Source organism: Entelurus aequoreus, linkage group LG03 (assembly GCF_033978785.1).
Source record: "Entelurus aequoreus isolate RoL-2023_Sb linkage group LG03, RoL_Eaeq_v1.1, whole genome shotgun sequence".
Lineage (NCBI taxonomy): Eukaryota > Metazoa > Chordata > Actinopteri > Syngnathiformes > Syngnathidae > Entelurus > Entelurus aequoreus.
The window spans coordinates 20,966,600-21,038,688 of NC_084733.1; the positions used below are offsets into that span (position 1 = coordinate 20,966,600).

The following is a 72,089-nucleotide window of genomic DNA, read 5'->3' on the forward strand; positions in this document are numbered from 1 at the left end:
ATTGCGTTACCACAGCTGTTGTGCATTTATTTAATTTACATCATGGTTAGAAAGGATAAATACGACAGGTGAGACATTTGAGGGGATTGTTACATTGCACACACATGTATATATTTATATTCCAATGTAATATTTTTCTCATACAAACATGACACAGTTGTGATTTTATAGATTGCTATACAGGAAGAATGCATGACAACTATGACCAAAATACCTGCAACGAAAAAACAATGCATATATTTGCCATATATTTTGTAGTTAAAGTTAAATATCTACTCCAGTGGTATTCCACAACTATTTTCAACCCTCACAATGTGGTGGTTAAATTCTGGCCTCCTTTTTGGTTTGCCTTGCCTTTATTTTGGGAAGATCCAGGAGTGTTTGTGTATGCACCCTCAGCCCAACCTCTGAGTCAACATTGAGTGGGCTGTTTAATTGTTGTGTAGCGCAGGGAAGCCAAAAAAAAAGAGGCGTGATGGTGTGTCATGACTGGAAACTTTGTCAGTATATTGAGTCGGAAAGACCAAAAAATAGAGTTAGCTAGCAGTCTGTAATTCTCTGCTGCTCAACCTGAGATTTAAATGTGTTAAAAATGACTTAATGAGGCTCTAATCTCTCCACTCATGGCATTTGAAATGGTACAACATGTATTTTACAGCAAACAAGCAGATTTTACATCACCCTAACACGGGGGTCGGCAACCCGCGGCTCTAGAGCCGCATGCGGCTCTTTAGCGCCGCCCTAGTGGCTCTCTGGAGATTTTTCAAAAATGTATGAAGAATGGAAAAAGATGAGGGGGAAAAAAATCAATTTTTTTGTTTCAGAATGTTTTCTGTGGGAGGACAAACATGACATAAACCTCGCTAACTGTTATAAATCACACTGTTTATATTAAACATGCTTCACTGATTCGAGTATTTGGCGAGCGCCGTTTTGTCCTACTAATTTTGGTGGTCCTTGAACTCGCCGTATAGTTTGTTTCCATGTATAACTTTCTCCGACTTTCTAGGACGTGTTTTATGCCACTTTTTCTATCTCATTTTGTCCACCACACTTTTAATGTTGGGCATGAGTGCACAAAGGTGAGTTTTGTTGATGTTATTGACTTGTGTGGAGTGCTAATCAGACATATTTGGTCACTGCGTGACTGCAAGCTAATCGATGCTAACATGCTATTTAGGCTAGCTATATGTACATATTGCATATGCCTCATTTGTAGCTATATTTGAGGTCATTTAGTTTCCTTTAAGTCCTCTTAATTACATTTATATCTCATGACACATGTAATATGGCTTTTAATTTTTTGCGGCTCCAGACAGATTTGTTTTTGTATTTTTGGTCCAATATGGCTCTTTCAACATTTTGGGTTGCCGACCCCTGCCCTAACAACTTATAAATGTGCTAACTTGGGCAAAGCTGCATTTGTTTACATCACGGACACCATGAATTAAGTACAAAAATAAAGCCTGTAGGGGGAAAATTTAAAAAAATGTCCGATTTTTACGGTAAAATACATGGCAGCTCAGTCGGCAAAATTTTACTGTAAAAATAAGTTGTACCGTTTTTCCATTTGCAGATATACACTGTAAAATTACTGTAGATTTTACGGTAAAAAAACTGGCAGGTCAGTCGCCAAGATTTTACTGTAAAAATAACAGTATTTTGGTGTGAAAACTACTGTAAATTTTAGGGTAAAGTTCTGGCGCCTGAGATGCCAGTTCTTGTTTTTAACCACAAAATGTACAGATTTTTTTTTTTACAGTGTGCGGACATTTGATTATTAACAGTTTTGACAATTTCTCCAATCATGATCCATCCATCCATCCATCCATCCATTTTCTACCTCTTGTCCCTTTTGGGGTCGCAGGGGGTGCTGGAGCCTATCTCAGCTGCATTCGGGCGGAAGGCGGGGTACACCCTGGACAAATCGCCACCTCATCACAGGGCCAACACAGATAGACAGACAACATTCACACTCACATTCACACACTAGGGCCATCCATCCATCCATTTTCTACCGCTTATTCCCTTCGAGGTCGCGGGGGGTGCTGGAGCCTATTTCAGCTGCATTCGGGCGGACAAGTCGCCACCTCATCGCAGGGCCAACACAGATAGACAGAAAACATTCACACACTAGGGCCAATTTAGTGTTGCCAATCAACCTATCCCCAGGTGCATGTTTTTGGAGTTGGGAGGAAGCCGGAGTACCCAGAGGAAACCCATGCAGTCAAGGGGAGAACATGCAAACTCCACACAGAAAGATCCCGAGCCCGGGATTGAACTCATGACTACTCAGGACCTTTGTATTGTGAGGCACATGCACTAACCCCTGTCCCACCGTGCTGCCCACACTAGGGCCAATCAAGTGTTTTTTATTTGTGAGCTGTTTGAATTATCTTTTTAATTTCCCCCAAAACTGACTGGTCGTCAGCCAATCGCTGGGCACATTTAGCAAAACAACCTTTCACACTCAGGCACTGATCCATGCGGTAACGCTGTCATATTCCATGCGGGGTTCTGTCTTGTTCTTCTGGTGACGGGGCGGCGGCGACGTCGTCGTTCTTAAACAGTAGTGCTTTACTTGTCCATGACAACGGCAAGGCAGCGTTGTCAGTTTTTCCCACTCTGGAACAGTTCTCCAAAAGTCTTTGTTGCAGGGCACCCAGAATGTTCTTTCCGTGTGGATGGGGCCTCAGACTCACAGCAGTCATGCACAAGTTTGAGCAGGGTTGTCAAACATACGGCCCGTTGGGCCATTTGTGTCATATTATTTATCATTTATTCATAGTTTAGTGAATATAATTGCGGCCTGCGGTTTCTTGGTAAAAATATTATGGCAATCTTGAATCCCACCAGAAAAAATACTAAATACAATAACTGCAGACACAAATATGACAGCACAACAAACACATTGGGCAGCACAAAGAGAAACTTTCTTTAAAGGGGAACTGCACTTCTTGGAATTTTGTCAATCACTCGCAGTCCTTATGTAAGACAAATTTCGGTTTATGACCACATTCTTCTACTCGCCACGTGAGAGGCATGATTTATAATCGAGACAAAACTTTCACCAGCTCAGCAGGAAGAGAGCAGCTCACCAGCTCAATATGTAAATATAGCAGCATAAGCTAGTTACTGTGTTCAATGTGCTGCTAAAAGAAGGTCCATAACGTTAGCACTTATAATAACAATATCACTAATACTTTTTTAATCTAAGGTCATGACATGTAATGGAGTATTGTTGGCGCTTTCTTGCTGTTTTATAGTGGTTTTTATGGGCGCAATAGACACAATGACTTCATCACTCCCATTAGCTTCATTGTTGGCTGATTTTGTAAGAGTTTATCACGAGTAAAAATAAAAAAAAAAGTAAAACATGTGTCACATAAGGATTGTGAATGATAGGCAAAATTCCAAAAAAAAAAGCAGTTCCCCTTTAGGTAAGCGGAAGTGTCCGACCATCACGAGGGAACTCAAAAGCGTCAAAATGAAATATGTTTACATTACATTTATAATAACCTAAGGCCTGCCATAACTCAGGGTCACGATAGCTGCTAGTAGAAAAAAGTAACAAATTTAGTCACGTGGTTAAAATGTGATTGTGAAGTGAATACTTTGTGTGTTGCCCAGCCTCCCCCCGGACTCTACCTCCAGTGGCCCCCGGTTAAACTGAGTCGACCCCTGATTTATAGTCTCCAATGAACCTAAAATGCATGTTTTTGGGATGTGGGAAGAAACACAACCACCATGTGACCCATTGTTTTAACTGAATTACAAATGTATTTTGGCCAAATGAAAATAAATAAATAAATTCAGATTAAATAATAGAAACATGTAAAAAGAAAACATGCTAAAAGAGAAATATTTAAGTCACTAGTCATGACTGTATAATCTGATATGTGTTTAATGTAGATTTAAGATCACATGCAAAATGTGTCATGTTTATTTTGGTATTTTTTATATGTTGTCCTTTCTCTGCTGTCAAAGAAACATCACGGTGAGCTTTCTTTGCAATTCTTAAATAAACAAACAACAACAAAAATCAGACTCAAAAATTCTGCCTAGCAACAAGTGAATGTTGCTGTGCCTGTCAGCTTGCTAAAATGGGACATCTTTTAATAGATAATATTGTTTAGCACTTTGTACTAGATTGGTAAGATTGCGTTCCTCCTCTGTGGTTCTTTGAATGCCAAAATGCTTCATGACTGAGATGAGTATCTGTTTTGGAATGTCATTCTGGAATATCCCCCTGAGGGATTTAAGGAGACCTACATGTACCTGAAACCACCCTTATGTGAAAGTCTTCAGTGTTGCGGAAGTGTTCGAACGAGTAGACGCGGTCGTCACCGTGCTGACGGCACACTGTTTGCAGACTTCTTGAACCTTTTTCCGGAAATTTTTCCCAACAATGACATACAAGATAGGATTGACGACGCTGTTTAAAAAAGCCAGGTAGGCAAAGATCTGGTCGCAAATTGCTAAAACTCTTTCGAGGGCACATCCTACCAAAATTTTTGCTTTATGGAGCACATCTAGTGCGGTGAATAAGTGTAAAGGCACCCAGCAGATGAGGAAGGTTACGAGGACGACCAGCACCAGCGTGGTGGCCTTCTGCTCACTTTTCTGGGCATTGGACCTCGCAAATGACTGTTTCTTTAGCGCCCGGATGATTGTGATGGTGCAGAATGTGATGATGGAAATTGGGATGATGAAGCTAAAGGTGATCAGCATCCCGTCGCAGACCAGCTCTACCATTTGGCTCGGATAATCCGAGATGCAAGCTCGAACTTCAAACTCTGGAAAATACTTCACCGCCCTGAAAATCAGCGTTGAAGCGCTCAGTAACAAGCCCAAGCCCCACACCAGCAAACATCCCAGTTTGGCATACTTGGGACGGCGCATTCGTCCGTGGGACATGGGATGCACCAGCGCCACATAGCGATCCATGCTAACCAGGACAAGGAAGTAGATGCTGCAGTAAGCGTTCATCTTGATGCCTGCATTGACCACTTTGCAAAGGGCCTCTCCAAAAGGCCAGTTGAAACCTTGGCTGATGTTGACGGCCCAGAAGGGCAGACAAGACACCAGGACAAGGTCGGCGGCCGCCAGGTTGCTGAGGTAGATTTCGGCTACCGTGCACGCCTTCTTGTGGAGGCAGAAGACCAGCAGCACGAAGACGTTTAACACGATTCCCAGCGCCGTGATGATGAACAAGTAGACTGGCTGGTGGCGGGTGAGCCAATCCCATTCATTTAAATCGATGCACTGCGTTTCATTTGTGGAGTTTTGGTCACTGTAAGCATTTGTGATGTTCAGCTCCGGTAATCTGCAGAAAAACACTCCGATTAGCAAAAACTTTTCAGGATCCGTCAAGCACCCTCTAAGTATCATTGCTATAGCTGCCGCCCGGCCACTAAAACATGGCCACGATATGGAAATACCATGTCATATCCTGACTAATTCCTCTAAGTTAGAACTTGGTCAACTTGACAGTCACAGCTACAATCATGAGGTGTGATCTTAGCATTCCAGATGTTACATTGCGTATCCTACGTTGTCGCTCAAACCAACAAGTTGTTATTGATGTTGAAGATCAATTGAATCCAAATAATTCTTCTTCACTATGGCTGGACATGTAAAAAACAAGTCAAAAAATCAAATCCGCAATGCAGTGAAGCCGTGATATTTGAAACGCAATGTTGTGATTGTACCAACGTTTTTTTTTATAAGAGTATTCTACATATTTTTAGCCAGATTACTGCTTAAATGAATTATTATTTATGTTTTATATGTATTACAATGCAGTGTTTGTTTTATTTTCTTTTATTATGTGGTGGCGATATCAAAAATATCTATTTTATTCCGTTCAGGGACGACTATGGATCGGCTTTACTAACCCTCTTTGTATTATTTATCTATGCATGGTGAGAGAGAGATAATGGCCCACCAAAAAAGGGGTGTCAGCGGGGATTGTTCGGGGGATTGTTTTATGACCGGAAGTGAAGGGGAGGTGTTATGGCCCCCCCAGGAAGTGGGCGTGGCTTCCACATACCTCTAAAATAGGGGGGTCAGTGGGGGATTGAGTTATGACCCCAGGAAGTAGGCCTGGCCTAAACCGGAAACAGGAAGTATACATCATATCCGGCGGCCATTTTAATTACCGTATTTCCTTGAATTGGCGCCGGGAATATAGTATTCGCCTGCCTAGAATTACAGCCGGGTCAAATTCGTTTCGCAAAATAATTACCGCATGCTTGGCACTTCCGCCGGGTCAAATATGAGTCATTAAATGACTCCCGCCTCCTGGTGGTAGAGGGCGCTAGTGATCCTTCTTGCGACTACCAGTACTGCAGGAGACAGGTACTGCAGAAGAAGACAACAAGCAGCAAGCATGCAGCAATTGTTTGCTTGCACTTTTACCATGGAGGATTACATATCTAAAATTAAACCGTTTTCTAAACTGGACTTTCAATCGAAGCAGGAGGTAATAATTAAAGGAATATCTCCAGAGACTTTTAAAATTGAAGAAAGATGAGAAAGACTGCCTTTGATCAGAAGCAGCTGCACATGGACCCATTTACAAGTAAAGGTAAGATCATAATAACGTTTTTTTTTATTAAATGTGCTTTTCATGATAAGGTATGCGCCGGAGTGAGAAGAGGTTTTAAAATAATTAGAGCATGCTTGCTCATTCCGCATGGTTTTGGTAACCGCAGGAGTGAGAAGAGGTTTTAAATTAATTAGCGCCCCTGCGGCTATTCAAGGAAATACGGTATGTCGTTTTTTTAAAGCTGTCTTTCATCTTGGTTGTAGTCCTAATCATAATGATTTATGATTCCTACAGGCTGAAAAGGGCATTACAACTTGTAGTTTTTTATGCTGTCCGCCATCTTGGATGTAGTCTATAAATCCTAATGATTTATGATTCCTGCAGGCAAAAATGGGTATTACAATTTGTAGTTTTTTGTTTTATTTCCACAGCATTTACCCATTTACAAAAATCGATTTCTATGCCAATTTAAACCCATATATAACCTTATTTTAGTTGTCTTGTACTATCACGGCTGCTTTTGTAACTGATTTGAGTTGTATTAGATATGTATAATTAAATATAACTTAAATAAAATGTTGATTAACTATTTTTTCTTATATTACTTATATTGTCTACTTTTTATCTGAAACAAAAGTTAACTGATGTTCTAATATTACAAGTAATATATTGTATTCTTTTGATCTTAGATCAGTGTATCTACTATGTATTAAATACAAGTTTCTAAATGTAGTTATTTCTTAAAAAAGGGTTATAATTATAAATGCTGTTTTGTCTTAAAAGTTTCAGAGCTATTTTTCTATTTTGAAAGAATACTTCTGTTTACTCGTGTCTTAAATAAAAAGTACTTAACTTGTATCTGTGCTACCTGTGTTATATATGTCTAAACCTTTAAATAATACAATACAGATGGTAATTGGTATATCAATGTAATGTCATAAGCCTATGCCAATACCCTTTTCAGTAATAAATATATACAAAAAAGTATAAATGAGTAAAATTTGACAGAATTGAACGATGCAATTTGTAAAATTGTGCATAGTATCACTGGCACTTGTATTTTTTAATTTTAACTTTATTTATTGGCATACAGTATTCAAATATGAGAGACCATCAAATTGTGAATTAGATTGTCCAGGATCAAAAGCAGCTTAAAAATTCTAATCACTACTTTATGAATGAAAGAAGGGTTATGAATATGAACAAAGATTGAAATTACTACTTCATGAAACAAACATTGTTTAGGATTAGCATTTAAGGAGGTGTATAAAGATGAGTGAATAAGAAAAAAGTTATGGTTAAATGTTAATGAGTTTATTTTGTTTCAGTACAAAAATAAAACATTTATGAAAGAAAAACATGCAGGTTTAGGAAAAAAAAATGCAAGAGTGTGGAAAAATCTTTGCAAAGTGAAAACACAAATTTCACATTTGACTATGTTTATTTAGTCAATGGAATTTAGAAAAAAAGTTGACAACTAAGAAAGTTTACAGAGATGTGGTACTCAAAAACAAGCTGGTTAGAAAAAAACACACATTTCCAATATATGAAGGGGTTAAGGATTATGCACAACATTGATAAAGAGTAAGTGAATAAGAAACAAAGTTAGGATTACGCAGTAGTTATTTTATTTACTTTGGTAAAAATATATTTGAAAGAAAGACAATATGCAAGTTTAAGAGAAAATGTTTGCAAGAATGGACAACATCTTTACCAAATGAAAACAAAATGTTCACTTTCCATGTGAGGTGAATGGATTTTAGAAAAAAAGTTGGCACTTTAGAGAATTTTTTTATGCAAAGTTGGAAAAAAACAAAAACAAAACAGGTTTAAGAAAAGTATACAGCGATGATAAATTAAAAACCTAAAAGTTAGAAAAAATATTTCCAATTTATGAAGGAAAAAATTTTAGCAACCAAGAAAGTTTACAGAGAAGGCGTACTCAATAACAAGATGGTTAGAAAAAAATATTTACAACTTGTAAAAGGAAAAACAATGTTATGGTTAGCATTTAAGAAAAAAGAGTTGAGGTTAGCATAATTCCAACATTGATCTAATGGATGAAATAAAAAAATAAATAAAGCTACTGTAAAAATGATAAATTAGGATTATGAGCAGCATTTAGTACATCATAAAATATATTTAAGGTTAGCATAATATAAAAATGTTTACAACTAATGAATGTAAACATGATATGGAGAGCATTTAAAAAGTTTACAAAGGGTCAGGTTAGGGTTATCGTATAATTTATTTAAACATAATGATCTAATGAATGAAAGAAATAATATTGAAACTACTTTAAAAATGAATTGATAAAAAACCATCATGACCATGAGACCCTGCTTTAATATGGATTGTTTTGCTTTCAATTCAAGTATTGTTTGTAATGATGTTAACTCTGCAGTAATGTTTACAGGTATGGAATTTTGTATGTAATATATCACAACATCGATAAACAGTGCATACACAGTGAAATGGTGGGCTATGTGAAAACGGTCACTATTCCAATTCATTAGTACAGTTTTAAAAATGGCAGTTTAGACGTGTGAACAACATTCAGGACCATCAAATCCCAAGCCAAAGTTCTGGCTTTTTGCATACATTTCTCCATGATTTCAATGTCCTTATCTCTGGGTGTGTTGGACGTGTAATGTATCGTCCTTGACAGAATGTCCATCCATTTGTATGTGACCGTGTGGTGTTCAAGTCCATCGTGCACCTTTGCCAGGTAACCACCCATGCTTTTTTTTTTCTTCTTACATCCGTTGATTCCTTTAGAGCACCCCTGTGTCAAGAGAAATACAAAAACAGGCTTTAAAAACTGTATGGCATGAGAAAATACATTTTCTCTATTATTGGTGAGTGTAATTTTTAGCACTTACCAGCTGAGTGATCCATATTGATTTGGATCACAATGGAGGTTCTTTAGGCTTGTGTTGGTCTCAAAGTGATGTGTTCTGGGCGTTGGAAGGGCTTGTGTTTAGTATGATCGTGTAGTTCTAACTATCTGTTCAACGTGGGCGTGTCGTCACACGGAGCAGTAGGCCGTATGGCGGAAGGACATGCAGCGGCATGTTCTTGTGTAACTTGTATTTTAGTTAAGTATATTCTTACTGATGTAAACATAAATTAATATATATTGTATAAATATATTATTGCTGTTAAGACAATTAACGTACCCCAACATTATATTGTCATTGTATGGAAGTTTAGAAAGAAAAAAAGACGATTACAAATACTAACAGAGGTAGTTGACAAAAGGTATAATCGCTTTCCAATGCAGCCTTATAACTTAAATACTGTCTTTACTTAAAGGAATGACATTACATCTGTAAGGGTAAAAACCACACATACATACATCATTAACATATGATAGACATACATAAATGTGTGTATGGCATATGGTATCCAAAACAACATCTAATTGTTTAAATCTAATCTTTCTAAAACATTAAAATGGTAATCGCTACCAAATGCAGCATTTTAACTTAAATACTGTCTTTACTTGAAGGATTGGCATTACATACACTATATTGCCAAAAGTATTTGGCCACCTGCCTCGACTCACATATGAACTTGAAGTGCCATCCCATTCCTAACCCATAGGGTTCAATATGATGTCGGTCCACCTTTTGCAGCTATTATAGCTTCAACTCTTCTGGGAAGGCTGTCCACAAGGTTGCGGAGTGTGTTTATAGGAATTTTCGACCATTCTTCCAAAAGTGCATCGGTGAGGTCACACACTGATGTTGGTCGAGAAGGCCTGGCTCCCAGTCTCCGTTCTAATTCATCCCAAAGGTGTTATATCGGGTTCAGGTCGGGACTCTGTGCAGGCCAGTCAAGTTCATCCACGCATTTTCTTATAATAAAGCCGACAGTTGACTTTGGAATATTTAGGAACGAGGAAATTTCATGACTGGATTTGTTGCACAGGTGGCATCCCATGACAGTTCCACGCTGGAAATCACTGAGCTCCTGAGAGCGGCCCATTCTTTCACAAATGTTTGTAGAAACAGTCTCCATGCCTAAGTGCTTGATTTTATACACCTGTGGCAAGTAATTAGGACACCTGATTCTGATCATTTGGATGGGTGGCTAAATACTTTTGGTAATATAGTTTATATTCTCCGAAAGTGTAAAAAAAACACATACATACATCACTAATATAGTATATATTAGACGTACATTACTGAATTGGCTGCTATCTAAAACATTGTCTAATTGTTTAAAAGAAAGTCTTTCTAAAAAATGTAATTGAACTATGTACATACACATATAGTTTTTTACAATATTAGTAATGTTTGTTTAGCACATGTAATACCTCAGTTTTAAAATGCACATAAAATAAAAACAATTAGCGCCATGATATAAATTCTGTGACAGTCGGATCGCATTACGGCGATATTTAGTGTGTTCCCGGAAATGCAAAAACCTTACGAAGGTAGCTTCCAATAAAAAAAATAACAAATACAAAAAAATAATCCATGGACCAAAATAGGCAAAAACGATTATCGCTTGTGGTTGGCCCGAGGCGTACAAAAGGCTATGCAAACCGTAACTAAAAAACTTACAGACTACAAAACGGAGTTCCCCAGCACATCATAGACTTACGCGCAGGGAAGTGCGGTTGGAAAAGCTTCCACATAAATAAACATTCACAAAGTCCCAACAAAGGTTTGCAACAGAGGCTCAACTTAAATGGCCGTAATAATAAAATAAAATGTCTGCGTTGAGCAGACTTTCAGAGGCAGGAGTGAAGCCGGATGCAGGAACATCCAAACAAAACAGGAAAAACGACCACAATAAGAGCGCTAAACCGGAACTACGACCCAAAACACAGGATAACACCAACATACTCAAAACATGGAATGATATTATGTGACAGATCACAACACGATTTCACTCTAACCCTGACTACAATGATGGTAGCTAAAAGTCAACAACATAAGTCATTCCTATTATTAAATGACATGACTATAGCATGGTATGCAAGTAAAACATTCAAACTTTGTGTAGGAGGGTATCCCAAACTTGTCAGTTATGCTTTTAAACAATTTCGTATTACATTTAAATGAAATGGTAGGCTATTGTATACAAAGTGCTTAAAGATGGCTAAATATGCTTTTAGTCGGAATCAGCTCACTCGTACACACCTAAAAAGAGAGGCTACGTTAGTTACAAATGTAAATAATTTTGTAATTGAATGTCAGAATAATGTCCAACTATTTAAATAATTATAGAATAATGTCTTTTGTACTATATAATATAGCTAAAAAACAAAATAAGTACATAAGTTATATCGTAGACTGTGGTATTATCTGTAGTATTGTTAAAACCCACGGTTTAATAATTTAATGTTGGTAGTGATATCATCTTTTTGTTATGCCTTATTCCAAAATGGAATACATTAATTTTTGTCCTTAAAATTCTACAGACAATTCCCCATGAAGACAATGCGAAGAACATTTTTTAAATTTTTGCACATTAAAAAACCCCTGACAAAAATCACATTTACATAATTATTTGAAAGCCTTTGCTCAATACTTTCTTGAAACACCTTTGGCAGCAATTACAGCCAAAAGTCTTTTTGAATACGATACCACAAGCTTGGCACACCTATCTTTGGGCAGTTGCGCCTATTCGTCTTTGCAGCCCCTCTCAAGCTCCATCAAATTGGATGGTTTTCGTCCAGAAGTTTTCTGTACATTGCTGCATTTATCTTTTTCTAACCTATCCTAAACTGTCTCCCAGATCCTACCGTTGAAAAACATCCCCACAGCATGATGCTGCCACCACCATGTTTCACTTTAAGGATGGTATTGGCCTGGTGATGAGCGGTGCCTGGTGTCCTTCAAATATGACGCCTGGCATTCACACTACAGAGACATTTTTTCTCATGGTCTGAGAGTCTTTCAGTTGAATTTTGGAAAACTTTTTTACTAAGAAATGGCTTCCATCTGGCCACTACAACATACGGGCCTGATTGGTGGTTTGCTGCAGAGATGGTTGACCTTCTGGAAGGTTCTCCGCTCTCCCCAAAGGAATGCTGTAGCTCTGACAGAGTGACCTGGTCACTTCCCTGACTAGACTAAGATGAACGCAGCAATGTACAGAGACATCCTGGTTGAAAACCAATGATTCCCATCCAACCTGATGGAGCTTGAGAGGTGCTGCAAAGTGGAATGGGCAAAGAGGAATGGACAAAATTGCCCGAAGAGAGGTGTGCAAAGCCAAAAACATGCACCTGGGGATAGGTTGATTGGCAACACTAAATTGGCCCTAGTGTGTGAATGTGAGTGTGAATGTTGTCTGTCTATCTGTGTTGGACCTGCGATGAGGTGGCGACTTGTCCAGGGTGTACTCTGCCTTCCGCCCGATTGCAGCTGAGATAGGCTCCAGCACCCCCCGCGACCCCAAAAGGGACAAGCGGTAGAAAATGGATGGATGGATGGATGGAGGTGTGCAAAGCTTGTGGCATTGTATTATAAAAGACTTGAGGCTGTAATTGTTGCCAAAGGTGCATCCACAAAGTATTGAGCAAAGGCTGTGAAAACTTATGTACATGTGATTTTTTCATTTTTAATACATTTAAAAAACAACAACTACAAAAAACTTTTCACATGGTCATTATGGGGTTTTGTGTGCAGACTATTGAGGGCAAAAATAGATTCAATTCATTTTGGAATAAGGCATAACAAAATGTGGAAAAAGTGAAGCTGTGTTAATACTTTCTGGATGCACTTATCCTATCTTATCCTAACACAGTGCTTCTCAATTATTTTCTGTTACATCCCTCCTAGGAAGAAGAAAATATTTTGTGCCACCACCCTCCCCCACTCTCCACCGTGACTATGAATAGTATAATTTGCCTATAAAATTGTTATAACTATACCTCTGCATACCATTGTAAGTTCAAACCACACACTGGCCATTCCTCATCTCCCACCATGGTTACAGTGAAGCCAAGTGCTGCATATGCTTCGTCATATTCTGATATGGAAAAAAGAGCTTGTTCCCCAAGGTCACAGGCCCGTATCCTAACCATTCTAACCTTGTCACCATAAACTTACTGACCCTAACCTTTCTAGCCCTTTTTATACCCTAACCCAGGGGTCGGCAACCCGCGGCTCTAGAGCCGCATGCGGCTCTTTAGCGCCGCCCTAGTGGCTCTCTGAAGCTTTTTCAAAAATGTATGAAAAATGGAAAAAGATGAGGGGGAAAAAAATACATTTTTTGTTTTAATATGGTTTCTGTAGGAGGACAAACATGACATAAACCTCCCTGATTGTTATAAAGCACACTGTTTATATTAAACATGCTTCACTGATTCGAGTATTTGGCGAGCGCCGTTTTGTCCTACTAATTTTGGCGGTCCTTGAACTCACCTTAGTTTGTGTCCATGTATAACTTTCTCCGACTTTCTAGGACGTGTTTTATGCCACTTCTTTTTCTGTCTCATTTTGTCCACCACCCTTTTAACGTGCGTGAATGCACAAAGGTGAGTTTTGTTGATGATATTGACTTGTGTGGAGTGCTAATCAGACATATTTGGTCACTGCATGACTGCAAGCTAATCGATGCTAACATGCTATTTAGGCTAGCTATATGTACATATTGCATCATTATGCCTCGTTTGTAGCTATATTTGAGCTCATTTAGTTCCCTTTAAGTCATCTCAATTCAATGTATATCTCATGACACACTATCTGTATGTAATATGGCTTTTAATTTGTTGCGGCTCCAGACAGATTTGTTTTTGTATTTTTGCTCCAATATGGCTCTTTCAACATTTTGGGTTGCCGACCCCTGCCCTAACCATAGCATAACCTTACTGAGTGCCGTCTCAAGCTTACCCAATCTAACCATACCCCAACGACAATGGTTCGGCGAACCTTACAAAAATATAATACTTTTATGTCAAATTGTCAAACAAAATATATATATTTTAAAAATATTTCATGCAAGTCATATAAGTTTTGAAAGTTCAGTCATCTCTAAATATCAGTTACACTAACAGTGTTCAACAGTTGCTGACAATTGTTTTCCACGTTTAATGAAATACTGAATTGGAAATAGCTGTAAACTAATCACCACAATGACTAAAAAAAAAACATTTAAATGTCTTACTGTATGTAATGACTATGGAAATACGTTTGTACAATTGTGTTCCTGTATGCACAGTTATATAACATGCCATGCATTCATACAAGTCATATCACAGTGTACAATTAGCTCCAATAACGAGCAACAGGCTTGGGTCTGCTGGCTCTAATTCCCCTGCCAGAGTGAGGAGGGTTAAATTGGCTACTGCAAATTATGAGATATCATCCTGCAATCTCTTCTGCACGGGGCCAGTAAGCCGACATCACCAGTAATGAACTATAATAAGACTTGATAATAACTGGTGGTTTACTAGTTCAATTTTGTATATAACGTGTAGTCTATCCTAGAATTGATCAGGTGTAGTTTTTTTTAATCAAGCCTGCATGATTTTTAAGACACTAAAACAATTGTGATAGTAGACTTTAAGGACTTTTAGGGACTGTATGCACCAGTATTGTTTAAATAAACATGACATATGAATAAAATGTATTAAAAAATAAAAACGTTTACCTCGTAGTTAGAGCAGCCATTTCCTACTGAGTACGTAAGTCCAGATGTGAAGTGTCTAGTTGTCCGCCTGCACTGCACGGAGCTTCCCCGTTCTCCGCCTACCCTGTGTCTGACTTGCTCTCTTTAAAGGAATTAGAGCTGAAGTGATGTCAGCCAAAAAGCCTTACATCAGACTTTTGGTCCTCCTCTAAGTACCACCCCCCGAATTGCCTGTAATATTAAGTCTCCATGTGTAACAGTAGAAGTTAATTGACCCTCCAACCCCCACCCACTCTCAAATTCTGAATAATTTACAGTTCAGTTTTATGGACAAACATGACTCTAAAGTCAAACCAGACCTGGAGTTCAAACCATCATTGTCAGACGTCAACACATTTTGTGTTGAGTTTTGAGTTTTCAACCTCTCAGTCAACATTGAGTGGGGTGTTTAATTGTTGTGTAGCACAGGGAAGCCAAAGAAAGAAAAAAAAAGCACCACAAGACATCTGAAAAAAAAGGAGGCGTGGTGGTGCGTCATGACTGGAGACTTTGTCAGTACATTGAGTCGGAAAGGCAAAAAAAAAAAAAAGAGTTAACTAGCAGTCTGTAGTTCTCTGCTGCTCAACCTGAGATTTAAATGTGTTAAAAATGACTTAATGAGGCTCTAATCTCTCCACTCATGGCATTTGAAATGGTACAATGTGTATTTTACAGCAAACAAACAGATTTTACATCACCCTAACAACTTATAAATGTGCTAACTTGGGCACACCTGCATTTGTTTACATCACGGACACCATGAATTAAGTACAACAATAAAGCCTGTACAGGGGAAAAAAAATAAAAAAATTCAGATTTTTAATGGTAAAATACACGGCAGCTCAGTCGGCAGAATTTTACCGTAAAAACAAGTCATACCGTGTTTCGATTTGCAGAAATGCACTGTAAAATGACTGTAGATTTTATGGTAAAAAGAACTGGCAGGTCAGTCGCCAGGATTTTACTGTAAAAATGACAGTATTTTGGTGTGAACATTTCAGGGTAAAGTTCTGGCGCCTGAGCTGCCAGTTTTTTGTTTTTAACCATATATATATATTTTTTTCAGTGTGCGGACATTTGATTATTAACAGTTTCGACAATTACTCCAATCATGATCCAATCAAGTGTTTTTTATTTATTTGTGAGCTGTTTGAATTATCTTTTTAATTTCCCCCAAAACTGACTGGTCATCAGCCAATTGCTGGGCACATTTAGCAAAACAACCTTTCACACTCAGGCACTGATCCATGCGGTAACGCTGTTATGTTCCATGCGGTGTTCTGTGTAACCTATACGTGCTACAAATCAATGTAAAGTATATGGGGTGTTATGGGCTAGGAACAGAAGACTAGAGTTTCGACTCAGAGAGAGAAGGCAGAGCTTGAATTGCAGTTTGGTTGGCACCGTGTATTAAAGAATTAGTGATGGACAGCAGATATATACACAACAATGAGTTGAATGGTCATTCAATGTGAAAGCAATTTGAAGAAAAACACAGTTACTATATACATATATACAATTTCAATTAAAGTATTCAGTGTCTCTGGATCTTGTTTAAATCTCAGCTCAGATAATAAAGTTCTTGGAGAAAGGTTTTGGAGAAAGTAAAGCCGTACAGTCCGGTTAAGGGTGAAAATGTGTAGAGGGTTGGCTCGAGAGCCTCCTACCAGCCCAGACAGAACTGGTGGTGGGTTTCCTGGCTGGAATCTCCCAAGAACGATCATTGGACTAGATGTTTTTTTTCCTTAGCTCGCCATCATAAAAAGAAGCCTGGCCTGTGTAAGAACCAGGACCATCCTTGTAAATCAATGTGTACACAAATCAAATATCTTCATTAAATAACACTAATTGCATTTTAAAGTATTCAGAACAGGTTCTATTTTTTTCCTCAATATTGTACAATATAAATCAACATGCATGTCAGAATCACAATACGCAATAAAGTGCTAAAATAACCATTAGCAACAGGGCCGGCCCGTGGCATAGGCCGTATAGGCAAATGCTAAAGGCGCCGTCCATCAGGGGGCGCCATGCCGTGCCACAAATGTTGGAGAAAAAAAAAAAGTTGGTACTATTATTTCTACATACAAAAAATAATCCCACGTTAATTAAAATGCAAAGTAAAGCCTATTTAATAGAAATATTATTTGTTACAACATTACGCCCCCCCCCCACCCCGCACGGTGCGCCCCCTCCCTTCCCTCCCTTCAACACAAGATGTCAAAACGGCCAAAACTGTCAGGTGCCCAGGGAAGAAAAAATAGAAAAGAAGAGGAGGAGAAACGAGAAAAAGACAGAGGTAGCAGGTAGGTAACGTTAGCCTACATGAAATTATTTGTCTGTTACAGAATGTGATAGTAACCTTGCTTTTTTAGCATTAAGCTAATGTTACATGATTCGGCAATTGCTAATCAATAAATAGCTAGTTCTGTTTTAACGTCGGGTTAATATTGTGGAGGGGGCTAAATTGTTATGGAAAATAATAATGTAACGTTAGGTAATTACAGTACTCCCACCTTACATTACTCAGGGACATTTGTATTAGATCTTTTAAGCAGGTGTTTTTTGTTTACATTGTTATTGCCTTCTGGTTAGCTAATGTTTGCCCTGCAGGTAATAGTCACTTTTCCACCCCTTTATATATTAGGTATAGTTGTAAGCCTAGTTGTTAAAGTGCACATCATTAATGTTAATTAAGCAATATCACATGAGAGGGAATGCTGTTCTTTAATTTGAGCACTGCTGTGATTCGGTTAAAGATAATCATAACATAACATTCTCATATAATATGTTGATTTGCTTTCTTTAAGTAAAAAAAAAGGTCAAAGACAAAGCTATTCGGTTTCTTGTGAGTATATACACTTCACTGCCGATGTGGGGCACCTAAAATCTTGCCTGGGTTAGGGCCAGGCCTGATTAGCAGCATAAGAATGACCTATACAAAGCGGTCAGTGCAATAAACGTGCTTATTATCAAAACACATTCAAAAGTACATTCAATACACAATAGTTATCATTGGTTCAAGTCATAAACCTTGTTTATGGACGATTGAGAAATATGCCACAAAGACTGTCGCAATGAAACAATCGAAGAAAGACTAATGCTAGAGGTGCTATTTTCATAAATATGGACTCACCAACTCCGCTTCTACCGTCACACACAGTTCAATAACAAAAAATCCGGCGCTGGTAGTCGACTCTATAAGGTTAACAAATAGGCATTTAGTTTAGAATCCCGTCAGCACAATATTTCGGGTGAAAACGAGAATATAAACCTACCTCGAGCAGAAATACAATCTGTCTCCCCTCACGTCCTGTCTACTGGCCACTTCCTGCTACCGGCTTATAAGCACAGCTGATTGGCCCGCGGCGGTCACGTGACTAGGGAGAGTGCGCCGAGCTCAAAGAGCAATAGAGAACAAGAGCCTAATAGTCTCCGCAAAAGTATGGATTTGACACCTGCGTGACATCTGTCTTGTTCTTCTGGCGACGTTGTCGTTCTTAAACAGTAGTGGTTTACTTGTCCACATGACAACGGCAAGGCAGCGTTGTCAGATTTTCCCACTCTGGAACAGTTCTCCAAAAGTATTTGTTGCAGGGCATCCAGAACGCCGTTGCCGTGTGGATGGGGCCTCAGACTCACAGCAGTCATGCACAAGTTTGAGCAGGGGTCTCAACCAAACGGCCCGTGGACCATTTGTGTTCATAGTTCATAGTTTGGAGTATATAATTGTGGCCTGCGCACCCAGGGAGGTTCATAGTTAAAAATATTATGTCAATCTTGAATCCCACTAGATAAACACTAAATACAATAACTGTGCAAACACAAATATGACGGCACAAGAAACACATTGGGCAGCACAAGGAGAAACTTTCTTTTAAGGGGAACTGCACTTTTTGGATTTTTGTCAATCACTCGGGGTCCTTATGTAAGACAAACACACACATTCTAATTCGTAAATAAACTTCAGCAAAAGTCAGACAACAATGGAGTTGCTCTATCCCTAAAAAGCATCCAAAAACCGCCAACTTTTTGATGTAAGTTTATGTAGTAACTGCACATTCTTAATATGTAATATTTAAGTTTTTTTCCTTTTTCTCTCATTTTAAGCATACAGCACATTTATTTCACATATGCATTGCAACATTCTCTTTTTCCTTCAACAACAACTACTAATCATGGCAGACTTTTTGAGAGCAAACCAACATTAAACAAACACTGTACAATGTCTGCTCTCACAGGGATGACGACTGACGGGATGTTCATATCTTCCAGTTTGGATGGCGAATTAATCATAATCCTCGCGAAGGGTTACAAAAAAAAAAAGGTGGGTGCAAGCGAGTTTGAGTTTCAATTTGAGTTTATTTGGAACATGCATGCATACAACATGATACATCACAATTTACAGTTTCTCTATTCAACATGTTCGAAAAGGAGTAGGAAGAAGCAGAGCTTGTTTAATCCTACCCCTATTCCTTTACATAGCAGTTGCTAAGACCTTTGATCACTTCCTGTTCTCAATTTATTCACAATATATTCCATAAATAATAACAATAATAATAAATAAATAAATAATAATTGGTGAAGTAAGTTATATTTCATATGGTGAGATGAGTAGGATTATCTTAAAAATTAATGGATGGATTAAATACATTCAGAATGTTTATCATGGTTCTTCTTCTTTGTATTTTGTAAACACTTTACGTTTGATGAGTTTCTTTAAGTGGATCATATTAGTACATTGTTTGATTTCTTTGCTTAATACATTCCATAATTTAATTCCACATACTGATATACTGAAGGTCTTAAGTGTTGTACGTGCGTACAAATATTTTAAATTACATTTTTCTCTAAGATTATATTTCTCCTCTATTGTTGAGAAGAATTGTTGTACATTCTTGGGTAGCAGATTATAGTTTGCTTTCACTATGTCATGGAATTTCAGTATTTATGATTAAATAAATAAAGGGTTTGAATGTTCTCTATATCCAACATTATGTATTATTTTAACTGATTTTTTTGTAACACCGTTAATGAATGAAGTGTACTTTTGTAGTTATTTCCCCATATTTCTACACAATAACTCAGATATGGTAACACTAGCAAGCAGTAGAGAATATGGAGGGATTTTTGGTCTAGAACATGTTTTGCTGTATTCATTATTGACGTGTTTCTTGACACTTTATGTTGTATGTTTTTTACATGAGATTTCCAGTTCAATTTATCATAAATCATTATACCTGGAAATTTGGTTTCATTTACTCTTTCAATTTCTATTCCGTCTATTTGTATTTGTGTTTGACTTTCTCTTCTACTGTTACCAAATAGCATTATTTTAGTTTCACTAAGATTCAAAGATAGTCTGTTTTTGTCAAACCATCTTTATAATTTTTTAATTTATTCTGTTATTATTTGTATTAGCTTCTGTGTGTTCTCTCCTGAACAAAACGCCGTTGTATCATCCGCAAATAATACTAACTTTAAATCTTTTGTAACTTTACAAATGTCATTTATATAGAGATTGAACAATTTTGGTCCTAGTATTGATCCCTGAGGTACACCACAGGATAAATTTTGCGTTGTAGATGTGTGTTCGCCTAGCTTCACGTATTGTTTCCTGTTCGTTAAATAACTTCTAATCCAGTTTAAGACCAACCCTCTGATGCCATATCGTTCTAGTTTTTTAAATTAATATATCGTGCTTAATTGTGCCAAATGCTTTAGTTAGTTAGATCCATCAACACTGCGGCCGCACATGTTTTACTATCTATTGCATTGGTAATTTCTTCTGTAATTTCAATTAAAGCCATCGAAGTTGAAACATTAGCTCTGTATCCATATTGGTTCTCAGCGAGTATTCTATTGTTGTTTGTGAAATTCTAATCTGTTATTGAACAGTTTTTCCAATGATTTTAGAAAATTGTGGAAGTAGAGAAACAGGTCTATAATTTGTAAATTGGTGTTTGTCTCCAGTCTTATAAATTGGTGCAGCGTTAGCTATTTTCATTTTGTTTGTGAATTTACCTGTTTGAAATGATAGGTTGCTAATATACGTTAATGGTCCTGAGATCTCTTCTATAACCTTTTTTATCGTTTCCATATCAATTACATTACAATCAGTTGAAGTCTTAAGATTTGCATTTTTTCACGATTTTAACTATTTCCTCCTGTGTCACAATGTTAAAGAACATTGAGTTGGGATTTCTATCTATGGCATCATTATAGTCCTCAATTGAAACTGGGTCTGGAATCCTTTCCTCCAATTTTGGTCCAATATTTACAACGTAATTATTGAAGCTTTCAACTACTTCCTTTATATTGTCATTATTTTTGTTTCCGTCTGAGAAGTATTGGGGGTAATCCCTCTTAGTGCCATTTTTAATAATGCTATTGAGGATGCCCATTGTTGCTCTCATATTGTTTTTGTTCCTGTCTAATAATTGACTGTAATATTTTTTTCGACATGTTCGTAGTATGTTAGTTAGCTTGTTTTTATACTTTTTGTACTTATTTTCTGCCTCTGTAGTTCTTTTTGTTATACATTTTCTATATAATGTATTCTTCTTATTACAAGCATTTTTTAATCCTTTTGTCATCCATGGTTGATTATTCTTTCTCTGCTTTGTACTGAGTTGTTTCCATGGACAATTGTCATAAAGGATTATGAACTTGTTTAAGAAATGTTCATATGCTTCATCAACCTCATTTTCATTGTACACATTGTCACAATTTAGCTTTTCTGGCTCATTTTTGAAAGCAATGATCCTCTTCTCTGTGCAAAGTCTTCGCAATGTCTTTTTGTCTTCCATGTTCTTCTTCTTGTAGTTTCCATCATAAAATGTGAAACTGGCAGATGATCACTAACGTCGGTTATAAGTAGACCACTTGTAGTGTTATTATCAAAATCATTGGTAAAAATATTATCAATAAGCGTGGCACAGTGTCCTGTGATTCTGCTTGGCTTTGTGATTTTAGGATATAAACTGATGCTGTACATTGTATCAATGAAGTCATCAATAGACTTGCTTGTTAGGGTTCAATAAGTCAATATTAAAGTCACCACATAAGAAAATTATTTTTTGACCATTGTCCATGTAATTTGCCTTGATCCATTCTTCAAATGTTTCTATACTTGACTTAGGTGATCTATATATACAACTGATGAATATGTTTTTGCTTTTTTCCAGACATATTTCAATGGTTATACATGTTAAAATATTGTCTATGGCAAATGACATGTTTTTTTTTACCACTTTGTAGTTCAGGTTCTTCATCATGTACACAGCTACTCTTCCTCCATTTTTGTTGGTTCTGTTGATGTAGTTTAGTTCATATCCTTCCAGATCAAAATCTATTCCTTTTTTATCATCAATCCATGTTTCTGTGACAGCGATCACCTTGAAGGGTTTGTTGATGTGTTCTAAAAAGTTCTTCATGAATAATTGACAATTTGTTATCACATTTAATGTTGCTATTATATCTGTATAAAAAAAACAATTATTATTACTGATGTGGGAGAAAAAATGTGTATCTGGATCTATATCATTTTCCAAATCCTGTTTTTTGTGATCTTTGTTGCAGAAGTTTTTTAGTTCCATATTTTCTTGTTCAACAATCTTTGATGTTTCAATAATCCCTATAAAGTTAAAGTACCAATTATTGTCACACACAGGTGAAATTATTCTCTGCATTTGACCCATCACCCTTGATCACCCCCTGGGAGGTGAGGGGAGCAGTGGGCAGCAGCGGTGGCTGCGCCCGGGAATCATTTTTGGTGATTTAACCCCCAATTCCAACCCTTGATGCTGAGTGCCAAGTGTAGATGGATGCGCTCCTGAGTCTAGGTCTTCTTGTTTAGTGGTCTCATGGAACATAGTCGTGTTGGTGTTGATTTTAGGTGTTTGTTTTCCGTCAGACTCCATTATCATCGTTGTTTATCATCGTTGTTGTCCATTTAAACTTTAAAATTTGTGCAGGTTCTTGATGTCATGGACAACAAGTACTCTTGCTTCTGGACCACGTTTTGTGAGATGCTCATTCATGTACACATTTGTTCCCTTCAGCTTCTTTCCCTGTTTCAGCAATGCCATTTTAGATTTTCTGTTTACGACTTTCACGAGGACGACTGGAGTCACATTGTTTCTTCCATTCAGTGGGATTCATGTGTCGATTGTATTAATGTCGATTTCAATTTCCTTTGATTGCAGAAAGTTGACCACTTGCTGTTCTGCTGAGACATTATCCATTTCATCTGGTTTACCTCCATTATTCACAGCTTTCGAAAAGGATCTTGGTTTAATTCAGTGCCCTGTCACGATGATATCATTCATTCGTTTATCCTGATCCATTTCATCTATGGTATTCCACAACATGTTGTTGTCTTGTTGAAGGGTCATCATTTTTTTGCGCATTTCCTGGAAGTCCTTTCATATGTTGTTATTCAGAGTTTGCAAACTTTATATATTTTCCTGCAGACTTCTAAGATCTCGTGTGTATTCTGTTGTTGCTTTTCTCTGATCTTCTTTAAAGGCCTACTGAAATGAAATTTTCTTATTTAAACGGGGATAGCAGATCCATTCTATGTGTCATACTTGATCATTTTGCGATATTGCCATATTTTTGCTGAAAGGATTTAGTAGAGAACATCGACGATAAAGTTTTGGTCGCTGATAAAAAAGCCTTGCCTGTACCGGAAGTAGCGTGACGTTACAGGTTGAAGGGCTCCTCACATCTGCACATTGTTTACACCAGCAGCGAGAGCGATTCGGACCGAGAAAGTGACGATTACCCCATTAATTTGAGCCAGGATGAAAGATTTGTGGATAAGGTACGTGAGAGTGAAGGATTAGAGTGCAGTGCAGGACGTATCTTTCTTCGCTCTGACCGTAACTTAGGTACAAGGGCTCATTGGATTCCACACTCTCTCCTTTTTCTATTGTGGATCACGGATTTGTATTTTAAACCACCTCGGATACTATATCCTCTTGAAAATGAGAGTCGAGAACGCGAAATGGACATTCACAGTGACTTTTATCTCCACGACAATACATCGGCGAAGCACTTTAGCTACGGAGCTAACGTGATAGCATCGTGCTTAACTGCATGTAGACAGAGACGAAATAAGCCCCTGACTGGAAGGATAGACAGAAGATCACCAATACTACCAAACCCTGGACCTGTAACCACACGGTTAATGCTGTATACCGCCTGGCGAAGCCTAGCAATGCTGTTGCTAACGACGCCATTAAAGCTAACTTAGCTATGGGACCTCGACAGAGCTATGCTAAAAACATTAGCTCTCCACCTACGCCAGCTCTCATCTGCTCATCACGACCCATGCTCACCTGCGTTCCAGCGATCGACGGCGCGACGAAGGACTTCACCCGATCATCGATGCGGTCGGCGGCCCGGAGACGGAGGAAGTCAAGGTGAGGACAGCGGCGCGGCGGCGGGCGTTGTAGCTTTCGACGACACCCCGGCCGCCATCAGAGTTGGCAAGAAACATATATTTCCCCAAAGTTACGTACGTGACATGCACATAGCGCCACGCACGTACGGGCAAGCGATCAAATGTTTGGAAGCCAAAGCTGTACTCACGGTAGCGCGTCTGCTATTCAACTCAAAGTCCTACTGGTTGTGTTGCTGTAGCCAGCCGCTAATACACCGATCCCACCTACAGCTTTCTTCTTTGCAGTCTCCATTGTTAATTGAACAAATTGCAAAAGATTCACCAACACAGATGTCCAGAATACTGTGGAATTATGTGGTGAAAACAGACGACTTAAGCTGGCGACCGTGCTATTCCAAAATGTCTCCTTCAACCCTTGACGTCACGCGCAAACGTCATCAAACCTAGACGTTTTCAGCCGGAAGTTTCCCGGGAAATTTAAAATTGCACTTTATAAGTTAACCCGGCCGTATTGGCATGTGTTGCAATGTTAAGATTTCATCATTGATATATAAACTATCAGACTGCGTGGTCGGTAGTAGTGGGTTTCAGTAGGCCTTTAAGTTCTTCTTTAAGAACTCTAATTGCTTTTTCCAGAGCTATTGTGTGTTCTAATGTCACTATTCCTATGTCATGGATTATTTTTTTTAGCATCCCGTCTTGATTCTTATCATGTCCTGTGTCCAACATCAAATCTTGCTCCCCCTTGTGTCCTGTGTCCAGAGAATCATTTGATTCAGATGACACCGAACGTTTCGGGATTTGAGTTTTTCCTTTAGCTTTTGGCATAGCGGCAGGTCGCTGACGTCAGTGCCTCTTGTATCTCAAACGGCAGTTGCTTCTTTAGCGATTTGCGGCACTTTTAACTTGTTTGTTTCAACAGTTATGTACCTTGCGCCGTTCAGAGATCAATTGGAGGTGTCAACCCATCAATTTATATCACTCTGCGTCGTCGGAAGCACTTTAAATTAGCTATAAATTCGCGTAGCTTATGGTTTCTAGTCAACCGCTTGAATTGCGGTAAGGCGCCGTTGGCTTGAGGCTAACGGCTCTTCCAACTCGCCTTATTTCAGCGTATAAGTGCCTCTCAACCAACCAAAATCAGGTCAAAAATGCCAGGTGACTCTCCTGTGGCTGTGATCGCAAAGTCAGTAGTCAAAATCTTCAAACCTAACAAAAACCCCGGTAGCAGAAGCAGAGCCCATTTTCTTTGCGTACTTTCTCATTGACGGGAACTGACGTAATGATGTGTTGTTTATTTCGGTATTTTTTATATGTTGCCCTTTCACTGCCGTCAAATAAACATCATGGTGAGCTTTCTTTGCTAATTCTTAAAAAACAAACAACAACAAAAAAACGCCTCATAAATTCTTCCTAGCAACAAACAACAACAAAACATGGAACAGAAATGTTGCTGTGCTGATGAGTATCTGTTTTGGAATGTCATTCTGGAATATCCCCCTGAGGGATTTAAGGAGAACAACATGTACCTGAAACCACCCTTATGTGAAAGTCTTCAGTGTTGTGGAAGTGTCAGAACGCGTCGACGCGGTTGTCTCCGTGCTGACGCCACACTGTATGCACATTTCCTGAACCTTTTTCCGGAAATTTTTCCCAACAATGACATACAAGATAGGATTGACGACGCTGTTGAAAATAGACAGGTAGGCAAAGATTTGGTCGCAAATTGCTAAAACTTTTTTGAGGGCACATCCTACCAAAATGTTTTTTTTTTTTAGCAAACCTACTATTAGGCTGAAGTGAAAAGGCACCCAGCAGATGAGGAAGGCTATGAGGACGACCAGCATCAGCGTGGTGGCCTTCTGCTCACTCTTCTGGGCATTTGACCTCGCAAGTGACTGTTTCTTTAGCGCCCGGATGATTGTGATGGTGCAGAATGCGATGATGGAAATAGGGATGATGAAGCTAAAGGTGATCAGCATCCCGTCGCAGACCAGTTCTACTTTTTGGCTCGGATAATCCAAGAAGCAAGCTTGAACTTTAAACTCTGGAAGATACTTCACCGCCCTGAAAATCAGTGTTGAAGCGCTCAGTAACAAGCCCAAGCCCCACACCAGCAAACATCCCAGTTTGGCATACTTGGGACGACGCATTCGCCCGTAGGACATCGGATGCACCAGCGCCACATAGCGATCCATGCTAACCAGGACAAGGAAGTAGATGCTGCAGTAAGCGTTCATCTTGATGCCTGCATTGACCACTTTGCAAAGGGCCTCTCCAAAAGGCCAGTTGAAACCTTGGCTGATGTTGACGGCCCAGAAGGGCAGACAAGACACCAGGACAAGGTCGGCGGCCGCCAGGTTGCTGAGGTAGATTTCGGCTACCGTGCACGCCTTCTTGTGGAGGCAGAAGACCAGCAACACGAAGACGTTTAACACGATTCCCAGCGCCGTGATGATGAACAAGTAGACTGGCTGGTGGCGGGTGAGCCAATCCCAATCTTTTAAATTGATGCACTGGGTTTTATTTGTGGAGTTTTGGTCACTGTAAGCGTCTGTGATGTTCAGCTCCGGTAATCTGCAGAAAGACACTCAGATTATCAAAAACCTTTCAGGATCCTACAAGTATCATTGCTATAGCCGCGACCCGGCCACTAAAACATGTCATATCCTGAGTAATTACTCTAAGTCAGAACTTGGTCAACTTGACAGTCGCAGCTACAATCATGAGGTGTGATTTTAACATTCCAGATGTAACATTGCGTATCCTACATTGTCGCTCAAACCAAAATGGTGTTATTGATGTTGAAGATCAATTGAATCAAAACAATTATTCTTCACTTTGGCTGGACATGTAAAAAAATCTAATCTGCAATGCAGTGAAGCCGTGATATTTGAAGCGCGATGTTGTGATTGTACCACAGTTTTTTAAGAATGATGAGGTGACGACTTGTCAAGGGTGTACCCCGCCTAACACCGTAATGCAGCTGAGATAGGCTCCAGCACCATCCATCCATTCATCCATCCATCTTCAACCGCTTATCCGGAATTGGGTCATGGGGACAACAGCTCCAGCAGAGACCCCCAGACTTCCCTCTTCAGAGCGACATTAGCAACTTCCTCCTGGGGGATCCTGAAGCATTTTCCAGAACCGAAAGAACACATGCGGCCAAAATGAGTTTTCTCAGAAGGGTGGCTGGCATCTCCCTTAGACATAGGGTGAGAAGTTCAGTCACCCGAGAGAGACTCGGAGTAGAGCCGCTGCTCCTTAGCTTGAAAAGGAGCCAGTTTAGGTGGTCCGGGCATCTCGTGCGGATGCCTCACGAGCGTCTCCCTAGGGAGGTCCTCGTTGCACGTCCCACTGAGAGGAGACCCCGGGGCAGGCCAAGGACCAGATGGGGGGGATTACATGTCCTCTCTGGCCAAAAGGGACAAGCGCTATAAAAAGATGGATGGATATTCTACATATTTTTAGCCAGATTACTGCTTAAATTAATTATTATTTATGTTTTATATGTATTGCAATGCCGTGTTTGTTGTATTTTCTTTTATTATGTGGTGGAGATATCAAAAATATCTGAACTTCCATTTTACTAATCCTCTTTTTATTATTATTATATATGCATAGTGCAATCGTATGCGCACAGTACACATTATTTATTATTTATTAATCGTTTTTAGTTTTTCATTGCATTTTCCTTTTGTTGCTGTATGTAAAATACCACCACTAAAGTGACAGCTGGTTGCAGCAGCTTTGTGCTGTTTTATGTCCTCCTTTGTGTTCTTTAATGTTTCCCCTTGTTTTTGTGTGTTTTTACCTTTTCGTTTAAACCCCTTGAAGACTGCGCAAGAGGGGACACTTTCGTGACTTTTGCGCTACTTAGGTGCTTTTTTGTGGTCTTTTTGAATCTGCACTGCAACCACATAATTTTGCTACTGTGTGATGAATAAAAGTCAACAAGTGCATCCAGAAAATATTCACACAGCTTTACTTTTTCCACATTTAGTTATGTCACAGCCTTATTACAAAATGGAAATAAATTAATTTTTGTCCTTAAAATTTACAGACAATGCCCCATAATGACAATGCGAACAATTTATTTATTTTTTATTTATTTTTGCAAATAAAAAAAAACCCTACAAAAAATCACATGTACATAATTATTTGAAAGCCTTTGCTCAATATGTTCTCGACACACCTTTGGCAGCAATTACAGCCTAAAGGCTTTTTGAATACGATGCCACAAGTTTGGCACACCTATCTTTGGGCAGTTGCGCCTATTCATCTTTGCAGCACCTCTCAAGCTCCATCAAATTGGATGGTTTTCAGATAGTAGTATAATAGTAATATAATAGTATTATTTGCCTATAAAATTGTTATAACTATACCTCTGCATACCATTGTAAGTTCAAACCACACACTGGCCATTCCTCGCTTCACACGCTTCGTCATATTCTGATATGGAAAAAAGAGCATGTTCCCCAAGTTACCCTAACCATACCATAACCTTACCAAGCCCCATCTCAAGCTGACCCAATCTAACTATACCCTAACGACAATGGTTCGGCGCACCATTCTAATGCCTAACCTTACAAAAGTACAATACTTTTATGTCAAATTGTCAAGCCGACATCACCAGTAATGAACTATAATAAGACTTGATAATAACTGGTGGTTTACTAGTTTAATCCTGCTTAAAGTATAGTCTATCTTAGAATTGATCAGGTGTAGTTTTTTTAATCAAGCCTGCAGGGTTTTGATAGTATACTTTAAGGACTTTTAGGGACTGTATGCCCCAGTATTGTTTAAATAAACATGACCTATGAATAAAATGTATTTAAAAAAAATATATGTTTACCTCGTAGTTAGAGCAGCCATTTCCTACTGAGTACGTAAGTCCAGATGTGAAGTGTCTAGTTGTTCGCCTGCACTGTGCACGCAGCTTCCTTGTTCTCCGCCTACCCTGTGTCTGACTTGCTCTCTTTAAGGAAATTAGAGCTGAAGTGATGTCAGTCAAAAAGCCTTACATCAGTCTGTTGGTCCTCCTCTTAGTACAACCCCACCAATTGCCTGTAATATATATATTTTTCCTCATTTTCACTATACAGCACATTCATTTCACATTGTTACATTCGCTTTTTCCTTCAACAACAACTACTAATCATGGCAGACTTTTTGAGAGCGAACCAACATAAAACAAACACTGTACAATGTCTGCTCTCACTGGGATGACGACTGACGGGATGTTTACATCTTCCCGTTTGGATGGCGAATTAACCATAATCCTCACAAAGGGTTAAAAAAAAAAAGGTGGGTGCAAACGAGCGTCTTTTCGTGTCTTTCTCGCCATTTCTGAGGCTGAGTTGGCAGTCAACAGTGACCAACTTCTCGGTTTATGGCCAAAAGTACCCCCATAACGTTAGTACTTATAATAACAATATCACTAATACATTTTTAATGTAAGGTCATGAGTACTGTTGGCGCTTTCTTGCTGTTTTATAGTGGGTTTTGTGAGCGCAATAGACACAATGACTTCATCACTCCCAGTAGCATCATTGTTGCTGTAAGCATTTATCACAAGTTAGAATGTAAAAAAAACAAGTTTGACTTTATTTCGAAAATGCATGCATGCATACAACATGATACATTACAATTTCCAGTTTCTCTATTCAACATGTTCGAAAAGGAGTAGAAATTTCGCCACACCTAGTGTGTGTGTGACAATCATTGGAACTTTAACTTTTTTAACAAAGCAGAGTTTATTTAATCCTACCCCTTTTCCTTTACATTGCAGTTGCGAAAACTTGTGTTCACTACCTGTTCTCAATTTATTTACAATATACTCCATAATTAATAACAATAAAAATAAATAAATAAATAATAATTGGTGGAGTAAGTTATGTTAAGTAAAACATATGTTTTACATAAAGATTGTGAAAGTTAGGCAAAATTCCCCCAAAAAAGCAGTTCCCCTTTAAGTAAGCGGAAGTGTCCGACCATCACGAGAGAACTCAAAAGTGTCAAAATTAAAACTGTTTACATTATATTTATAATAACTTAAGGCCTACCATAACTTGGGGTCACGATAGCTGCGAGTTGAAATAAGTAACACATTTAGTCACTTGGTTAAAATGTGATTGTGAAGTGAATACTTTGTGCGGCCCAGCCTCCCCCCGGACTCTACCTCCAGTGGCCCCCGGTTAAACTGATTTATAGTCTCCAATGAACCTAAAATGCATGTTTTTGGGATGTGGGAAGAAACACAACCACCATGTGACCCATTGTTTTAACTGAATTACAAATGTATTTTGGCCAAATGAAAAAATAAAAATAAAATTCAGATTAAATAATAGAAACATGTAAAAAGAAAACATGCTAAAAGACAAATATTTAAGTCACTAGTCATGACTGTATAATCTGATATGTGTTTAATGTAGATTTAAGATAGTTATCACATGCAAAATGTGTCATGTTTATTTTGATATTTTTTATATGTTGTCCTTTCACTGCTGTCAAAGAAACATCCTGGTGAGCTTTCTTTGCTCATTCTTAAAAAACATACAACAAAAAACCGCCTCATAGATTCTGCCTAGCAACAAGTGACTGCCAAAACATGGAACAGAAATGTTGCTGTGCCTGTCAGTTTGCTAAAATTGAAAATCTTTTAATAGATAATATTGTTTAGCACTTTGTACTAGATTGGTAAGGTTGCGTTCCTCCTTTGTGGTTCTTTGAATGCCAAAATGCTTCATGGCTGAGATGAGTATCTGTTTTGGAATGTCATTCTGGAATATCCCCCTGAGGGATTTTAGAAGACCTACATGTACCTGAAACCACCCTTACGTGAAAGTCTTCAGTGTTGCGGAAGTGTTCGAACGAGTAGACGCGGTCGTCACCGTGCTGACGGCACACTGTTTGCACACTTCTTGAACCTTTTTCCGGAAATTTTTCCCAACAATGACATACAAGATAGGATTGACGACGCTGTTGAAAGCAGCCAGGCAGGAAAAGAGCCGGGTGCAAATATCTAAATTATTTTCGAGGGCACATCCTACCAAAATTTTTGTGTCATGGAGCATTTTTATTGCGATGATGAAGTGATAAGGCACCCAGCAGATGAGGAAGGCTACGAGGACGACCAGCACCAGCGTGGTGGCCTTCTGCTCACTCTTCTGAGCATTGGACCTCGCAAGTGAATGTTTCTTTAGCGCCCGGATGATTGTGATGGTGCAGAATGTATTGATGGAAATTGGGATGATGAAGCCAAAGGTGATCAGCATCCCGTCCCAGACCAGCTCTACCATTTCGCTCGGATAATGCAAGCGGCAAGCTCGAATGTCATTCTTTGGAAGATACTTCACCGTCCTGAAAATCAGCGTTGAAGCGCTCAGTAACAAGCCCAAGCCCCACACCAGCAAACATCCCAGTTTGGCATACTTGGGACGACGCATTCGCCCGTAGGACATCGGATGCACCAGAGCCAGGTAGCGATCAATGCTAACCAGGACAAGGAAGTAGATGCCGCAGTAAGCGTTCATCTTGATGCCTGCATTGACAACTTTGCAAAGGGCCTCTCCAAAAGGCCAGTTGAAACCTTGGCTGATGTTGACGGCCCAGAAGGGCAGACAAGACACCAGGACAAGATCAGCGGCCGCCAGGTTGCTGAGGTAGATTTCGGCTACCGTGCACGCCTTCTTGTGGAGGCAGAAGACCAGCAGCACGAAGACGTTTAACACGATTCCCAGCGCCGTGATGATGAAGAAGTAGACTGGCTGGCGGCGGTTGAGCCAATCCCAATCCTTTAAATCAATGCACTGGGTTTCATTTGTGGAGTTTTGGTCACTGTAAGCGTTTGTGATGTTCAGGTTCGGTAATCTGCAGAAAAACACTCCGATTAGCAAAAAAACCTTCAGGATCCGCCAAGCACCCTCTAAGTATCATTGCTATAGCCGCCGCCCGGCCACTAAAACATGGCCACGATGTGGAAATACCATGTCATATCCTGAGTGATTCCTCTAAGTTAGAACTTGGTCAACTTGACAGTCGCAGCTACAATCATGAGGTGTGATCTTAGCATTCCAGATCTAACATTGCGTATCCTACGTTGTCGCTCAAACCAAAATGGTGTTATTGATGTTGAAGATCAATTGAATCAAAATAATTCTTCTTCACTTTGGCTGGACATGTAAACAAATCTAATCCGCAATGCAGTGAAGCTGTGACATTTGAAGCGCGATGTTGTGATTGTACCACAGTTTTTTTTTTAAAGAATGATGAGGTGGCGACTTGTCCAGGGTGTGCAGCTGAGATAGGCTCCAGCACGTCCCGCGACCCCGAAAGGGACAAGCGATAGAAAATGGAAGGATGGATGGATACTCTACATATTTTTAGCCAGATTACTGCTTAAATTAATTATTATTTATGTTTTATATGTATTACAATCCGTGTTTGTTTTATTTTATGTGGTGGAGATATCAAAAATATCTGAAATTCCGTTCAGGGACGACTATGGATTGGTTTTACTTACCCTCTTTTTATTATTTATCTACGCATGGTGCAAAAGGATGCGCTCAAAATGCATTATTTATTATTTTTTAATCGTTTTTTAGTTTTTCATTGCATTTTGCTTTTGTTGCTGTATGTAAAATACCACCACTAAAGTGACAGCTGGTTGCAGCAGCTTCGTGCTGTCTTATGTCCTCCTTGTGTTCTTTAATGTTTCCCCTTGTTTTTGTGTGTTTTTACCTTTTGGTTTAAACCCCTTGAAGACTGCGTAAGATGGGACACTTTCGTTACTTTTGCGCTACTTAAGTGCTTTTTTGTAGTCTTTTTGAATCTGCACTGCAACCACATAATTTTGCTACTGTGTGATGAATAAAAGTCAACAAGTGCATCCAGAAAATATTCACACTGCTTCACTTTTTCCACATTTTGTTATGTCACAGCCTTATTCCAAAATGAAATCAATTCATTTTTGTCCTTAAAATTCTACAGACAATGCTCCATAATGACAATGTGAACAAAATAGTTTTTTATTTTTGCAAATTAAAAAAAAACTACAAAAGTTAAATTTACATAATTATTTGAAAGCCTTTGCTCAATACTTTCTTGAAACACCTCCGGCAGCAATTACAGCCTAAAGTCTTTTTGAATACGATACCACAATCTTGGCACACCTATCTTTGGGCAGTTGCGCCTATTCCTCTTTGCAGCACCTCTCAAGCTCCATCAAATTGGATGGTTTTCATCCAGAAGTTTTCTGTACATTGCTGCATTTATCTATTTCTAATCTATCCTAAATTGTATCCCAGATTCTGCCGCTGAAAAACATCCCCACAGCATGATGCTGCCACCACCATGTTTCACTTTAAGGATGGTCGCTGCAGAGACGTTTTTTCTCATGGTCAGAGTCTTTCAGTTGAATTTTGGCAAACTTTTTTACTAAGAAATGGCTTCCATCTGGCCACTACACCACACTGGCCTGATTGGTGGTTTGCTGCAGAGATGGTTGACCTTCCGGTAGGTTTTTCTCTCTCCCCAGAGGAATGCTGTAGCTCCGACAGACTGACCATCAGGTTCTTGGTCACTTCCCTGACTAGACTAAGATGAATGCAGCAAAGTACAGAGACATCCTGCGTAAAAAAACCCAATGGTTCGCATCCAACCTGATGGAGCTTGCGAGGTGCTGCAAAGTGGAATGGGCAAAGAGGAATGGACAAAATTGCCCGAATAGAGATGTGCAAAGCTTGTAGAATTGTATTAAAAAAGACTTGAGGCTGTAATTGTTGTGAAAGGTGCATCCACAAAGTATTGAGCAAAGGCTGTGAAAACAAGCTGACCCATACCCTAACGACAATGGTTCGGCGAACCATTCTAATGCCTAACCTTACAAAAGTATAATACTTTTATGTCAAATTGTCAAGCCGACATCACCAGTAATGAACTATAATAATACTTGATAATAACTGGTGGTTTACTAGTTTAATTCTGTATAAAGTATAGTCTATCTTAGAATTGATCAAGTGTAGTTTTTTTAATAAAGCCTGCACGATTTTTCGATACTAAAATGATTTTGATAGTAGACTTTAAGGACTTTTAGGGACTGTATGCACCAGTATTGTTTAAATAAACATGACGTACGAATAAAATGTATTAAAAAACAAAAACGTTTACCTCGTAGTTAGATCAGCCATTTCCTACTGAGTACGTAAGTCCACCCGTGAAGTGTCTAGTTGTCCGCCTGCCCTGTGCAAAGAGCTTCCCCATTCTCCGGCTACCCTGTGTCTGACTTGCTCTCTTTAAGGAAATTAGAGCGGAATTGAGGTCAGCCAAAAAGCCTTACATCAGTCTGTTGGTCCTCCTCTAAGTACCGTTCAAACCATCATTGTCAGACGTCAACATATTTTGTGAGGTATGTTCTTTGGATTCTTGATGATTGAAGAACGACATGTTTGGGTAAATCGGCAATAAAATAAATGAAATATTGATTACATACAGAATCCTGAGAAATGCTGAGTGTTATACATTGACCATGTAGCTCTACTGAAGATGTCGTGTTCCCTCTCTGTTACGCTTTTGTCAGTCTTCAAGAGTTGAGTAGTTTTAGTTTTATGATTGAGCATTTACTAGGCAGGCCTAGTAAATTACTATCACTCGTGTCCGAGTGATAGTAATGGTGGTTAAAATCTGATGGTTAAAAAAATCTGCACTTTTGAGTGACATAGGAACTTCTGCTTCATGTTGTTTACACAGCAAAAATACCTAATAGAGAGTTTGACGGAGGCAGATTCCTACAACAAAGTTCTGCAGAACAGTGGTATTTTTACGAATAAGTACAGTGGATGTTATTATAAATGATAAATGGGTTATACTTGTATAGCGCTTTTCTACCTTCAAGGTACTCAAAGCGCTTTGACAGTATTTACACATTCACCCATTCACACACACATTCACACACTGATGGCGGGAGCTGCCATGCAAGGCGCTACCAGCACCCATCAGGAGCAAGGGTGAAGTGTCTTGCCCAAGGACACAACGGATGTGACTAGGATGGTAGAAGGTGGGGATTGAACTCCAGTAACCAGCAACCCTCCGATTGCTGGCACGGCCACTCTACCAACTTCGCCACACCGTCCCCCTTATTACCCTTCATTCAATCAATCAATCAATAAAAGTTTGCTTGTATAGCCCTAAATCACGAGCCTCTCAAAGGGCTGCACAAGCCACAACGACATCCTCGGCTCAGATCCCACATCAGAGCAAGAAAAAACTCAACCCAATGGGATGACAATGAGTCGCCCCCCCAGGGCGACTGGTGCAATGGACGTCGAGTGGATCTAGCATAATATTGTGAGAGTCCAGTCCATAGTGGATCTTGTTAATTGTGTGAGAATCCAGTCCATAGTGGGGTTCCCTTGGCGTTTTATGTTTTGCCGTGTTTGTTGCATCTTTGTTGTTCTTGCTCGATTATAAAATATGTCGATTAAGGTGGTGTTCTGGCCAGTAGAGGAGCAAAGTTGATTTATTCTCAATGTTCAGTGTTTTATTGTTCATAGTCAGTGTTGTAAATCCCACATTTTGTATCGTCATGTATATTCTGAGTGTCTTATTCAATGTGTCTAATTTAAAGGCCTACTGAAACCCACTACTACCGACCACGCAGTCTGATAGTTTATATATCAATGATGAAATCTTAACATTGCAACACATGCCAATACGGCCGGGTTAACTTATAAAGTGACATTTAAAACTTCCCGGGAAATATCCGGCTGAAACGTCGCGGTATGATGACGTATGCGCGTGACGAAGTCAGAGTAACGGAAGTTATGGTACCCGTAGAATCCTATACAAAAAGCTCTGTTTTCATTTCATAATTCCACAGTATTCTGGACATCTTTTGCAATTTGTTTAATGAACAATGAAGGCTGCAAAGAAGACAGTTGTAGGTGGGATCGGTGTATTAGCAGCGGACTACAGCAACACAACCAGGAGGACTTTGTTGGAGCGCTAGCCGCGCTAGCCGCGCTAGCCGCGCTAGCCGCCGACCTCACCTTGACTTCCTACGTCTCCGGGCCGCCAAACGCATCGGGTGAAGTCCTTCGTCCTTCTGCCGATCGCTGGAACGCAGGTGAGCACGGGTGTTGATGAGTAGATGAGGGCTGGCTGGCATAGGTGGAGAGCTAATGTTTTTAGCATAGCTCTGTGAGGTCCCGTTGCTAAGTTGCTAAGTTAGCTTCAATGGCGTCGTTAGCACAGCATTGTTAACCTTCGCCAGCCTGGAAAGCATTAACCGTGTATTTACATGTCCACTTGCTTAATAGTATTGTTGATTTTCTATCTATCCTTCCAGTCAGGGGTTTATTTTTTTGTTTCTATATGCAGTTAAAGCACGATGCTATCACGTTAGCTCGTAGCTAAAGCATTTCGCCGATGTATTGTCGTGGAGATAAAAGGCACTGAATGTCCATTTCGCGTTCTCGACTCTCATTTTCAAGTGGATATAGTATCCGAGGTGGTTTAAAATACAAATCCGTGATCCACAATAAAAAAAGGAGAGTGTGGAATCCAATGAGCCAGCTTGTACCTAAGTTACAGTCAGAGCGAAAAAAGATACGTCCATCACTGCCTCTCAAGTCCTTCACTGTAACGTTCCTCATCTACGAATCTTTCATCCTCGCTCAAATTAATGGGGTAATCATCACTTTCTCGGTCCGAATCTCTCTCGCTCCATTGTAAACAATGGGGAATTGTGAGGAATACTAGCTCCTGTGACGTCACGCTACTTCCGGTACAGGCAAGGCTTTTTTTATCAGCGAGCAAAAGTTGCGAACTTTATCGTCGATTTTCTCTACTAAATCCTTTCAGCAAAAATATGGCAATATCGCGAAATTATCAAGTATGACACATAGAATGGATCTGCTATTCCCGTTTAAATAAAAAAAAAACATTTCAGTAGGCCTTTAACTAAACAGACCATTTAAAAAACGAAATAAACTTGTTTGTTTTGTGCTGAATTACATGACAGTCAGAATGTACATACAACTAGAGCATGTGGGTTTTACCGAATATTGAGAAAATATAAACGTTGCTCCTCTACTTCCTAAGTATAATCACTTTTCAATCATCACTGCTCCTCCATCGTCAAGCATGAACGTGATCATGAGTGATCGATCTCAGCAGTTAACATTTGGACAAACAACGCTGCTATTCAACCATTAGGGCTAATGCACACTGAAACAAAACTTTGTTTTCAAGTTAGCATCGATTTCCAGTTTGGGAATTGTTGATAATGTGTGAGAACCACTTCGGAAGTGAATGACCACGACAAAGTACAGAAAGTGCGGTCGTGAAATCATGTGGCTAAGATGCTTCAAAAAAGCCTCTAATACATTTGATGAATAATTAAACAGATCTTTGACTCATAGAGGGTGTCTCTCAGAAGTTGGTTTTCACTCGTTTCTCCAGAAATGGCGCCATTAAACATGAGACTTCCTGTCGTTCCACTGGATGGTTTGTTTTTCTTGCTTTTCCCCCGTTGTAGCTTGAGATAAGGAACACAATCAAAACGTCACAGTTGGTAAATCCTTTTGGATGATTAAGTACTTTGTGTGTCAGTCGAGTGTTAGTCCCACAATAAACAAAAAGAAACAAAAACTTGAACTCCACAGGACATTTTCCTTAGAGCTTAAGTCATTGCTTGGAAAGTCAAATACCTAAACAATTGAACATAAATCGTTACGTAACTCATGTACCGTGGATTACCACTTCTCTGTGAGTGCTTTGAGTATCTAATAATAGAAAAGCGCAAGATAAAATCTAATCTATTATTATTTAACAAAGTTCTGCAGAACAGTGATACTTTTTTTTATGAATAAGTAGATGTTATTACCCTTGGCGTTAATGTTTCGCCGTGTTTGTTGCATCTTTGTTGTTCTTGCTCGATTATAAAAGATGTCGATCAAAGAAGGTTTCTGGCAAGTAGAGGAGCAAAGCTGATTTGTTCTTAATGTTCAGTGTTTTATTGTTCATAGCTCAGTTAGTTAGTTAGCTAGTTCATGTATATTCTGAGTGTCTTATTCAATGTGTCTAATTTAAACAGACCATTTAAAAAATGAAAGAAACTTGTTTTTTTTTACCGAATTACATGACAGTCAGAATGTAGATAAAACTAGAGCATGTGGGATTTACAATACTAACTGTGAACAATAAAACACTGAATATTGAGAAAATATAAACGTTGTTCCTCTACTTCCTAAGTATCATCACTTTTCAATCATCACTGCTCCTCCATCGTCAAGCCTGAACGTGATCATGAGTGATCGATCTCAGCAGTTAACATTTGGACAAACAACGCTGCTATTCAACCATCACGATTTCGCAGTGCAGCTCATTAGGGCTAATGCACACTGAAACAAAACTTTGTTTTCAAGTTCGCATTGAGTTCCAGTTTGGGAGTCGTTGATAATGTGTGAGAAACACTTCGGAAGTGAATGACACAACAAAGTACAGAAAGTGCGGTCGTGAAATCATGTGGCAAAGATGCTTTGAAAAAGTCTCTAATACAATTGATGAATAATTAAACAGATCTTTGACTCATAGAGGGTGTCTCTCAGAAGTTGGTTTTCACTCGTTTCTCCAGAAATGGCGCCATTAAATATGAGACTTCCTGTCGTTCCGCTGGATGGTTTGTTTTTCTTGCTTTTCCCCCGTTGTAGCTCGAGATAAGGAACACAATCTAAACGTCACAGTTGGTAAAACATATTGGATGATTAAGTACTTTGTGTGTCAGTCGAGTGTTAGTCCCACAATAAACAAAAAGAAACAAAAACTTGAACTCCACAGGACATTTCCATTAGAGTTTAATTCATTGCTTGGAAAGTCAAATACCTAAACAATGGCACATACTGTAAATCGTTACGTATCGCATGTAACATGGATTCAAGCATCCACTCACTGACCACAACATTAGAAACAACACCAGTTAAATAAGGTAATTTATAAAAGTTGTAACGGTACAGTGGAGAAGGAGACGGCATGGAGGCAGGGATGTCGTTCAGCTTGCAGCGTGTTTATTAATATACAAGAATGATGTGTGTGATTAATCCAAATATATATCGTGTGACTATGTGAAGCGATTATATGTAGAGTGTTACCGGGTGGTGTTGAAGGTGCGTATTGAGATAGATGCGTAAGTCCAGAAAGGGCAAGGCAGGCTCGGAGGTCCGGGGACGGGCAGGTGGTCAGGGGCTGGAGCGAGGCGTCGTTGTCCGGGGGAAGGCGTGAGGTCGAGATCCGCGAAGGCAGCAGGAAGTCCATAGGGGATCCGGGAAGACGAGACAAACAGCTCGAAACCAGGGAATGACGAGGGGCTGCTGGATGACGACACAAGACAAGACACGATGAGCACAAAGGAGGGGAAACACAAAGAGCAAGGAAGCACATAGGCAAGGAAGCTAGAGACGTGTAAGACTTACTGTACAGGTAGAAGTAGCTACGTTCTGGCACTGGAACGCAGGACACGCTGGCTTAAGAAGGACGTGGAGCTCTCATCAGCGCCAGGTGTGTTGATTGTTGAGTGAGCACAGCTTTTAAACAGTGGTGGCCTTAGGTTGTTGTTAATGTACGCCATGCACAAAAAAGACACACACCACCTACTTACGAGTGTGCCGTGTGAAATGACTGACGTTGTTTTGTTCCCCCCAAAAAAGTTTGTAAAGCAAGGTTTGCCTCATATACATAGCTCGAACAAAGATGACGCAAAAGTCTCAAATATGACGTATTGCCGTTTAGACTGCAGTCACGCTTGGCACACCTATCTTTGGGCAGTTGCGCCTATTCCTCTTTGCAGCGCCTCCTCAAATTGGATGGTTTTCAGATAGTAGTATAATAGTAATATAATAGTATAATTTGCCTATAAAATTGTTATAACTATACCTCTGCATACCATTGTAAGTTCAAACCACACACTGGCCTTTCCTCATCTCCCACCATGGTTACAGTGAAGCCAAGTGCTACACACGCTTCGTCATATTCTGATATGGAAAAAAGAGCATGTTACCCTAACCATACCATAACCTTACTAAGCTGACCCAATCTAACCATACCCTAACGACAAACCATTCTAATGCCTAACCTTACAAAAGTACAATACTTTTATGTCAAATTGTCAAGCCGACATCACCAGTAATGAACTATAATAAGACTTGATAATAACTGGTGGTTTACTAGTTTAATTCTGCTTAAAGTATAGTCTATCTTAAAATTGATCAGGTGTAGTTTTTTTAATCAAGCCTGCAGGATTTTGATAGTATACTTTAAGGACTTTTAGGGACTGTATGCACCAGTATTGTTTAAATAAACATGACATATGAATAAAATGTTTTTAAAAATAAATAAAAAGTTTACCTCGTAGTTAGAGCAGCCATTTCCTACTGAGTACGTAAGTCCAGATGTGAAGTGTCTAGTTGTCCGCCTGCACTGTGCACGCAGCTTCCTTGTTCTCCGCCTACCCTGTGTCTGACTTGCTCTCTTTAAGGAAATTAGAGCTGAAGTGATGTCAGCCAAAAAGCCTTACATCCGTCTGTTGGTCCTCCTCTTAGTACCACCCCCCCAATTGCCTGTAATATATACATTTTTCCTCATTTTCACTATACAGCACATTAATTTCACATTGTTACATTCGCTTTTTTCCTTCAACAACTACTAATCATGGCAGACTTTTTGAGAGCGAACCAACATAAAACAAACACTGTACAATGTCTGCTCTCACTGGGATGACGACTGATGGGATGTTTACATCTTCCCGTTTGGATGGCGAATTAACCATAATCCTCGCGAAGGGTTAAAAAAAAAAAGGTGGGTGCAAACGAGCGTCTTTTCGTGTCTTTCTCGCCATTTCTGAGGCTGAGTTGGCAGTCAACAGTGACCAACTTCTCGGTTTATGGCCAAAAGTAGGCCCATAACGTTAGTACTTATAATAACAATATCACTAATACTTTTTTAATGTATGGTCATGACATGTAATGGAGTATTGTTGGCGCTTTCTTGCTGTTTTATAGTGGGTTTTATGGGCGCAATAGACACAATGACTTCATCACTCCCAGTAGCATCATTGTTGGCTGATTTTATAAGCACTTATCACAAGTTAGAATGTAAAAAAAACAAGTTTGACTTTATTTCGAAAATGCATGCATGCATACAACATGATACATTACAATTTCCAGTTTCTCTATTCAACATGTTCGAAAAGGAGTAGGAATTTCGCCACACCTAATGTGTGTGTGACAATCATTGGAACTTTAACTTTTTTAACAAAGCAGAGTTTATTTAATCCTACCCCTTTTCCTTTACATAGCAGTTGCGAAAACTTGTGTTCACTTCCTGTTCTCAATTTATTTACAAAATACTCCATAATTAATAACAATAAAAATAAATACATAAATAATAATTTGTGTAGTAAGTTATGTAACATATGTGTTACATAAAGATTTAGAAAGTTAGGCAAAATTCCCCCAAAAAAGCATTTCCCCTTTAAGTGAGCGGAAGTGTCCGACCATCACGAGAGAACTCAAAAGTGTCAAAATTAAAACTGTTTACATTATATTTATAATAACTTAAAGCCTACCATAACTTGGGGTCACGATAGCTGCGAGTAGAAATAAGTAACACATTTAGTCACGTGGTTAAAATGTGATTGTGAAGTGAATACTTTGTGCGGCCCAGCCTCCCCCCGGACTCTACCTCCAGTGGCCCCCGGTTAAACTGATTTATAGTCTCCAATGAACCTAAAATGCATGTTTTTGGGATGTGGGAAGAAACACAACCACCATGTGACCCATTGTTTTAACTGAATTACAAATGTATTTTGGCCAAATGAAAAAAAAATAAAAAATTCAGATTAAATAATAGAAACATGTAAAAAAAAAAACATTGCTAAAAGAGAAATATTTAAGTCACTAGCCATGACTGTGTAATCTGATATGTGTTTAATGTAGATTTAAGATAGTTATCACATGCAAAATGTGTCATGTTTATTTTGATATTTTTTATATGTTGTCCTTTCACTGCTGTCAAAGAAACATCCTGGTGAGCTTTCTTTGCTCATTCTTAAAACACATACAACAAAAAACCGCCTCATAGATTCTGCCTAGCAACAAGTGACTGCCAAAACATGGAACAGAAATGTTGCTGTGCCTGTCAGCTTGCTAAAATTGGACATCTTTTAATAGATAATATTGTTTAGCACTTTGTACTAGATTGGTAAGGTTGCGTTCCTCCTCTGTGGTTCTTTGAATGCCAAAATGCTTCATGGCTGAGATGAGTATCTGTTTTGGAATGTCATTCTGGAATATCCCCCTGAGGGATTTTAGAAGACCTACATGTACCTGAAACCACCCTTACGTGAAAGTCTTCAGTGTTGCGGAAGTGTTCGAACGAGTAGACGCGGTCGTCACCGTGCTGACGGCACACTGTTTGCACACTTCCTGAACCTTTTTCCGGAAATTTTTCCCAACAATGACATACAAGATAGGATTGACGACGCTGTTGAAAGCAGCCAGGCAGGAAAAGAGCCGGGTGCAAATTTCTAAAATATTTTCGAGGGCACATCCTACCAAAATTTTTGTGTCATGGAGCATTTTTATTGCGATGATGAAGTGATAAGGCACCCAGCAGATGAGGAAGGCTACGAGGACGACCAGCACCAGCGTGGTGGCCTTCTGCTCACTTTTCTAGGCATTGGACCTCGCAAGTGAATGTTTCTTTAGCGCCCGGATGATTGTGATGGTGCAGAATGTATTGATGGAAATTGGGATGATGAAGCCAAAGGTGATCAGCATCCCGTCCCAGACCAGCTCTACCATTTCGCTCGGATAATGCAAGCGGCAAGCTCGAATGTCATTCTTTGGAAAATACTTCACCGTCCTGAAAATCAGCGTTGAAGCGCTCAGTAACAAGCCCAAGCCCCACACCAGCAAACATCCCAGTTTGGCATACTTGGGACGACGCATTCGCCCGTAGGACATCGGATGCACCAGAGCCAGGTAGCGATCAATGCTAACCAGGACAAGGAAGTAGATGCTGCTGTAAGCGTTCATCTTGATGCCTGCATTGACCACTTTGCAAAGGGCCTCTCCAAAAGGCCAGTTGAAACCTTGGCTGATGTTGACGGCCCAGAAGGGCAGACAAGACACCAGGACAAGGTCAGCGGCCGCCAGGTTGCTGAGGTAGATTTCGGCTACCGTGCACGCCTTCTTGTGGAGGCAGAAGACCAGCAGCACGAAGACGTTTAACACGATTCCCAGCGCCGTGATGATGAAGAAGTAGACTGGCTGGCGGCGGTTGAGCCAATCCCAATCCTTTAAATCAATGCACTGCGTTTCATTTGTGGAGTTTTGGTCACTGTAAGCGTTTGTGATGTTCAGGTCCGGTAATCTGCAGAAAAACACTCCGATTAGCAAAAAAACCTTCAGGATCCGCCAAGCACCCTCTAAGTATCATTGCTATAGACTAAAACATGTCCACGATGTGGAAATACCACGTCATATCCTGAGTGATTCCTCTAAGTTAGAACTTGGTCAACTTGACAGTCGCAGCTACAATCATGAGGTGTGATCTTAGCATTCCAGATCTAACATTGCGTATCCTACGTTGTCGCTCAAACCAAAATGGTGTTATTGATGTTGAAGATCAATTGAATCAAAATAATTCTTCTTCACTTTGGCTGGACATGTAAAAAAATCTAATCCGCAATGCAGTGAAGCCGTGACATTTGAAGCGCGATGTTGTGATTGTACCACAGTTTTTTTTTTAAAGAATGATGAGGTGGCGACTTGTCCAGGGTGTGCAGCTGAGATAGGCTCCAGCACGTCCCGCGACCCCGAAAGGGACAAGCGATAGAAAATGGAAGGATGGATGGATACTCTACATATTTTTAGCCAGATTACTGCTTAAATTAATTATTATTTATGTTTTATATGTATTACAATGCCGTGTTTGTTTAATTTTATGTGGTGGAGATATCAAAAATATCTGAAATTCCGTTCAGGGACGACTATGGATTGGTTTTACTTACCCTATTTTTATTATTTATCTACGCATGGTGCAAAAGGATGCGCTCAAAATGCATTATTTGCTTTGTGCTGTCTTATGTCCTCCTTGTGTTCTTTAATGTTTCCCCTTGTTTTTGTGTGTTTTTAGCTTTTGGTTTAAACCCCTTGAAGACTTCGTAAGAGGGGACACTTCCGTTACTTTTGCGCTACTTAAGTGCTTTTTTGTAGTCTTTTTGAATCTGCACTGCAACCACATAATTTTGCTACTGTGTGATGAATAAAAGTCAACAAGTGCATCCAGAAAATATTCACACAGCTTCACTTTTTCCACATTTTGTGATGTCACAGCCTTATTCCAAAATGAAATAAATTCATTTTTGTCCTTAAAATTCTACAGACAATGCTCCTTAATGACAATGTGAACAAAATTGTTTTTTATTTTTGCAAATTAAAAAAAAACCTACAAAAGTTAAATTTACATAATTATTTGAAAGCCTTTGCTCAATACTTTCTTGAAACACCTCTGGCAGCAATTACAGCCTAAAGTCTTTTTGAATACGATACCACAATCTTGGCACACCTATCTTTGGGCAGTTGCGCCTATTCCTCTTTGCAGCACCTCTCAAGCTCCATCAAATTGGAGGGTTTTCATCCAGAAGTTTTCTGTACATTGCTGCATTTATCTATTTCTAATCTATCCTAAATTGTATCCCAGATTCTGCTGCTGAAAAACATCCCCACAGCATGATGCTGCCACCACCATGTTTCACTTTAAGGATGGTCGCTGCAGAGACATTTTTTCTCATGGTCAGAGTCTTTCAGTTGAATTTTGGCAAACTTTTTTACTAAGAAATGGCTTCCACCTGGCCACTACACCACACTGGCCTGATTGGTGGTTTGCTGCAGAGATGGTTGACCTTCCGGTAGGTTCTTCTCTCTCCCCAGAGGAATGCTGTAGCTCCGACAGACTGACCATCAGGTTCTTGGTCACTTCCCTGACTAGACTAAGATGAATGCAGCAAAGTACAGAGACATCCTGCGTAAAAAAACCCAATGGTTCGCATCCAACCTGATGGAGCTTGCGAGGTGCTGCAAAGTGGAATGGGCAAAGAGGAATGGACAAAATTGCCCGAATAGAGATGTGCAAAGCTTGTAGAATTGTATTAAAAAAGACTTGAGGCTGTAATTGTTGTGAAAGGTGCATCCACAAAGTATTGAGCAAAGGCTGTGAAAACAAGCTGACCCATACCCTAACGACAATGGTTCGGCGAACCATTCTAATGCCTAACCTTACAAAAGTATAATACTTTTATGTCAAATTGTCAAGCCGACATCACCAGTAATGAACTATAATAATACTTGATAATAACTGGTGGTTTACTAGTTTAATTCTGTATAAAGTATAGTCTATGTTATAATTGATCAAGTGTATTTTTTTTTAATAAAGCCTGCACGATTTTTCTATACTAAAACGATTTTGATAGTAGACTTTAAGGACTTTTAGGGACTGTATGCACCAGTATTGTTTAAATAAACATGACGTACGAATAAAATGTATTAAAAAACAAAAACGTTTACCTCGTAGTTAGATCAGCCATTTCCTACTGAGTACGTAAGTCCACACGTGAAGTGTCTAGTTGTCCGCCTGCCCTGTGCAAAGAGCTTCCCCATTCTCCGGCTACCCTGCGTCTGACTTGCTCTCTTTAAGGAAATTAGAGCAGAAGTGATGTCAGCCAAAAAGCCTTACATCAGTCTGTTGGTCCTCCTCTAAGTACCGTTCAAACCATCATTGTCAGACGTCAACACATTTTGTGAGATATGTTCTTGGGATTCTTGATGATTGAAGAACAACATGTTTGGGTAAATCGGCAATAAAATGAATGAAATATTGATTACATACAGAATCCTGAGAAATGCTGAGTGTTATACATTGACCATGTAGCTCTACTGAAGATGTCGTGTTCCCTCTCTGTTACGCCTTTGTCAGTCTTCAAGAGTTGAGTAGTTTTAGTTTTATGATTGAGCATTTACTAGGCAGGCCTAGTAAATTACTATCACTCGTGTCCGAGTGATAGTAATGGTGGTTAAAATCTGATGGTTAAAAAAATCTGCACTTTTGAGTGACATAGGAACTTCTGCTTCATGTTGTTTACAGAGCAAAAATACCTAATAGAGAGTTTGACGGAGGCAGATTCCTACAACAAAGTTCTGCAGAACAGTGGTATTTTTACGAATAAGTACAGTAGATGTTATTACCCTTCATTCAATCAATCAATCAATTAAAGTTTGCTTATATAGCCCTAAATCACGAGTGTCTCAAAGGGCTGCACAAGCCACAACGACATCCTCGGCTCAGATCCCACATCAGAGCAAGAAAAAACTCAACCCAATGGGATGACAATGAGTCGCCCCCCCAGGGCGACTGGTGCAATGGACGTCGAGTGGATCTAGCATAATATTGTGAGAGTCCAGTCCATAGTGGATCTTGTTCATAGTGTGAGAGTCCAGTCCATAGTGGGGCCAGCAGGAGATCATCTTGAGTGGAGTTCCCTTGGCATTTTATGTTTCGCCGTGTTTGTTGGATCTTTGTTGTTCTTGCTCGATTATAAAATATGTCGATCAAGGTGCTGTTCTGGCCAGTAGAGGAGCAAAGTTGATTTATTCTCGATGTTCAGTGTTTTATTGTTCATAGTCAGTGTTGTAAATCCCACATTTTGTATCGTCATGTATATTCTGAGTGTCTTATTCAATGTGTCTAATTTAACTAAACAGACCATTTAAAAAAACGAAATAAACTTGTTTGTTTTGTGCTGAATTACATGACAGTCAGAATGTACATACAACTCGAGCATGAGGGTTTTACCGAATATCGAGAAAATATAAAAAACGTTGCTCCTCTACTTCCTAAGTATCATCACTTTTCAATCATCACTGCTCCTCCATCGTCAAGCATGAACGTGATCATTAGTGATCGATCTCAGCAGTTAACATTTGGACAAACAACGCTGCTATTCAACCATTAGGGCTAATGCTCACTGAAACAAAATGTTGTTTTCAAGTTAGCATCGATTTCCAGTTTGGGAGTCGTTGATAATGTGTGAGAACCACTTCGGAAGTGAATGACCACGACAAAGTACAGAAAGTGCGGTCGTTAAATCATGTGGCTAAGATGCTTCAAAAAAGCCTCTAATACATTTGATGAATAATTAAACAGATCTTTGACTCATAGAGGGTGTCTCTCAGAAGTTGGTTTTCACTCGTTTCTCCAGAAATGGCGCCATTAAACATGAGACTTCCTGTCGTTCCACTGGATGGTTTGTTTTTCTTGCTTTTCCCCCGTTGTAGCTTGAGATAAGGAACACAATCAAAACATCACAGTTGGTAAATCCTTTTGGATGATTATGTACTTTGTGTTTCCGTCGAGTGTTAGTCCCACAATAAACAAAAAGAAACAAAAACTTGAACTCCACAGGACATTTTCCTTAGAGCTTAATTCATAGCTTGGAAAGTCAAATACCTAAACAATTGAACATAAATCGTTACGTAACTCATGTACCGTGGATTCAAGCATCCACTCACTGAACACAACATTATAAACAACACCCGTTAAATAAGGTAATTTATAAAAGTGTCCCGAACACCATACTTCCTTCACTTAGCAACTTTTTCCACTTTACCTAATGTTCTGCACACATTTACTCCCACCTTGCTTCTTAGGCTGACTCAACTTCTGGAGCAAACTTGTCCTTATTTATTTTTTTGTGGTTCTGTACTTTGGTAGTTGTAACTCACTTATAATAATCTCATAAACAATTGTGCTTTTAAACAGTGGTGGTCTTAGGTTGTTGTTAATGTACACCAGGGGTGTCCAAAGTGCGGCCCGCAGCTAATTGTTTACCGCATTCTGGAAATTCTATTGCAAAAATCTAATTAAAAAACATTTAAAAAAAAAGTGGAATGAGGTGAAATCTAATGAGAAAAAGTTGCAACGTTGACACAAAGCTGCCATGCTGGCTGTTTTTTTAAATGTCTTTCTTTATTTTTCTTTTTTTGCCATCGCTCAAAAAAAAAAAAAAAAATCAATATTATAATAAATTATTGACCTATTCAAGGCTCCAATTATTTCAAATATTTCACTTTATGTGGAAAATATTGCATATATTGTGTGGTTGCCATACAAAAACATCAACGTTTTCTTTGACAAAAGAGCATAAAACAAAAAATAATAGTTCAAACGTAAAATCGACAGATATATCTGAAGTTGATCTGGTAACTTAAGTGTTGAAAGTTAAAAAAAAAAGTAATAAAAATGTATCACTTTATGAGTGGGGCACCTTTTGGATCCCAAATATATTTGATGGGATTTTATTTATCTTTTCACTGGGATTACTCAAAAATAATAATGAATTAAAATCAATGGTGTCCTGCATTATTGATCTTTTTAAGGCTGTAATTACTTCACATCAAACATTGCTTTCTGAATGTTTTGGGCAGTGGGGTGAAATACTGCATATTTCAGTTTAATTATATAAAAAAAAGTTGTCTTTGACAAAACGGCGCAAGGTACGAAATTGTTGAAAAAACAAGTTAAAAGTGCCGCAAGTCGCTAAAGAAGTAACTGCCGTTAAGACATAAGAGGCACTGACGTCAGCGACTGCCGCGATGCGAAAAGCTAAAGGAAAGACTGAAATCCCGAAACGTTCGGGGTCAGCTGACACAGAACACAAATGGGAACAAGATTTGAGGCCGGACACAGGACATGATGGGAATCAAGAAGGGATACTACAAAAACTATTCCAAGAATTTAAAGAAGAAGTGATAGAAGAATGGAAAGAAATGATGGTTGGATGGAAAGAAATGATGGCTGGATGGAAAGAAGATATGAAAGAAATGAAAGAAGAAATTAAAGAAATGAAAAAAGATCTGAGAAAAGCAACAACAGAACACAAACAAGATGTGAAAAGTCTGCAGCAAAATATAGAAGATCTGCAAAATCAGAACAACTCCAGATGATCAATATAATAGCAACATTTCATGTGATAACAAATTGTCAATTATTCATTTTAATAGCAGAAGCTTGTATGCAAACTACACCAACATTAAGAACTTTTTGGAACACATCAACACACCCTTCAAAGTGATTGCTTTCACAGAAACATGGATTGATGATAAAAAAGGAATAGATTTTGATCTGGAAGGATATGAACTAAACTACATCAACAGAACCAACAAAAATGGAGGAGGAGTAGCTGTGTACGTAATGAAGAACCTGAACTATAAAGTGGTTAAAAACATGTCATTTGCTATAGATAATATCTTAGAATGTATAACCATTGAAATATGTCCGGAAAAAAGCAAAAACATATTTATCAGTTGTGTATTTAGATCACCTAAGTCAAGTATAGAAACATTTGAAGAATGGATCAAGGCAACTTACATGGACAATGGTCAAAGAATAGTTTTCTTATGTGGTGACTTTAATATTGACTCATTGAACCCTAACAAGCAAGTCTATTGATGACTTCATTGATACAATGTACAGCATCAGTTTATATCCTAAAATCACAAAGCCAAGCAGAATCACAGGACACTGTGCCACGCTTATTGATAATATTTTTACCAATGATTTTGATAATAACACTACAAGTGGTCTACTTATAACCGACGTTAGTGATCATCTGCCAGTTTTTACAATAATAATGGAAACTACAAGAAGAACATGGAAGACAAAGGGACCTTTCGAAGACTATGCACAGAGAAGAGGATGATTGCTTTCAAAATTGAGCTACAAAAGCAAGATTGGGACAATGTGTACAATGAAAAAGAGGTTGATGAAGCATATGAACATTTCTTAAACAAGTTCATAATACTTTATGACAAACATTGTCCATGGATACAACTCAGTAATAAGCAGAGAAAGAATAATCAACCATGGAACTCCAACCTACCGATCTCAGGGCGGACACTCTAACCACTAGATCATCTTACTTATCTCATCATATGAAATGTAACTTACTTCACCAATTATTATTTATTTATTTATTTTTATTGTGATTACTTATGGAGTATATTGTGGATAAATGGAGAACAGGAAGTGAACAAAAGTTTTAGCAACTGTTATGTAAAAGAAAAGGGGTATGATTAAATAAAATCTGCTTCTTCATACTCCTTTTCGAACATGTTGAAAAGAGAAACTGGAAATTGTAATGTATCATGTTGTGTGCTTGCATGTTCGAAATAAATTCAAACTCAACTCAACTCAACTCATTTCCATTAGAGTTGAATTCATTGCTTGGAAAGTCAAATACCTAAACAATGGCACATAAATCGTTAGGTAACGCATGTAACATGGATTCAAGCATCCACTCACTGACCACAACATTAGAAACAACACCAGTTAAATAAGGTAATTTATAAAAGTTGTAACGGTACAGTGGAGAAGGAGACGGCATGGAGGCAGGGACATCGTTTAGCTTGCAGCGTGTTTATTAATATACAAGAATGATGTGTGTGATAAATCCAAATATATATAGTGTGACTATGTGAAGCAATTATATGTAGAGTGTTACCGGGTGGTGTTGAAGGTGCATATTGAGATCGATGCGTAAGTCCAGAAAGGGCAAGACAGGCTCTGAGTTCCGGGGACGGGCAGGTGGTCAGGGGCTGGAGCGAGGCGTCGTTGTCCGGGGGAAGGCGTGAGGTCAAGATCCGGGAAGGCAGCAAGAAGTCCATAGGGGATCCGGGAAGACGAGACAAACAGCTCGAAACCAGGGAATGACGAGGGGCTGCTGGATGACGACACAAGACAAGACACGATGAGCACAAAGGAGGGAAAACACAAAGAGCGAGGAAGCACATAGGCAAGGAAGCTAGAGACGTGTAAGGTTTTCTGTACTGGTAGAAGTAGCTACGTTCTGGCACTGTAACGCAGGACACGCTGGCTTAAGAAGGACGTGGAGCTCTCATCAGCGCCAGGTGTGTTGATTGTTGAGTGAGCACAGCTTTTAAACAGTGGTGGCCTTAGGTTGTTGTTAATGTACACCATGCACTAAACATAACTATGTACTGTAAAAGCCACACACCACCTACTTACAAGTGTGCCCTGTGAAATGACTGACGTTGTTTTGTTCCCCCCAAAAAAGTCTGTAAAGCAAGGTTTACCTCATATACATAGCTCGAACAAAGATGACGCAAAAGTCTCAAACGTGACGTATTGCCGTTTAGACTGCAGTCACATTTGAAAAGATCCGATTCCTAACGGCTTCAGACTACCTCCTAATGTGGGCCAAATCTAATGGAAAAATATCGGATTCAAAGCATTTTGGAGCATTTGAAAATTATCCGATCGGTGTCACTTGAGGGCAAAAAAAAAATCAGATTTGATGTGGAGTGTAAACAGAGTCAAAGGTTGCGCAAGGTAACTAACAGGGAGGAGTTACAAGAAAAATTACAAATGTGTTGTATTGCAATCTATCAGTTATTTCCACTTATATTCAAAACCAAAAATGTTGTCTATTTTCGTCTTTATTTTGTCGTAAAAAATATTTTTCCAAAAATGGGTCTTGGAAAAGTCCATAGGTTTTCTCATTTTCTGGTATACTCTTATATTCTGGTAAGTACGTTGGAATGGGAACCTGACTGCTTTGTTGTCTATAACTGTTTACTTTCATAGATTTCTAGTTAATAATGTAAAATAAGCTTTGGGCTGACCTGCGTTACTTAGACATGGGCCGATGATTCATAACTAAATTAATAAAACGAAGAATGAAAATGAGCTCAATGTCTTTTCCAGCCTCAATAATCGCCGTTGGTTTCAGCAGCTATGGGCGTTTGTACTACCAATAAACCATAATAATAATAACCACTATAAAACTCCCGATGGTTAGTATTATCGTAATAAATTAAAACTATTAAAAAACTGTTATTGATAACCACACATTTATAAAATTAGCGACCAACTAGCGGGTGAGCCAATCCCAATCTTTTAAATCGATGCACTGCGTTTTATTTGTGGAGTTTTGGTCACTGTAAGCGTCTGTGATGTTCAGCTCCGGTAATCTGCAGAAAAACACTCAAATTATCAAAAACCTTTCAGGATCCTACAAGTATCATTGCTATAGCCGCCGCCCGGTCACTAAAACATGTCATATCCTGAGTAATTCCTCTAAGTCAGAACTTGGTCAACTTGACAGTCGCAGCTACAATCATGAGGTGTGATTTTAACATTCCAGATGTAACATTGCGTATCAGAATCAGAAGAATCAGAATAGTTTTTATTGCCATTGTTTGTTTGTTTGTCACTCAAACCAAAATGGTGTTATTGATGTTGAAGATCAATTGAATCAAAATAATTATTCTTCACTTTGGACATGTAAAAAAACCAAATCCGCAATGCAGTGTAGCCGTGATATTTGAAGCGCGATGTTGTGATTGTACCACAGTTTTTTAAAAGAATGATGAGGTGGCGACTTGTCCAGGGTGTACCCCGCCTAACACCGTAATGCAGCTGAGATAGGCTCCAGCACCCCCCGCGACCCCGAAAGGGACATCCATCCATCCATTCATTCATCCATCTTCAACCGCTTATCCGGAATCGGGTCGTGGGGACAACAGCTCCAGCAGAGACCCCCAGACTTCCCTCTTCAGAGCAACATTAGGAACTTCCTCCTGCGGGATCCTGAAGCATTTTCCAGAACCGAAAAATACAAGCGGCCAAAATGAGTTTTCTCAGAAGGGTGGCTGGCATCTCCCTTAGACATAGGGTGAGAAGTTCAGTCACCCGAGAGAGACTCGGAGTAGAGCCGCTGCTCCTTAGCTTGAAAAGGAGCCAGTTTAGGTGGTCCGGGCATCTCGTGCGGATGCCTCACGAGCGTCTCCCAAGGGAGGTCCTCGTTGCACGTCCCACTGAGAGGAGACCCCGGGGCAGGCCAAGGACCAGATGGGGGGGATTACATGTCCTCTCTGGCTAAAAGGTACAAGCGGTATAAAAGGATGGATGGATATTCTACATATTTTTAGCCAGATTACTGCTTAAATTAATTATTATTTATGTTTTATATGTATTGCAATGCCGTGTTTGTTGTATTTTCTTTTATTATGTGGTGGAGATATCAAAAATATCTGAACTTCCGTTTAGGGACGACTATGGATTGGTTTTACTAATCGTCTTTTTATTATTTATTTTTGCATGGTGCAATCGAATGCGCACAGTAGGCATTATTTATTATTTATTATTCGTTTTCAGTTTTTCATTGCATTTTACTTTTGTTGCTGTATGTAAAATACCACCACTAAAGTGACAGCTGGTTGCAGCAGCTTTGTGCTGTTTTATGTCCTCCTTTGAGTTCTTTAATGTTTGCTCTTGCGTTTTGACTTTTTGGTTTAAACCCCTTGAAGACTGCGCAAGAGGGGACACTTTCGTGACTTTTGCACTACTTAGGTGCTTTTTTGTGGTCTTTTTGAATCTGCACTGCAACCACATAATTTCGCTACTGTGTGACGAATAAAAGTCAACAAGTGTGTTGCGTTCCCCTACGATCCCTAGACTCTGAGCCATCTGGGAACGTAACAAAGTGCATCCAGAAAATATTCACACAGCTTCACTTTTTCCACATTTTGTTATGTCACAGCCTTATTCCAAAATGGAAATACATTCATTTTTGTCCTTAAAATTTACAGACAATGCCCCATAATGACAATGCGAACAACCTTTTTTTTATTTTTGCAAATTAAAAAAAACCCTACAAAAGTCACACGTACATAATTATTTGAAAGCCTTTGCTCAATACATTCTTGACACACCTTTGGCAGCAATTACAGCCTAAAGGCTTTTTGAATACGATGCCACAAGCTTGGCACACCTATCTTTGGGCAGTTGCGCCTATTCCTCTTTGCAGCACCTCTCAAGCTCCATCAAATTGGATGGTTTTCAGATAGTAGTATAATAGTAATATAATAGTATTATTTGCCTATAAAATTGTTATAACTATACCTCTGCATACCATTGTAAGTTCAAACCACACACTGGCCATTCCTCGCTTCACACGCTTCGTCATATTCTGATATGGAAAAAAGAGCATGTTCCCCAAGTTACCCTAACCATACCATAACCTTACTAAGCCCCGTCTCAAGCTGACCCAATCTAACCATACCCTAACGACAATGGTTCGGCAAACCATTCTAATGCCTAACCTTACAAAAGTACAATACTTTTATGTCAAATTGTCAAGCCGACATCACCAGTAATGAACTATAATAAGACTTGATAATAACTGGTGGTTTACTAGTTTAATTCTGCTTAAAGTATAGTCTATCTTAGAATTGATCAGGTGTGGTTTTTTTAATCAAGCCTGCAGGATTTTGATAGTATACTTTAAGGACTTTTAGGGACTGTATGCACCAGTATTGTTTAAATAAACATGACATATGAATAAAATGAATATTAAAAAAAAAAAAAAGTTTACCTCGTAGTTAGAGCAGCCATTTCCTACTGAGTACGTAAGTCCAGATGTGAAGTGTCTAGTTGTCCGCCTGCACTGTGCACGCAGCTTCCTTGTTCTCCGCCTACCCTGTGTCTGACTTGCTCTCTTTAAGGAAATTAGAGCTGAAGTGATGTCAGCCAAAAAGCCTTACATCAGTCTGTTGGTCCTCCTCTTAGTACCACCCCACCAATTGCCTGTAATATATATTTTTTTCCTCATTTTAACTATACTGCACATTTATTTCACACTGTTACATTCGCTTTTTCCTTCAACAACAACTACTAATCATGGCAGACTTTTTGAGAGCGAACCAACATAAAACAAACACTGTACAATGTCTGCTCTCACTGGGATGACGACTGACGGGATGTTCACATGTTCCCGTTTGGATGGCGAATTAACCATAATCCTCGCGAAGGGTTAAAAAAAAAAAAGGTGGGTGCAAACGAGCGTCTTTTCGGGTCTTTCTCGCCATTTCTGAGGCTGAGTTGGCAGTCAACGGTGACCAACTTCTCGGTTTATGGCCAAAAGTAGGCCCATAACGTTAGTACTTATAATAACAATATCACTAATACTTTTTTAATGTAAGGTCATGACATGTAATGGAGTATTGTTGGCGCTTTCTTGCTGTTTTATAGTGGGTTTTATGGGCGCAATAGACACAATGACTTCATCACTCCCAGTAGCATCATTGTTGGCTGATTTTATAAGCACTTATCACAAGTTAGAATGTAAAAAAAAACCAAGTTTGACTTTATTTCGAACATTCATGCATGCATACAACATGATACATTACAATTTCCAGTTTCTCTATTCAACATGTTCGAAAAGGAGTAGGAATTTCGCCACACCTAATGTGTGTGTGACAATCATTGGAACTTGAACTTTTTTAACAAAGCAGAGTTTATTTAATCCTACCCCTTTTCCTTTACATTGCAGTTGCGAAAACTTGTGTTCACTACCTGTTCTCAATTTATTTACAATATACTCCATAATTAATACAAATAAAAATAAATACATAATTAATAATTTGTGTAGTAAGTTATGTAACATATGTGTTACATAAAGATTTAGAAAGTTAGGCAAAATTCCCCCAAAAAAGCATTTCCCCTTTAAGTAAGCGGAAGTGTCCGACCATCACGAGAGAACTCAAAAGTGTCAAAATTAAAACTGTTTACATTATATTTATAATAACTTAAAGCCTACCATAACTTGGGGTCACGATAGCTGCGAGTTGAAATAAGTAACACATTTAGTCACGTGGTTAAAATGTGATTGTGAAGTGAATACTTTGTGCGGCCCAGCCTCCCCCCGGACTCTACCTCCAGTGGCCCCCGGTTAAACTGATTTATAGTCTCCAATGAACCTAAAATGCATGTTTTTGGGATGTGGGAAGAAACACAACCACCATGTGACCCATTCATAGGTGGATTAATGACCGGGCCTACCGGGCCCAGGCCCAGGGGGCCAGAGGCCCCAAGGGGCCAGGCCAACTTGGCCCCGCGGCCGCGACCCAAGCAAAACTACTTTTGCAAAAATAATAATCTTAAGCCCCAAGGGGCCAGGCCAACTTGGCCCCGCGGCCATGATCCATAGAGGGTAAGAGGCCCCAAGGGGCCAGGTCAACTTGGCCCCGCGGCCGCGACCCACAGAGGGCCAGAGGCCCCAAGGGGCCAGGCCAACATGGCCCCACGGCCATGATCCATAGACGGTCAGAGGCCCCAAGGGGCCAGGCCAACTTGGCCCCGCGGCCACGATCCATAGAGGGTCAGAGGCCCCAGGGGGCCAGGTCAACTTGGCCCCGCGGCCACGATCCATAGACGGTCAGAGGCCCCAAGGGGCCAGGCCAACTTGGCCCCGCGGCCACGACCCACAGAAGGCCAGAGGCCCCAAAGGGCCAGGCCAACTTGGCCCCGCGGCCGCGAGCCACAGAAGGCCAGAGGCCCCAAGGGGCCAGGTCAACTTGGCCCCGCGGCCACGATCCATAGAGGGTAAGAGGCCCCAAGGGGCCAGGTCAACTTGGCCCCGCGGCCGCGACCCACAGAGGGCCTGAGGTCCTAAGGGGTCAGGCCAACTTGGCCCCGCGGCCATGATCCATAGAGGGCCAGAGGCCCCGAGGGGTCAGGCCAACTTGGCCCCGATCCATAGAGGGTCAGAGGCCCCAAGGGGCCAGGCCAACTTGGCCCCGCGGCCACGACCCACAGAGGCCCCAAGGGGCCAGGCAAAATTGGCCCCGCGGCCATGATCCACAGAGGGCCAGAGGCTCTCAATCATTATTATCAAAGCTAATTCTCAAATTGGATGGATCACACAACCTCACTCACATATTCTTTATCAATTATTAAAGGTTGTTTCTGAATTTTGATCACAGAACTTAATGCAAATATTCTTGATTGATTGACAAAGCTCATTCTCAAATTTTGATTACACAACCTTACTCTGACAAATTATCATTATCAAAAAGCTCTATCTCGAATTTGGATCACAGAATCTCACTCAAGTATTCTTAGCTGTGCCCCTCCCCCATCAAGTCTTTCATAAACCGGTCTGTTCTTTTAGAATCTCCTCATTTGGTATTTTGAACTCGTGAGAGACTGCTCAAAGTTTGGTTTCCTTTCCCTCAGTTCAGACTCAGAGATAATTTGAAATCATTCAACAAGAAGTTTAACGCGCGCACACACACACACACACACACTTGAGTTGAGCATTACTTGGAAATTCTTATATTTTCCATTTTGCTGTTATTATCAGCATCTTCCCATTTTGTCCTTTTCTTTCGAGAAAGTTTACAGTCTGACATTTGTCACTGCTGTCAGTTAATAACTTTTTGGTCTTTGACCCATTTTGTCATTTTCTCGATTCGATCGTCACTGACCACTCTCTCCTGTCTGGCAGACATCGTTGCTGCCATCATAGCTAGCAAGCTGCCTGCAGCGGGTCATCCCTATGTTCCCCGTCCCTATGTTACCCGGGTCCTATGTTCCCCTCTACCGGGGAACTAAGGACCCTTTTTAAAAAAAAGGGTTCTATGTTCCCCGCTGCGGGGAACGTACAACACTTTTTCCAGAAAAGGGTTCTATGTTCCCCGCTGCTTCCAATGCGCGACTAAGTAAGACGCACGCAGACACGCATGACAGAGACGCGTTTAAGTTGTCGAAGGAAGGAAGTTCGCGTTTGAGTTGCTCTATCTGCTGCCGCACGCCCTGTGACAGGTTAGGTTTAGGGATGGTTTTGGTCAGGGCACAATTTCGCCAAAAAAGTGCTCCACAACGCCCTGTGACAGGTTAGGTTTAGGGATAGTTTTGGTCAGGGCACAATTTCGCCAAAAAAAAGTGCTCCACAACGCCCTGTGACAGGTTAGGTTTAGGGATGGTTTTGGTCAGGGCACAATTTCGCAATTTCGCCAGATACAATGCAGGGAACATAGGACCCTTTTTTAGAAAAAGGGTCCTAAGTTCCCCGGTCGCATACAAAGACCCAGGAACAACCGGGGAACATAGGACCCGGGGAACATAGGACCCGGGGAACATAGGCACGCTCCCGCCTGCAGATAGCAACATTTTGGTGTCCTTTGGGAAAATATTTAGAAAGAAGACAAAAGTACACACAGTTGTACAACTATTATCTTTATGATCTTTTTTTTGTTAGTTTCTCTGTTACTGTGTGTGGCCAATTAAGCGACTTTTGGCCATACCTGGCTGGTGACATTTAGCGACTTTCTGGTTGATGTTAAGATTAATAATAGCAACAGTTCTCTTCATCTTAATGCAATTTATTGTGTCTGTCTCTCCACATTTTGCCATTAGGTACTTTGAGCTCTTGTTGGTCAGTCACTCTAAGGTACATTGTTGCTGCCATCATAGCTAGCAAGCTGCCTGCAGATAGCGACATTTTGGTGTCCTTTGAGAAATATTAAGAAAGAAGACAAAAGTACAAGACATTGTACGATTACTATCTTTTTAAAATTATTTGTTTCACTGTGTGATTGACCGACTTTGCCGCTAGATTTCGCGTCTTTTGGCCATACCTGGCTAGCGACTAAAAACATCATTTAGCGACTTTTTGGTTGTGAAGATAAGTGGTAAAAGCAGATCTTCCTGTTGGTCTTCCCACATTTTGCCATTTGGTACTTTGCACTCTTCTTGGTCACTCCAAGGCATTTGTCCCTGCCTTCAGCTAGTCACTTGGCTCTTTTGGAATATATTTCACTGTAATTGGCTCTCTCTCTCTCTTTCTCCTCAGTACAAATCAGCCTGTTCCCTTGCCATTCATCACTGACCACTCTGCTCTCCTGTCTGTCAGACATTATTGCTGCTTGCAGATAGCTTGGGGTCCTTAGAGAAAATATCAGAAGAGAAAAGTACACAATTATCTTAATTATCTTTTTTATTCAGTCAGTCCTTCAGTGAGTCCCAGTGTGTTGGCGATTAAGCAACGTTGGCATTCAATTAGCGACTTTTGGCCATACATGGCTGGCGACTCAAAAAACTAGAAAAAAAGTACAAAAAGTTGTACAATTAATATCTTTATTATCCTTAATTCCCCTGAATCCTAGAGTGTGTTGCAATTAAGCAACTTTGCTGCTAGGTTTAGCGACTCTTGTTTTGGGCATACCTGGCTAGCGACTACAAACATTATTCAGCAACTTTTTGGCTGTTAAGATTAACGTTAATAAATTAAATCCTAATACAATTTATTGTGTTGGTCTCGCCATCTTGCTATTAGGTACTTTGAATTCTTGTTGGTCTCTGCTAAGGTATCTGGCTGTTGTCTTTGCCTTCAGTTAGTCACTTGGCTCTGGAATATATTTAACTGTACTTGGCTCTCTCTTTCTCCTCAGTACAAATCAGTCTGTTCCCTTGCCATTTAGACATTTTCTTGATTGGATCATCACTGACCACTCTGCTCTCCTGCTGTCTATCAGACATTGTTGCTCCCATCATAGCTAGCAAGCTGCCTTGGTGTCCTTTGTGAAAATATTTAGATAGAAGACTAAAGTGCACAAAGGTGTACAATTATTATCTTTTCAAAATATTTGTTTCACTGTCAGTGTGATTGACTGACTTTGCCGCTAGATTTCGCGTCTTTTGGCCATACCTGGCTAGCGACTGAAAACATCATTTAGCAACTTTTTGGTTGTGAAGATAAGAGGTAAAAGCAGATCTGCCTGTTGGTCTTTCCACATTTTGCCATTTGGTACTTTGCACTCTTGTTGGTCACTCCAAGGCATTTGTCCCTGCCTTCAGCTAGTCACTTGGCTCTTTTGGAATATATTTCACTGTAATTGGCTCTCTCTCTCTTTCTCCTCAGTACAAATCAGTCTGTTCCCTTGCCATTTAGACATTTTCTTGATTCGATCATCACTGACCACTCTGCTCTCCTGCTGTCTATCAGACGAATCAGTTGATTCTCTGCTCTCAATTGTCTATGCTAGTAAGCTGTTATTCTCTGCTTTGGAGTGTTGATGCTGGGTTGCTAGTTTTCTAAATCACCTCACACACTTGAAGGAAGCAGCACCGATCATAAACACACAAACAAACTCACACACACACACACACACACACACACACACACACACACACACACACACACACACACACACACACACACACACACACACACACACACACACACACACACACACACACACACACACACATAGTTGGTTTATCTGTTGTGATAGGCAAAGAGCCAATGTGCAAAGAAAGAAGGGAAATATGGATCATAAACGTTTAAGTGGAGGAGCTAGAAAAAAAATTCAGCAAGAAAAGAAAAAAAAGGAATCAGTTTTACTTGAGAGTGTTCCAAATATCTCCAGCTTCTTCAGTACAAAGACATCTGCTGAAAGCAATTCTATAAATGCTACTGCAAATTCAGCTAAGGTTAGCAATGCACCTGAGCTAGCATGTAGCTCCCAAGATCCTGAGACCACTACAAGTGTAGACACTGAACCAAATGCTTCTGATGCTTATGATTCAACCAATTCAGCAGTAGCCAGTTGCTCGGATGAATGTGAGGTCACTGCACCTCTGGACAGCATAGAAAATGAGCTGAATCTTTCTTCAACACCATCTACAGTGACAACTCTACCTAGTGATCCCGCTAAATGGGCTGAGACCCTCACTGAGTCAATGAAGGAAGTTCTTATTCAAAGAGGTGCAAAATCATTTCACAACCGTCACAGCCATTATCCAGCTTCTGTGAGGAACAGTGGGCTAGGAGGCAAAACCCGATGCCTAAACAATGAACATTTTACTTCACACTTGCCCAATGGACAACGAGTACAAAGAGAGTGGCTGATGTACTCTCCCTCTACTGGTAATGTTTACTGCTTTGCATGCAAACTGTTTTCCCCAAAAACGCATTCTTTTGTGACAGGCTATTGTGATTGGAAACACTCAGAAAGATTTGGTGAACATGAGCGAAGTGCTGAGCACATAACCTGCATGCAAGCAGTCTTGAACCGCGCCAAAGGTGCCACAGTTGATGCAGACCTGTTCAAACAGTTTCAGGCAGAGAGCAGCTATTGGAGGCAGGTGTTACAAAGAGTTGTTGCAGTCATTAAATTCCTTGCAGAAAGGGGCCTTGCATTTAGGGGTAAAAATGAATCGTTAGGGTCTCCTCTCAATGGGAACTACCTTGGTATTCTGGAGGTCCTGGCTGAATTTGATCCCTTTCTAAAGGATCACATCAGAAAGTTTGGGCAGATGGGTCGAGGTAATACCTCATATCTGTCCTCCACCATTTGTGAGGAATTCATTGAATTGATGGGTGCAAAAACCAAACAGGCTATAGCAGATGAACTGCAAGCAAGCAAATACTACTCTATCATTGTGGATTCAACCCCAGATTTATCTCATGTGGACCAATTGACATTCATATTCCGTTTTGTTAGCAAAGAGGGCAGTGTTGTTGAACGCTTTGTGGGTTTTGAGCCCATTACTAGCCATACAGGTGAAAGTTTGGCTAACTGTGTCATGTCTGTGTTGGAAAATCTAGGGTTAGAGCTGTCAAATTGCAGGGGGCAGGCTTATGATAATGCCAGCAACATGTCAGGGAGGTATAATGGGTTGCAGGCTCACTTAAAGAAAAGCAACCCATTAATACACTATATTCCATGTGCAGCTCACTCTTTGAATTTGGTGGGAGTCAACAGCATTGACAGATGTGGAAATGAAGTCTCTAAGTATTTTGACTTGATTCAGTCTATTTACAACTTCACAACTGCATCCACACACCGATGGGACAGGGTATTTGGCAATTCCAACATAGATCTCACACTTAAAGCTTTATCCAACACGCGTTGGAGTTGCCGTGCAGAATCTACCAAAGCACTGTGGCAGAACTACAGTAAAATAAAAGCAGCACTACAGGTTATTTCCACTGATGACACAGAGAAACGAGACACACGAACTGAAGCTGACAGTCTAGTGCGGAAGCTGGATTCACTTGAGATGGCCTTCATGGCAGGCTTTTGGGACACTGTTCTCTCCAGATTTCAGGCCACAAGTCTGCAACTTCAAAAAGCAGACATGGACCTTGGTACAGCAGTTAGATTGCTGGAATCTCTGCGCACCTTTGTTCTCTCCCAAAGAGATCTATTTGATCATTTTGAGCAGAAAGCCTTAAACATGTTGGGTGGCACCCCATCTTACAGGGCTGAACGGACGAGGAAACGTAAAAAGTTTGCTGATGAATCAGCATCCCCAGATGTTGTGCTTGAGGGAAGGCAACTGTTTCAAATAGAGACATTTATTGCCTCTATTGATCAACTGAGTTCAAGCCTTAATCACCGTCTGGAGGCCTACAAACATCTGAACAATTTGTTCAGTGTCCTTTTCTCTTTGGATACAGAGTCCAATGCTTCAGTCCTTCACAAGGCCAAGATTCTCACTGAATCATACCCATCTGACCTCAATGAAAGTCTTGGACAGGAGCTTATACAGTTCAAATCTTTTATACAGCTCAACAACACTGATGAGGAGAGGACCCCTTCAGGACTGCTCAAAACAATAATACATTTTGGACTACAGCCTACGTTTCCTAATACATACATTGCGCTACAGATTTTTCTCACTCTACCGGTCAGTAACTGTGAGGGAGAACGCTCATTCTCTCTTTTGTCAAGAGTAAAAAATGAGCTGCGCACAAGAATGACTCAGAAAAGATTAAATGCGTTATCTCTAATGGCAATTGAGAGTGAGCTGACAAGAGAGTTGGACTTCAATGATGTGGTGGATGATTTTGCAAAATTGAAAGCACGAAAGAAACCCCTTGCTTAAAGGTGCACTGTGTAAGATTTTTAGGTTATTTCCAGAATTCACCCATTCACTAATGTTAGGCTACCTGTTTTCATGAATACTTACCACCACCATAAAATTCTAAGTATCCATTATGACTTGGAGAATTGCACTTTTGCCATTTCTGGGAAGTGTCACCTGGATTGTGAAGATAGGATTGACTTTAGGCAGAAGCTTGGTGCTTTCTCTGGCAAACTGAACCTCAAGCTTCATTCTCTGCAGCTTTGCATTCTTGTGCAGACTTTCATCCACAAGGAACTTTTCAACTTCCCCACTATCGTGAAGGGGCCATCAAAAGATTTCAGTGTGTCCAGCATGTCTAGTCTCTTACTCTCCTTTCTTTGAGCCATCTCTTGTTTCTCATCTGCCCTACTCTCGAATTTTGCCTTCATGAATTTACTCCAGTTGAGTTCAACCTCCCTTTTTGCTTGTGCTGCTGCCTTGAAACCTCTGAAGCTCCTGGCTCTTCTGTAAAATTATTGACCTATTGACTGCGTTCAGTGTGCCCAACTTCTTCAGTTTGTAGTCCACCTTGCCACATTGTCTCTCCATCCCAATGTTGTGCACAGGGGTGCCATCAATGTTACTAGCCTGTTCACTGACAGGGTCCATTGGGAAGGTCTCCTCATCCATCCTCTGCCTGGCCAGGACAGTCTTCAGATGGGGCAGCATGAGATCTGTCAGCTGCTTCACTTCATCCAAGTATTCGGCAGCCACGTCTGACACTGAGTTCAGGACATGTCCAGTGCCTGTCCAGCCACTATAGCATTCTTGGAAATGGGCTATCTTGACCTGCATGCAGCCCTTGTACCATGAACTGGCCTACACCTTTCTTTGTGGTGCTCTCCGATGCATGTTATCATTTTACCTTTCTCCTTCTCCTCAAGCTTAACCACAAATAGATACAGACTTTGAGCCTCAATTTGCTGCACAGCTGCCGTTATGCCAATGTGTTTTCCTAAGATATTATTTTATTTTTAATGATAGAAGGGAGGAAAAGGGGGCAAAAATCATGTCCGATTTAGTTTTTTGGGTGGGTTGGGGGGTTTATTTCATGATAGCTACCAACTTCCAATACATAATATCTCTCAAATGACCCAATGCACCATCACTGAAGTGGGCGTAATCATTTTCAAAAATGTTTATTTTTAGGCCATTTATCCCCTCCCCCTGTGTCTGTGTGAAACCTGTGCTTGTCAGTGTCTGTGTGGTATACCTAATAGTGTGTGTGCAGTATGTGCACTCTTCTGTACAGTACAGTGTGCATGTCTGTTCACAGTATACAGTATTTCTTGCATAGTGCGTGCGTGTGTGTGCGCCCACACGCGCGGGGGGTTGAGGGGCCAAGACCATGTCAGGCCCAGGGGGCCAAAATTTCTTAATCCGCCCCTGGACCCATTGTTTTAACTGAATTACAAATATATTTTGGCCAAATGAAAAAAAACAAAAACATTCAGATTAAATAATAGAAACATGTAAAAAGAAAACATTGCTAAAAGAGAAATATCTAAGTCACTAGCCATGACTGTGTAATCTGATATGTGCTTAATGTAGATTTAAGATAGTTATCACATGCAAAATGTGTCATGTTTATTTTGATATTTTTTATATGTTGTCCTTTCACTGCTGTCAAAGAAACATCGTGGTGAGCTTTCTTTGCTCATTCTTAAAAAACAAACAACAACAAAAAACCGCCTCATAGATTCTGCCTAGCAACAAGTGACTGCCAAAACATGGAACAGAAATGTTGCTGTGCCTGTCAGCTTGCTAAAATTGGACATCTTTTAATAGATAATATTGTTTAGCACTTTGTACTAGATTGGTAAGATTGCGTTCCTCCTCTGTGGTTCTTTGAATGCCAAAATGCTTCATGGCTGAGATGAGTATCTGTTTTGGAATGTCATTCTGGAATATCCCCCTGAGGGATTTAAGGAGACCTACATGTACCTGAAACCACCCTTACATGAAAGTATTCAGTGGTGCGGAAGTGTTCGAACGAGTAGACGTGGTCGTCACCGTGCTGACGCCACACTGTTTGCAGACTTCTTGAACCTTTTTCCGGAAATTTTTCCCAACAACGACATACAAGATAGGATTGACGACGCTGTTGAAAAAGGCCAGGTCGGTAATTATCGGGGTGAAAATATCAACAAATTTTATGAGGTCACATCCTACCAACATTTCTGTTCTATAGAGCAAATTTATTGCGGTCATGAAGTGAAAAGGCACCCAGCAGATGAGGAAGGTTACGAGGACGACCAGCACCAGCGTGGTGGCCTTCTGCTCACTCTTCTGAGCATTGGACCTCGCAAGTGACTGTTTCTTTAGCGCCCGGATGATTGTGATGGTGCAGAATGTATTGATGGAAATTGGGATGATGAAGCCAAAGGTGATCAGCATCCCGTCCCAGACCAGCTCTACCATTTCGCCCCGAGATACCGCCCACAAAATCAGCATTGAAGCGCTCAGTAACAAGCCCAAGCCCCACACCAGCAAACATCCCAGTTTGGCATACTTGGGACGACGCATTCGCCCGTAGGACATCGGATGCACTAGCGCCAGGTAGCGATCAATGCTAACCAGGACAAGGAAGTAGATGCTGCAGTAAGCGTTTATCTTCATGCCTAGTTTGACCACTCCGCGAAGGGCCACAGTAAAATCCCAATTTAAAGGCTTTTCCATGATGGCGGCCCAGAAGGCCAGCCAAGACACCAGGACAAGGTCGGCGGCCGCCAGGTTGCTGAGGTAGATTTCGGCTACCGTGCACGCCTTCTTGTGGAGGCAGAAGACCAGCAGCACAAAGGCGTTTAACACGATTCCCAGCGTCGTGATGATGAGCAAGTAGACTGGCTGGTGGCGGGTGAGCCAATACCAATCCCTGAAATCAATGCACTGCATTTCATTTGTGGAGTTTTGGTCACTGTAAGCGTCTGTGATGTTCAGCTCCGGTAATCTGCAGAAAAACACTCAGATTATCAAACACCTTTCAGGATCTGCCAAGCACCCTCTAAGTATCATTGCTATAGCCGCCGCCCGGCCACTAAAACATGGCCACGATGTGGAAATACCATGTCATATCCTGAGTGATTCCTCTAAGTTAGAACTTGGTCAACTTGACAGTCGCAGCTACAATCATGAGGTGTGATCTTAGCATTCCAGATGTTACATTGCGTATCCTACGTTGTCGCTCAAACCAAAACGGTGTTATTGATGTTGATGATCAATTGAATCAAAATAATTCTTCTTCACTTTGGCTGGACATGTAAAAAAATCTAATCCGCAATGCAGTGAAGCTGTGACATTTGAAGCGCGATGTTGTGATTGTACCACAGTTTTTTTTTAAAGAATGATGAGGTAGCGACATGTCCAGGGTAATGCAGCTGAATCCAGCACCCCCGTGACCCGAAAGGGACAAGCGATAGAAAATGGAAGGATGGATGGATACTCTACATATTTTTAGCCAGATTACTGCTTAAATTAATTATTATTTATGTTTTATATGTATTGCAATGCCGTGTTTGTTTTATTTTATGTGGTGGAGATATAAAAAATATCTGAAATTCCTTTCAGGGACGACTATGGATTGGTTTTACTAACACTCTTTTTATTATTTATCTACGCATGGTGCAAAAGAATGTGCACAAAATGCATTATTTATTATTTATTAATCATTTTTAGTTTTTCATTGCATTTTGCTTTTGTTGCTGTATGTAAAATACCACCACTAAAGTGACAGCTGGTTGCAGCAGCTTTTTGCTGTCTTATGTCCTCCTTGTGTTCTTTAATGTTTCCCCTTGTTTTTGTGTGTTTTTAGCTTTTGGTTTAAACCCCTTGAAGACTGCGCAAGAGGGAACACTTTCGTTACTTTTGCGCTACTTAAGTGCTTTTTTGTGGTCTTTTTGAATCTGCACTGCAACCACATAATTTTGCTACTGTGTGATGAATAAAAGTCAACAAGTGCATCTAGAAAATATTCACACGGCTTCACTTTTTCCACATTTTTGATGTCACAGCCTTATTCCAAAATGAAATAAATTCATTTTTGTCCTTAAAATTCTACAGACAATGCTCCATAATGACAATGCGAACAAAATTGTTTATTTTTTTTATTTTTGCAAATTAAAAAAAACCTACAAAAGTTACATTTTCATAATTATTTGAAAGCCTTTGCTCAGTACTTTCTTGAAACACCTCTGGCAGCAATTACAGCCTAAAGTCTTTTTGAATACGATACCACAAGTTTGGCACACTTATCTTTGGGCAGTTGCGCCTATTCCTCTTTGCAGCACCTCTCAAGCTCCATCAAATTGGCTGGTTTTCATCCAGAACTTTTCTGTACATTGCTGCATTTATCTATTTCTAATCTATCCTAAATTGTATCCCAGATCCTGCCGCTGAAAAACATCCCCACAGCATGATGCTGCCACCACCATGTTTCACTTTAAGGATGGTCGTTGCAGAGACATTTTTTCTCATGGTCAGAATCTTTCAGTTGAATTTTGGCAAACTTTTTTACTAAGAAATGGCTTCCATCTGGCCACAACACCATACTGGCCTGATTGGTGGTTTGGTGCAGAGATGGTTGACCTTCCGGTAGGTTCTTCTCTCTCCCCAGAGGAATGCTGTAGCTCCGACAGAGTGACCATCAGGTTCTTGGTCACTTCCCTGACTAGACTAAGATGAATGCAGCAAAGTACAGAGACATCCTGCGTAAAAAAAAACAATGCTTCGCATCCAACCTGATGGAGCTTGCGAGGTGCTGCAAAATGGAATGGGCAAAGAGGAATGGACAAAATTGCCTGAAGAGAGGTGTGCAAAGCTTGTAGAATTGTATTAAAAAAGACTTGAGGCTGTAATTGTTGTGAAAGGTGCATCCACAAAGTATTGCGCAAAGGCTGTGAAAACAAGCTGACCCATACCCTAACGACAATGGTTCGGCGAACCATTCTAATGCCTAACCTTACAAAAGTATAATACTTTTATGTCAAATTGTCAAGCTGACATCACCAGTAATGAACTGTAATAATACTTAATAACTGGTGGTTTACTAGTTTAATTTTGTGTTAAGTATAGTCTCTTAGAATTGATCAAGTGTAGTTTTTTTTAATAAAGCCTGCACAATTTTTTAGATACTAAAACGATTTTGATAGTAGACTTTAAGGACTTTTAGGGACTGTATGCACCAGTATTGTTTAAATAAACATGACGTATGAATAAAGTGTATTAAAAAACAAAAACGTTTACCTCGTAGTTAGAGCAGCCATTTCCTACTGAGTACGTAAGTCCACACGTGAAGTGTCTAGTTGTCCGCCTGCCCTGTGCAAAGAGCTTCCCCATTCTCCGGCTACCCTGTGTCTGACTTGCTCTCTTTGAGGAAATTAGAGCAGAAGTGATGTCAGCCAAAAAGCCTTACATCAGTCTGTTGGTCCTCCTCTAAGTACCGTTCAAACCATCATTGTCAGACGCCAACACATTTTGTGAGATATGTTCTTTGGCTTCTTGATGATTGAAGAACAACATGTTTGGGTAAATCGGCAATAAAATAAATGAAATATTAATTACATACAGAATCCGGAGAAATTCTGAGTGTTATACATTGACCATGTAGCTCTACTGAAGATGTCGTGTTCCCTCTCTGTTACGCTTTTGTCAGTCTTCAAGAGTTGAGAAGTTTTAGTTTTATGATTGAGCATTTACTAGGCAGGCCTAATACCTAATAGAGAGTTTGACAGAGGCAGATTCCTACAACAAAGTTCTGCAGAACAGTGGTATTTTTACGAATAAGTACAGTAGATGTCATTACCCTTCATTCAATCAATCAATCAATCAAAGTGCTTATATAGCCCTAAATCACGAGTCTCTCAAAGGGCTGCACAAGCCACAACGACATCCTCGGCTCAGATCCCACATCAGAACAAGAAAAAACTCAACCCAATGGGATGACAATGAGAAACCTTGGAGGGGACCGCAGATGTGGGGACCCCCCCGACCCCCCCAGGGCGACTGGTGCAATGGACGTCGAGTGGATCTAGCATAATATTGTGAGAGTCCAGTCCATAGTGGATCTTGTTAATTGTGTGAGAGTCCAGTCCATAGTGGATCTTGTTAATTGTGTGAGAGTCCAGTCCATAGTGGATCTTGTTAATTGTGTGAGAGTCCAGTCCATAGTGGGGCCAGCAGGAGATCATCTTGGCTGGAGTTCCCTTGGCGTTTGTGTTTCGCCGTGTTTGTTGCATCTTTGTTGTTCTTGCTCGATTATAAAATATGTCGATCAAGATGGTGTTCTGGCCAGTAGAGGAGCAAAGTTGATTTATTCTCAGTGTTTTATTGTTGTAAATCCCACATTTTGTATCGTCATGTATATTCTGAGTGTCTTATTCAGTGTGTCTAATTTAACTAAACAGACCATTTAAAAAAACAAAATAAACTTGTTTTTTTATGCTGAATTACATGACAGTCAGAATGTACATACAACTAGAGCATGTGGGTTTTACAATACTAACTGTGAACAATAAAACACTGAATATTGAGAAAATATAAACATTGTTCCTCTACTTCCTGTCATGATCCTGGGTCCGGATCATGTTTGTTTTGTTTTTTCTGGTAGTTTTGGACTCCTTTTGTTATTGCCTGTGCACTTATGAGTTTGTTTCATCACCATGGTTACTTATTATTTTCACCTGCCCTGCACGCGCACCTGTTACTCATCAGAGACTCTATTTAGTTCTGCCTTTTCCGGTCACTCGGTGTGGAGTCATTGTTTTTGCGTCACACCTGTCCCAAGTAAGTTTTGTAGTTCCATGTCATAGCGTCTGTTTAAGTGATTATAGCCTCTCGTGTTTTAGGCACGCCTGCCTTTCTTTTTGTTGTGTTGCCTGTACTGTTGGTAGTTTGGATTACTTATGTTAATAAACCAAAGCCTACCTTCACGCTGTCGTCCGGAGCCGTCTTGTTGCGTTGAGAGAACGAACCTCAGCAAACTGCACCCTCGTTGTGACACTTCCTAAGTATCATCACTTTTCAATCATCACTGCTCCTCCATCGTCAAGCATGAACGTGATCATGAGTGATCGATCTCAGCAGTTAACATTTGGACAAACAACGCTGCTATTCAACCATTAGGGCTAATGCACACTGAAACAAAACTTTGTTTTCAAGTTAGCATGGATTTCCAGTTTGGGAGTTGTTGATAATGTGTGAGAACCACTTCGGAAGTGAATGACCACAACAAAGTACAGACAGTGCGGTCGTGAAATCATGTGGCTAAGATGCTTTGAAAAAGCCTCCAATACATTTGATGAATAATTAAACAGATCTTTGACTCATAGAGGGTGTCTCTCAGAAGTTGGTTTTCACTCGTTTCTCCAGAAATGGCGCCATTAAACATGAGACTTCCTGTCGTTCCACTGGATGGTTTGTTTTTCTTGCTTTTCCCCCGTTGTAGCTTGAGATAAGGAACACAATCAAAACGTCACAGTTGGTAAATCCTTTTGGATGATTATGTACTTTGTGTGTCAGTCGAGTGTTAGTCCCACAATAACCAAAAAGAAACAAAAACTTGAACTCCACAGGACATTTTCCTTAGAGCTTAATTCATAGCTTGGAAAGTCAAATACCTAAACAATTGAACATAAATCGTTACGTAACTCATGTACCGTGGATTCAAGCATCCACTCACTGAGCACAACATTATAAACAATACCCGTTAAATAAGGTAATTTATAAAAGTGTCCCGAACACCATACTTCCTTCACTTAGCAACTTTTTCCACTTTACCTAATGTTGTGCACACATTTACTCCCACCTTGCTTCTTATGCTGACTCAACTTCTGGAGCAAACTTGTATTTATTTATTTATTTGTGTTCTGTACTTTGGTAGTTGTAACTCACTCATAATAATCTCATAAACAATTGTGCTTTTAAACAGTGGTGGCCTTAGGTTGTTGTTAAAGTACGCGGCCCACAGCTAATTGTTTACCGCATTCTGGAAATGCTATTGCAAAAATAAATAAAACAACTTTTAAAAAAATGAGGTGAAATCTAACGAGAAAAAGTTGCAATGTTGACACAAAGGTGCCATGCTGGCTGTTTTTTTTTTGTGTCTTTCTTTCTTTTTCTTTTGTTGCCATTGCTCAAAAAAAAAAAAAAAAAAATCAATGTTATAATTAATTATTGACCTATTCTTTTTTTTATTTTTATTTTTTTTTTTTATAATGTCCTGCCCAGCTTCTCGGGCAAATCATATAGCAGATGTAGATGCCCATATCGGCTGTTCAGATTTACTTTACAAAAGAGAAGTGTAGGATACTTCTCTTGTTGCCTTACTTGTATTTTGACTTTATTAAATGTATTTATGTTATCATTTGGTGCAGCCGGGCCGGAGCAGGAGGGGATAGAAAGAGAGAAAAAGGAAGACAGAGGGGGGAATTGTGGGGACAAGAGGGGGATTAGACAGAGAGACAAAAACAACAACAGCAAACACAACAACAACAACAACAACAACAGAGCAACATCAGCAAATACGACATGTACAAATATGATGGTAAAAGTAATAGCAAATAAGCAGTTAGCGAAAATTAAAAAAAAAAAATACAGAAATGACAATGAGCATTATTACACTAAAAATGGAGCAATATAAATACCAATAGAAATAGTGCTATTGATAATAAA

General features: G+C 39.8%; 4 protein-coding genes, 1 long non-coding RNA gene and 1 pseudogene across 6 annotated transcripts; all 6 read right to left on the minus strand.

Moving 5' to 3' along the window:
- Window positions 1-15: 15 nt before the first annotated feature.
- Window positions 16-15,252, minus strand: LOC133646264 (B2 bradykinin receptor-like). Its single transcript, XM_062041449.1, has 2 exons — window positions 15,164-15,252; window positions 16-5,326 (listed from the first exon to the last, which is right to left on the minus strand). The coding sequence occupies exons 1-2, from the start codon at window positions 15,181-15,183 to the stop codon at window positions 4,291-4,293; spliced, it is 1,056 nt and encodes a 351-aa protein (XP_061897433.1). The 5' UTR covers window positions 15,184-15,252; the 3' UTR covers window positions 16-4,290.
- Window positions 15,253-25,998: 10,746 nt separating this feature from the next.
- On the minus strand, window positions 25,999-29,468 carry LOC133645901 (B2 bradykinin receptor-like). The gene is made up of 2 exons (XM_062040831.1): window positions 29,449-29,468; window positions 25,999-27,167 (listed from the first exon to the last, which is right to left on the minus strand). The coding sequence occupies exons 1-2, from the start codon at window positions 29,466-29,468 to the stop codon at window positions 26,132-26,134; spliced, it is 1,056 nt and encodes a 351-aa protein (XP_061896815.1). The 3' UTR covers window positions 25,999-26,131.
- Window positions 29,469-31,062: 1,594 nt separating this feature from the next.
- LOC133645902 (B2 bradykinin receptor-like) lies at window positions 31,063-34,783 on the minus strand. The gene is made up of 2 exons (XM_062040832.1): window positions 34,764-34,783; window positions 31,063-32,465 (listed from the first exon to the last, which is right to left on the minus strand). Exons 1-2 carry the CDS (start codon window positions 34,781-34,783, stop codon window positions 31,430-31,432), a joined length of 1,056 nt encoding a protein of 351 aa, XP_061896816.1. The 3' UTR covers window positions 31,063-31,429.
- Window positions 34,784-39,489: 4,706 nt separating this feature from the next.
- On the minus strand, window positions 39,490-55,563 carry LOC133646267 (uncharacterized). 2 transcript variants are annotated; one of them, XR_009825264.1, is made up of 3 exons: window positions 54,749-55,563; window positions 40,064-40,664; window positions 39,490-39,961 (listed from the first exon to the last, which is right to left on the minus strand). It is a non-coding gene; the product is annotated as an uncharacterized LOC133646267 (long non-coding RNA). The 2 variants fall into 2 exon arrangements; XR_009825263.1 differs by lacking the exon at window positions 54,749-55,563 and adding an exon at window positions 40,995-41,851 and having other exon boundaries at window positions 40,064-40,174.
- On the minus strand, window positions 42,003-46,302 carry LOC133646265 (B2 bradykinin receptor-like; annotated as a pseudogene).
- Window positions 55,564-64,894: 9,331 nt separating the features above from the next.
- LOC133646266 (B2 bradykinin receptor-like) lies at window positions 64,895-68,793 on the minus strand. Its single transcript, XM_062041451.1, has 2 exons — window positions 68,664-68,793; window positions 64,895-66,372 (listed from the first exon to the last, which is right to left on the minus strand). The coding sequence occupies exons 1-2, from the start codon at window positions 68,681-68,683 to the stop codon at window positions 65,379-65,381; spliced, it is 1,014 nt and encodes a 337-aa protein (XP_061897435.1). The 5' UTR covers window positions 68,684-68,793; the 3' UTR covers window positions 64,895-65,378.
- Between the last annotated feature and the right edge of the window lie 3,296 nt (window positions 68,794-72,089).

Excerpts from the sequence above, each read along its gene's own strand:
- LOC133646264 (XM_062041449.1), bottom strand. The coding sequence starts at position 15,183 with ATGGCTGCTCTAACTACGAG. Across the intron at positions 5,327-15,163 it reads ATGGCTGCTCTAACTACGAG|ATTACCGGAGCTGAACATCA; the intron begins GTAAACGTTTTT and ends GTTTTTCTGCAG.
- LOC133645901 (XM_062040831.1), bottom strand. The coding sequence starts at position 29,468 with ATGGCTGCTCTAACTACGAG. Across the intron at positions 27,168-29,448 it reads ATGGCTGCTCTAACTACGAG|ATTACCGGAGCTGAACATCA; the intron begins GTAAACATATAT and ends GTCTTTCTGCAG.
- LOC133645902 (XM_062040832.1), bottom strand. The coding sequence starts at position 34,783 with ATGGCTGATCTAACTACGAG. Across the intron at positions 32,466-34,763 it reads ATGGCTGATCTAACTACGAG|ATTACCGAACCTGAACATCA; the intron begins GTAAACGTTTTT and ends GTTTTTCTGCAG.
- LOC133646266 (XM_062041451.1), bottom strand. The coding sequence starts at position 68,683 with ATGGCTGCTCTAACTACGAG. Across the intron at positions 66,373-68,663 it reads ATGGCTGCTCTAACTACGAG|ATTACCGGAGCTGAACATCA; the intron begins GTAAACGTTTTT and ends GTTTTTCTGCAG.